At 44.8% G+C, this 72,089-nt stretch overlaps 1 protein-coding gene across 1 annotated transcript; it reads right to left on the bottom strand.

Annotated features, from left to right (window-relative positions):
* Positions 1 to 33,999: 33,999 nt before the first annotated feature.
* LOC123152585 (uncharacterized) lies at positions 34,000 to 34,909 on the bottom strand. Its single transcript, XM_044572094.1, has 2 exons — positions 34,563 to 34,909; positions 34,000 to 34,468 (listed from the first exon to the last, which is right to left on the bottom strand). Exons 1-2 carry the CDS (start codon positions 34,675 to 34,677, stop codon positions 34,227 to 34,229), a joined length of 357 nt encoding a protein of 118 aa, XP_044428029.1. The 5' UTR covers positions 34,678 to 34,909; the 3' UTR covers positions 34,000 to 34,226.
* Positions 34,910 to 72,089: the final 37,180 nt, after the last annotated feature.

The raw sequence follows: 72,089 nt of genomic DNA, 5'->3' as shown, positions 1-72,089 counted from the left end.
ATGTTGTCGTGCCTCGTGTCGAGCTGTCAACTCGGCCTCTTGACATGCGCGGCCATGATCCACAACATCTTGTGCATTGGCACCTCCCCCAGCCGGGTTGTTCTCTCGTGGCGAATTTCGGCGGCGTGCACTACTGGACACGGCCGGTTCGTCTTCCACGTGTCTGCTATAACTCCGGCTTGGGCGGGGAGTGGAGTGAATCCTCTCACAGCTGTGTGAATATGCTTGCTATTGATTTAGTGCTGTCTGAAGGAGATCCCTGGCCCGGCGTGCTTCCACTGCCACTGGTGACTCGCCGTCGGTTGGGAGGGCCACCCGGCGTGACGCAGCGGCCGCAATGTTGTCCAACGGGTTGGAATAATGCCCGGGCTGCGTTGATGGTACAATGTTGTTCTGGCGAGGAAGGTCCGTCGTGCGTGGCTGAACTGGCGCTCCTGCTCCCGGCGCCCCCGCCTGGTTACCAGCTCCTGCGCCTGGCGTGTTGAAAAGATTTTGCGGCTCATAAACGGACGGGAGACGTGATTGGTACCTTCTTCTCATGACTTCCTCTGAAGCATTCTGGTCCAGTCTAATCCGGTAAGCATGTGCTTCCAACTCGGCCCGCTCCATAGCCATCCTGGCATTCTCTACCGCCAGGTCCGCCTTGGCCTGGGCTATCTGAGCTTTCACCTTTGCAATCTCCGCATCGTGCTGATCTCTGGCTGCTGCGTCTACCTCCGCGGACATCAATGTTGCCAGAGCATCGAACAAATCAGATAAGACTTGGGCCAGAGGTGGCGCCGAGCTTCCTGCCCCTGCTGGTGTGGCCGTTGTTGAACCGGAGAGCATTGCTGCGGCGGTAGATGAATGAGGCACCGATTGTGTGCCGGCCATGAAGATGGCGGCCCGGTTTGGCAGACCGGGGGAATTCGGAATACTGTTGCCCTCGGATCCTTCCTCAATCCGGCCATCCTGCAACTGGTAAAGCGATTCAGTTTCTCCAGAAGACTCGACATCAGAGCAGACTACAGTTTCTCCTTCGGACACCGGTCCGTCCTCGTGCCCTGATCCATGGACGACACCTACGAAAACATGCCTTGCCTCGGGCTGAACCGGCGAAGGACTTGCACACCGAGCCGTTTCAATGATGTCGGTGCAGATGTCCGGCTTGGGGGCCGGTTCGCCGATCTTGCCGATGAAGACGTGAATCCCACCAAAGGGGACCCGAGACCCGTATTCGATTGAATTGGCATCGGGACCCCATCCTACGTTGTCGATGTAGAGCTTGCCGCGGCGACTCTTCGTCATCTGGCCCACAGCGTATCCCTTAAGTCCATCGAAGCTGCCCTTCAAGAACTCGAAACCATCGTGCGATAGCCCCACGGTGGGCGCCAACTGTCGTGGGTTTGTCACGGTAGATGTCCTCGTGAAAGGACTTAGTTGTGTAGCCATCACAACGTGTTAGCTTAAAGGGGTTAAACCGGACAAGGGGACACGGGAGTTTATACTAGTTCGGCCCCTTCGATGAAGGTAAAAGCCTACATCTAGTTGTGATTGGTATTGCTAGGGTTTCCAAGGCCAGGGAGCGAATCCGCTTTGTCTGGCTTTCGAGTTGTTGTTGTCTGTCTCTAAACCGCGGCCGGGTCGTCCCTTTATATACATAGGTTGACGCCCACCGGGCTACAGAGTCCCGAAGCCGGTTTATAAACGTATCCGGTTCGGCCTCTCTCTTTCTATCTTACTATAAAAGTTACATGACTGGGCCGGTTTACATTTACATACTGTAACTCGCCTTTGGGCCCTCCGTAAAGCGCCAGCATCTTTACATCTTCATGGGCTTCTAATCTCCAAAGAGTCAACCCGGCTACCCAAGGCCGGTTTACCTCCGGTAGTAATATCCCCAACACCTATGGTTGCACCAAGTTGAATGTTATGTACACCAACGATACAGACTCGGTGAAGTGCCTCGCCTCAGTCCTATGGCTGCACCAGGTTCTGGAGCATCCGCCCGTTTCATCGGCAGCGCCGACTGCACCTTCGCTACGGTGGAGAGAAGGAAGAACGCGACGATTCGGCCATCTGGTGCAACAATCTTGTCGACATCCAGAAGCAATACAAGATCATCAGCAATGGGCAGGAGAAGGACTCCATGGTTGACCTTGCTGAGACCATCTGTAAGTGCATCTAGTGCCACCCCTAGTTGGTTTTGGAGTATTGACGACGAACCTGGTTGAGGGACTAATGTGTTTGTGAGAATTGTAGGATAACATAGGTAGAAGTCCCTCATTGATTCGGTTTTTCTACCAGAGATGACCCCTAAAAATGTATGAAGACATTGAACTCAAAGGTGGTATGTGAAGACATTCACATTGAAGACTATGACAAGAGAAGACATCGCATGAAGACTATGGAGCGCGAAGACTTGGTTGTTTCGTCGTTCTTTTTCTTCTTTATTGAGTCATAGGAACCACCATACTGTTAAGTGGGGTCCAAGAGAACAAGTCAGAATGACTGAAGTGATGCTTAACCAAAATCCTATGTCTTCAGTGAAGACTATGAGAGCAAATCTTGTCCAGAGTTGGATAAGTCAGCTTTGCTTGTAGCCCAAGTAAAATTGCCGTGTGTGTTTGAAATCTGACCGTTGGAACACGTGTCAGTTCCTTAGTGACCGAGGGTCATTTCGGACAAATCAGGTTGGTTGCCTAGTGCCTATAAATAGCCCACCCCCTACAACCATAAACGGTTGGCTGCTCAGAGTTAGTGCATGACTTTTGTCGTTTGAGAGCAACCCACCTTGAAGCCTTTAAGAGAGAATTCCTTGCGATGATAAAGCCCTAACCACCCAGAGCCAAAGAGAGTTAGGCATCACTGAAGTCTTCTTGTCTGTGTGATCTGAAGACTTATTACACTTGAGGACTATGAATCCTCCAGCCGGTTAGGCATGGCGTTTTAAGCATCCAAGAGTCACTGTGGATCGCCGGTGAACGAAGTCTGTGAAGGTTTGGAAGTCTACCTTGAAGACTTACCAGAGTGATTGGGCAAGGACTGGGTGTCCTTAGCTCAAGGGGAATAAGGTGAAGATGCAGTCTTCTGAGTTGAATCTCAGCCTCCCTAACCAGACGTACAATTGTCACATCAACTGGAACTGGTCCAATAAATCATTGTCTTCAACGAGTCACTGGTTTCATCCTTCCCACTCCTTTACTTACTGTTGGCCCTGGTGAAGTCATTGCCTGATTGCATTATCTTTTGTCTTCATTGAGTGACTGCTTGTTCTGATTGTCTTCACAATATCTTCCTACCTAATCTTTACTGCCTAGCTGCTATTAGTCATTGTGCTTTCACTTCATTGAATACTTTACTATGGTTTGCCTAGTGTAGTCTACCTTCCGCTGCATGGTAATAGGTTTATTTCTATCGTTTGTCTTCGAAACTTCCATGTTTTGAATACTTTCATAAAAATCGTCTATTCACCCCCCCTCTAGTTGATCACTAGCACTTTCAATTGGTATCAGAGCAAGGTACTCCCTTGTTCTGTGTGATTCGGTTTAACCACCTGGAGTTTTAGCTATGTTGACTGCAGGGATAATCAAAGTCTCCGCTGCGTGCCCAGTCTTTGATGGAACTGAATATCCCTACTGGAAGAATAAGATGCGCATGCATCTTGAAGCCATTGATGTCGACCTATGGTATGTCGTCAAGAATGGTGTTCCCAAGGCTGGTGAAGGTGTCACCGCTGCTGATGTCAAGAAGTTCATTCAACTGGACTCCACTGCCAAGAACATCATCTGTGGTCATCTGACCAAAGGACAGTATGGCCGTGTGAGTGCTTTGGAAACATCTAAGCTAGTCTGGGACTGGCTCTCCAAGGTCAACGAAGGCGTCTCAACCCAGAGAGATCAGAGAATCAATGTCCTTCACAACCTCTTCAACCGCTTCAAGAGAAATGACAATGAGAATGTTCAGCTCACGTTTGATCGACTCACTGACATCTCAAATGAGCTTCAAGCCCTCGGCGCCACTAAGATCACCAAGCATGAAGTCGTCAAGACACTCCTGAGATCACTTGACAGCTCGTTTGACACCCTAGCTCTGATGATTCAAGAACGTCCTGACTTCAAAACACTCGATCCGTCTGACATACTTGAGAGGCTCATCACACACGAGTTTCAGCTTTCTGAGAAAAGAGACATCTACGGTCCCAACTATGAGCGAACTCGTGCCTTGAAGGCAAAAGCTGTCTCCTCATCTGAACAAGAGTCTGACATCAGTTCTGATGATCCTGAAGACATTGGAAAGGAGCTTGCTATGCTTGTGAAGAAGTTCCAAAAATTCACCAAGAAGAAAGGCTTCAGAAAGTCCTCACGATCAAACTCAAGGAATGATGAAGCTTCTGCTCATGACTACAAGAAGAGAACATGCCACAAGCGCAAGAAACCTGGCCACTACATCTCTGAGTGTCCGCAGTGGGACAATGAGAAGAAGAAGAAAAAGAAGAGCAAGGAGTATGATTGTGATGACAAGAAGAAGAAGAAATACTCAAAGTCTTCTTCCAAGTCCTCCTCAAAGTCTTCATCACACAAGAAGAGCTCATCTGGCAAGGCACATGCATTTGTTGGAAAGGAAATGGATTCAGAGGAGGAGTCCGCTTCTGAGGAGGCGGAGGTGGAGTCTGAGGAGGAGTCTGATTCTGGCGTTGCGAGTCTGGCTACAACATACGTTGCCAAGTCCATCTTCAACACTGAAGACAATGACTCCGTCACCGACACCGATGCAAATGACAAGGACTACTCCGCTCCTACCTACTGCTTCATGGCACGCGGTGCCAAGGGTACGACACCAGCTGCTTCAGAATGGATTATTGATAGTGGGTGTACTAATCACATGACTGGCAAGCGAAGCCTTCTTATGGACTCAACCTTACGTCCATCTGACAAAAGTCACATCACATTTGCTGACACTGGTAAAAGTAAGGTATTGGGTCTAGGTAGAGTTACAATCTCAAAGGATCAACACATGGATAAAGTCATGCTTGTTGAATCTCTTGGTTTCAACTTAATATCTGTCTCAATGCTTTGCGATTTAAACATGACTGTGATGTTTGGAAAATATCGTTGCCTTGTTCTAATGGAATCTGACAAATCTCTAGTGTTTGAAGGGTGTTGGAAAAATGATTTGTACGTGGTAGATTTCTCAGCAGGACCACAACTTGTCATATGTCTTCTAGCAAAAGCTTCAGAATGTTGGCTCTGGCATCGGAGGCTAGGGCATGCTGGCATGAGGAACTTGCACACTCTTGCAAGAAAGAAGCATGTCATAGGCATCGAGGGCGTCAAGTTCAAGAAGGATCACTTATGTGGTGCCTGTGAAGCAGGAAAGATGACGAGGGCCAAGCATCCCTCGAAGACAATCATGACAACGACTCAACCCTTCGAGCTGCTCCACATGGACCTTTTCGGTCCCACTCATTACTCAACTCTTACTACTACTGCTTGTCTCTATGGCTTTGTCATTGTTGATGATTATTCAAGATATACTTGGGTGCATATAATCCTCTACTGAAGTGCAGGATGTCTTCAGACGCTTCGCCAATCGAGCCATGAACAACTATGGCGTCAAGATAAAGCACATCAGAAGTGACAATGGCACTGAATTCAAGAACACTGGGCTAGATACATATCTTGATACTTTGGGCATCACACATGAATTCTCAGCTCCGTACACGCCACAGCAGAATGGCGTCGTCGAACGCAAGAACAAAACACTTATTGAGATGGCTCGGACGATGCTTGATGAGTACAAGACTCCAAGAAATTCTGGCTTGAAGCCATTGATACTGCATGCCATATCATCAACCGCGTTTATCTTCACAAGCTTCTGAACAAGACATCCTATGAGCTCCTTACTGGCAAGAAGCCAAATGTCAGTTACTTCAGAGTATTTGGTGCCAAGTGCTGGATCAAGGATCCACATCACACTTCAAAATTTGCGCCAAAAGTACATGAAGGTTTTATGCTTGGATATGGAAAGGATTCGCACTCCTATAGAGTCTTCAACCCCTTTCACTATAAAGTGGTTGAAACTATGGATGTGAGGTTCGATGAGACTAACGGCTCACAAAGAGAGCACCTGCCAAATGTGATAGATGAAGTTCCATCCAGTGAATCAATCAAACCTATGGGAACTGGAGAAATCATACCATCTGAAGCTCAGCCTGAAGAGGAACTTATCATCTCCGCACCTGATCAACCTGAAGACAATGCTCAGCCTGAAGACAATCCTCCTAACGATGACAATGATCAGCAAGAGCAAAATCTTCCTGCTGTACATCCTCGTGTTGCAAATGAAATACAGATTGAGAGAATAATTGATAGCATCAATGCACCAGGTCCACTCACTCGTTCAAGGGCAACACAGCTAGCTAATTTCTGTGGGCACTTCGCATTCGTATCAATATCTGAACCCATGAAAGTTGATGAAGCTTTCATGGAACCTGAATGGATTCAACCTATGCAAGAAGAGCTTCAGCAATTTGAGCTGAATAATGTATGGGAACTGGTTAAGTGTCCTGATCCTCGCAAGCACAATATAATAGGAACCAAATGGATATATCGCAACAAGCAAGATGAGCATGGTCAAGTTGTCAGAAACAAAGCTTGTCTTGTTGCTCAAGGATACACTCAAGTTGAAGGGATTGACTTCGATGAAACATTTGCTCCTGTGGCTAGACTTGAAGCCATATGCATACTGCTGGCGTATGCAAATCATCATAACATTCTTCTGTATCAAATGGATGTGAAGAGCACTTTTCTCAATGGCAAGATTGACGAAGAAGTGTATGTTGCACAACCGCCTGGCTTTGAAGATCCAAAACATCTTGATATGGTGTACAAGCTCAACAAGGCACTGTATGGCCTCAAACAAGCCCCTAGGGATTGGTATGACACACTCAAAGACTTCCTGAAGAGCAAAGGCTTCAAACCTGGTTCCCTCGACCCCACTCTCTTCACGAAGACATATGATGGTGAACTGTTTGTGTGGAAAATATATGTGGATGACATTATCTTCGGCTGCATCAATCAGAAATACACTGATGAGTTTGGATATATGATGCAAGAACAATATCAGATGTCCATGATGGGAGAGATGAAGTTCTTCCTTGGTCTTCAAATACCTCAGCAACGCAATGGCATCTTTATATCTCAAGAGAAATACCTCAAAGATTGCCTGAAGAAATTTGGAATGCAAGATTGCAAAGGCTACACGACGCCAATGCCAGCCAAACATCATCTGGGTCCCGACGACAATGGTAAAGAGTTCGATCAAAAGGTATATCGCTCCATGATTGGTTCCTTGCTTTATTTATGTGCATCTAGGCCAGATCATGCTTAGTGTTTGCATGTGTGCCCGGTTCCAAGCGGCACCAAAGGAAACGCATCACTTAGCTGTGAAGAGAATTCTCAGATATTTGGCTCACACCCCAACACTAGGATTATGGTATCCAAAGGGCTCAGAGTTTGATCTAGTTGGATTCTCGGATGCTGATTATGCTGGTGACAAGGTAGATCGCAAGTCTACATCAGGCACATGTCATTTTCTGGGACGATCACTTGTATGTTGATCTTCAAAGAAGCAGAAATGTGTATCTCTCTCCATTGCTGAATCTGAATACATTGCTACTGGATCTTGCTGCGCTCAGCTTCTATGGATGAAGCAAACACTCAAAGATTATGGCATTCACCTGAAGCAACTGCCACTCTACTGCGACAATGAAAGCGCCATCAAGATTGCCAACAACTCAATTCAGCACTCGAAGACAAAACACATTGAAATTCGTCATCACTTTCTCAGAGATCATGTTGTGAAGGAAGATATTGATATCATACACGTCAACACTGAAGAGCAATTGGCAGATATCTTCACCAAGCCCTTGGATGAGAAGAGGTTTTGCAAGTTACAGTGTGAGCTAAATATCTTGGAATCCTCAAATGTCATGTGATCAGACACACATCCTAACACTTATGCATGTTGATGACTTAGATGTTCAACACACGAAGTAAAGTATATCTTCAATAAATGAAGACTTACATTCTGAGTGTGAATACATTAACGTGGAATTTGACTTCGGAGCGCCATGATAATTGTGCGTCGTGTCTGGGTCTAATACTTCCTATACGGTGGGTAACACCACCACCAAATTCTTCTGTTGAAGTGTTTTACCCATGGCGTTACATTTGCTATGTCTTCACATTTGGTTTGTCTTCATTTTCAACTTGTCCTAATGATTATCTTCACTATGTTGATATGATTGTCTTCTGGTATATACTGATTTGGTTTGGTTTCTATCCTCTACAGCATTCACTTATAGCTATGGCTTCTTGATGAATCTTTTGAACTAAGTGAATGTGATCGGACCATAACCCCTCTATGCATCTTTCCTAAGTCTATCTATCCAAATCATATGCATTCTAGTGACACTGTCAAATATCTTCTCTGCATCCATGACAGCAGAAGACACAGAGACAAACATTAATCCGTTTTCAATGCTAAATCCTTTCACCTAAAACCCAGAGAAGTGGGAACGACCACCCGACAATCCAGGCGTGCGTGGATCGTGGAACAACCTCCGATGGGTTGCATGATAGCCACGTGTCCTTCAGATGTGAATTGCTAGGGGCACTTGTGTAATAACTTTGTGCCGTCCCTATCCCTATAAATACACGCCTCACCATAGTCATTATCCCTTCTTCCACTCTCGCAAAACCCTAGCGCCACCGCTAGCCCTCGACGACGCCGGCGACAAAGTGCTTAGCTGCCGCGACCTCACCGACGCCGTCTTCACACCGGCCGCGGACATCGTCTTCTCCGCCGTCGCTGTAGGTGTCCTCCGTCGCCAAGTTAGGGCACGGACGATCGAACTACTCGGCCTCCTCTCCCACTCCGTCTAGCAGTTCTTCGTGTGGTAAATAAAACTTCCTTTTTACGACCCCCTTTGATGTTGGGGAACGTAGTAATTTCAAAAAAAATTCCTACGCACACGCAAGATCATGTGATGCATAGCAACGAGAGGGGGAGTATGATCTACATACCTAGTAGATCGACAACGTAAGCGTTTGGTTGATGTAGTCGTACGTCTTCACGATCCGAACGATCAAGCACCGAAACTACGGCACCTCCGAGTTCTAGCACACGTTCAGCTCGATGACGATCCCTAGACTCCGATCCAGCAAAGTGTTGGGGAAGAGTTCCGTCAGCACGATGGCGTGGTGACGATCTTGACGTACTACTGCTGCAGGGCTTCGCCTAAGCACCGCTACAATATTATCGAGGACTATGGTGGCTGGGGCGCCGCACACGGCTAAGGAAGAGATCACGTGGATCAACTTGTGTGTTCTAGGGTGCCTCTGCCTCAGTATATAAAGGACCAAAGGGGGGAGGCTGGCCGGCCACATAGGGCGCGCCAGGAGAGTCCTACTCCCTCTGGGAGTAGGATTCCCCCCCCCCCCCCAATCCTAGTTGGAATAGGACTTGTGGAGGGGGGAAAAGAGAGAGAGGGGCCGGCCCCCTCTCCTTGTCCAATTCGGACCAAGGGAGGGGAGGGGCGCGCGGCCCATGTAGGGCTGCCTCTTCTCTTTTCCACTAAGGCCCATCATGGCCCATTTAGCTCCCGGGGGGTTCCGGTAACCTCCCGGTACTCCGGTAAAATCCCGATTTCACCCGGAACACTTCCGATATCCAAACATAGGCTTCCAATATATCAATCTTTATGTCTCGACCATTTCGAGACTCCTCGTCATGTGCGTGATCACATCCGGGACTCCGAACAACCTTCGGTACATCAAAATGCATAAACTCATAATATAACTATCATCATAACCTTAAGCGTGCGGACCCTACGGGTTCGAGAACAATGTAGACATGACCGAGACATGTCTCCAGTCAATAACCAATAGCGGGACCTGGATGCCCATATTGGCTCCTACATATTCTACGAAGATCTTTATCGGTCAGACCGCATAACAACATACGTCGTTCCCTTTGTCATCGTTATGTTACTTGCCCGAGATTCGATCGTCGGTATTCCAATACCTAGTTCAATCTCGTTGCCGGCAAGTCTCTTTACTCGTTCTGTAATACATCATCCCGCAACTAACTCATTTAGTTGCAATGCTTGCAAGGCTTAAGTGATGTGTATTACCGAGAGGGCCCAGAGATACCTCTCCGACAATCGGAGTGACAAAACCTAATCTCGAAATACGCCAACCCAACATGTTCCTTTGGAGACACCTGTAGTACTCCTTTATAATCACCCAGTTACGTTGTGACGTTTGGTAGTATCCAAAGTGTTCCTCTGGTAAACAGGAGTTGCATAATCTCATAGTTATAGGAACATGTATAAGTCATGAAGAAAGCAATAGCAACATACTAAACGATCGGGTGCTAAGCTAATGGAATGGGTCATGTCAATCAGATCATTCTCTCAATGATGTGATCCCGTTAATCAAATAACAACTCATTGTTCATGGTTAGGAAACATAACCATCTTTGATTAACGAGCTAGTCAAGTAGAGGCATACTAGTGACACTTTGTTTGTCTATGTATTCACACATGTATTATGTTTCCGGTTAATACAATTCTAGCATGAATAATAAACATTTATCATGATTATAAGGAAATAAATAATAACTTTATTATTGCCTCTAGGGCATATTTCCTTCAGTCTCCCACTTGCACTAGAGTCAATAATCTAGATTACACAGTAATGATTCTAACACCCATGGAGCCTTGGTGCTGATCATGTTTTGCTCGTGGAAGAGGCTTAGTCAATGGGTCTGCAACATTCAGATCCGTATGTATCTTGCAAATCTCTATGTCTCCCACCTGGACTAGATCCCGGATGGAATTGAAGCGTCTCTTGATGTGCTTGGTTCTCTTGTGAAATCTGGATTCCTTTGCCAAGGCAATTGCACCAGTATTGTCACAAAAGATTTTCATTGGACCCGATGCACTAGGTATGACACCTAGATCGGATATGAACTCCTTCATCCAGACTCCTTCATTTGCTGCTTCCGAAGCAGCTATGTACTCCGCTTCACATGTAGATCCCGCTACAACGCTTTGTTTAGAACTGCACCAACTGACAGCTCCACCGTTTAATGTAAACACGTATCCGGTTTGCGATTTAGAATCGTCCGGATCAGTGTCAAAGCTTGCATCAACGTAACCTTTTACGATGAGCTCTTTGTCACCTCCATATATGAGAAACATATCCTTAGTCCTTTTCAGGTATTTCAGGATGTTCTTGACCGCTGTCCAGTGATCCACTCCTGGATTACTTTGGTACCTCCCTGCTAGACTTATAGCAAGGCACACATCAGGTCTGGTACACAGCATTGCATACATGATAGATCCTATGGCTGATGCATAGGGAACATCTTTCATATTCTCTCTATCTTCTGCAGTGGTCGGGCATTGAGTCTTACTCAACTTCACACCTTGTAACACAGGCAAGAACCCTTTCTTTGCTTGATCCATTTTGAACTTCTTCAAAACTTTGTCAAGGTATGTGGTTTGTGAAAGTCCAATTAAGCGTCTTGATCTATCTCTATAGATCTTAATGCCTAATATGTAAGCAGCTTCACCGAGGTCTTTCATAGAAAAACTTTTATTCAAGTATCCCTTTATGCTATCCAGAAATTCTATATCATTTCCAATTAGTAATATGTCATCCACATATAATATCAGAAATGCTACAGAGCTCCCACTCACTTTCTTGTAAATACAGGCTTCTCCAAAAGTCTGTATAAAACCAAATGCTTTGATCACACTATCAAAACGTTTATTCCAACTCCGAGAGGCTTGCACCAGTCCATAAATGGATCGCTGGAGCTTGCACACTTTGTTAGCTCCCTTTGGATCGAAAAAACCTTCTGGTTGCATCATATACAACTCTTCTTCCAGAAATTCATTCAGGAATGCAGTTTTGACATCCATCTGCCAAATTTCATAATCATAAAATGCGGCAATTGCTAACATGATTCGGACAGACTTAAGCATCGCTACGGGTGAGAAGGTCTCATCGCAGTCAATCCCTTGAACTTGCCGAAAACCTTTTGCGACAAGTCGAGCTTTGTAGACAGTAATGTTACCGTCAGCGTCAGTCTTCTTCTTGAAGATCCATTTATTCTCAACTGCTTGCCGATCATCGGGCAAGTCAACCAAAGTCCATACTTTGTTCTCATACATGGATCCCATCTCAGATTTCATGGCTTCAAGCCACTTTGTGGAATCTGGGCTCACCATTGCTTCTTCATAGTTCGTAGGTTCATCATGATCTAGTAGCATGACTTCCAGAACGGGATTACCGTACCACTCTGGTGCGGATCTTACTCTGTTTGATCTATGAGGTTCAGTAGTATCTTGTTCTGAAGTTTCATGATCATCATCATTAGCTTCCTCACTAACTGATGTAGGTGTCATAGAAACAGTTTTCTGTGATGTACTACTTTCTAATAAAGGAGCAGGTACAGTTACCTCATCAAGTTCTACTTTCCTCCCACTAACTTCTTTCGAGAGAAACTCCTTCTCCAGAAAGTTTCCGAATTTAGCAACAAAAGTCTTGCCTTCGGATCTGTGATAGAAGGTGTATCCAATAGTTTCCTTTGGATATCCTATGAAGACACATTTCTCCGATTTGGGTTCGAGCTTATCAGGTTGAAGCTTTTTCACATAAGCATCGCAGCCCCAAACTTTCAGAAACGACAACTTTGGTTTCTTGCCAAACCACAGTTCATAAGGCGTCGTCTCAACGGATTTTGATGGTGCCCTATTTAACGTGAATGCGGCCGTCTCTAGAGCGTATCCCCAAAACGATAGCGGTAAATCAGTAAGAGACATCATAGATCGCACCATATCCAGTAAAGTACGATTACGACGTTCGGACACACCATTACGCTGAGGTGTTCCGGGTGGCGTGAGTTGCGAAACTATTCCACAATTTTTCAAATGTACACCAAACTCGTAACTCAAATATTCTCCTCCACGATCAGATCGAAGAAACTTTATTTTCTTGTTACGATGATTTTCAACTTCACTCTGAAATTCCTTGAACTTTTCAAATGTTTCAGACTTATGTCTCATTAAGTAGATATACCCATATCTGCTTAAATCATCTGTGAAGGTGAGAAAATAACGATATCCGCCACGAGCCTCAATATTCATCGGACCACATACATCTGTATGTATGATTTCCAACAAATCTGTTGCTCTCTCCATAGTACCGGAGAACGGCGTTTTAGTCATCTTGCCCATGAGGCACGGTTCGCAAGTACCAAGTGATTCATAATCAAGTGATTCCAAAAGTCCATCAGTATGGAGTTTCTTCATGTGCTTTACACCGATATGACCTAAACAGCAGTGCCACAAATAAGTTGCACTCTCATTATCAACTCTGCATCTTTTGTCTTCAACATTATGAATATGTGTGTTACTACTATCGAGATTCAACAAGAATAGACCACTCTTCAAAGGTGCATGACCATAAAAGATATTACTCATATAAATAGAACAACCATTATTCTCTGATTTAAATGAATAACCGTCTCGCATCAAACAAGATCCAGATATAATGTTCATGCTTAACGCTGGCACCAAATAACAATTATTTAGGTCTAATACTAATCCCGAAGGTAGATGTAGAGGTAGCATGCCGACTGCGATCACATCGACTTTGGAACCGTTTCCCACGCGCATCGTCACCTCCTCCTTAACCAATCTTCGCTTGATCCGTAGTCCCTGTTTCGAGTTGCAAATATAAGCAACAGAACCAGTATCAAATACCCAGGTGCTACTGCGAGCATTAGTAAGGTACACATCAATAACATGTATATCACATATACCTTTGTTCACCTTGCCATCCTTCTTATCCGCCAAATACTTAGGGCAGTTCCACTTCCAGTGACCAGTCTGCTTGCAATTGAAGCATTCAGTTTCAGGCTTGGGTCCAGGTTTGGGTTTCTTCTCTTGAGTAGCAACTTGCTTGCCGTTCTTTTTGAAGTTCCCCTTCTTCTTCCCTTTGCCCTTTTTCTTGAAACTAGTGGTCTTGTTGACCATCAACACTTGATGCTCCTTCTTGATTTCTACCTCCACAGCTTTCAGCATCGCGAAGAGCTCGGGAATAGTCTTATTCATCCCTTGCATATTATAGTTCATCACGAAGCTCTTGTAGCTTGGTGGCAGTGATTGGAAAATTCTGTCAATGACGCAATCATCTGGAAGATAAACTCCCAATTGAATCAAGTGATTATTATACCCAGACATTTTGAGTATATGCTCACTGACAGAACTGTTCTCCTCCATCTTGCAGCTATAGAACTTATTGGAGACTTCATATCTCTCAATCTGGGCATTTGCTTGAAATATTAACTTCAACTCCTGGAACATCTCATATGCTCCATGACGTTCAAAACGTCGTTGAAGTCCCGATTCTAAGCCGTAAAGCATGGCACACTGAACTATCGAGTAGTCATCAGCTTTGCTCTGCCAGACGTTCATAACATCCGGCGTTGCTCCTGCAGCAGGCCTGGCACCCAGCGGTGCTTCCAGGACGTAATTCTTCTGTGCAGCAATGAGGATAATCCTCAAGTTACGGACCCAGTCCGTGTAATTTCTACCATCATCTTTCAACTTTGCTTTCTCAAGGAACACATTAAAATTCAACGGAACAACAACACGAGCCATCTATCTACAATCAAACATAAATAAGCAAGATACTAATCAGGTACTAAGTTTCATGATAAATTTAAGTTCAGTTAATTTACTTAAAGAACTCCCACTTAGATAGACATCCCTCTAATCCTCTAAGTGATTACGTGATCCAAATCAACTAAACCATGTCCGATCATCACGTGAGATGGAGTAGTTTCATTGGTGAACATCATTATGTTGATCATATCTACTATATGATTCACGCTCGACCTTTCGGTCTCCGTGTTCCGAGGCCATATCTGTATATGCTTGGCTCGTCAAGTATAACCTGAGTATTCCGCGTGTGCAACTGTTTTGCACCCGTTGTATTTGAACATAGAACCTATCACACCCGATCATCACGTGGTGTCTCAGCACAAAGAACTTTCGCAACGGTGCATACTCAGGGAGAACACTTCTTGATAATTTAGTGAGAGATCATCTTATAATGCTACCGTCAATCAAAGCAAGATAAGATGCATAAAAGATAAACATCACATGCAATCAATATAAGTGATATGATATGGCCATCATCATCTCGTCCTTGTGATCTCCATCTCCGAAGCACCGTCGTGATCACCATCGTCACCGGCATGACACCTTGATCTCCATCGTAGCATCGTTGTCGTCTCTCCAAGCTTGTGCTTCTACGACTATCGCTACCGTTTAGTGATAAAGTAAAGCATTACATTGCGATTGCATTGCATACAATAAAGCGACAACCATATGGCTCCTGCCGGTTGCCGATAACTCGGTTACAAAACATGATCATCTCATACAATAAAATTCAGCATCATGTCTTGACCATATCACATCACAACATGCCCTGCAAAAACAAGTTAGACGTCCTCTACTTTGTTGTTGCAAGTTTTACGTGGCTGCTACGGGCTTAAGTAAGAAACAATCTCACCTATGCATCAAAACCACAACGATAGTTTGTCAATTTGACTCCGTTTTAACCTTCGCAAGGACCGGGCGTAGCCACACTTGGTTCAACTAAAGTTGGAGAAACTGTCACCCACAAGCCACCTCTGTGCAAAGCACGTCGGGAGAACCGGTCTCGCGTAAGCGTACGCGTAATGTCGGTCTGGGCCGCTTCATCCAACAATACCGCCGAACCAAAGTATGACATGCTGGTAGGCAGTATGACTTATATCGCCCACAACTCACTTGTGTTCTACTCGTGCATATAACATCAACATATAAAACCTAGGCTCGGATGCCACTGTTGGGGAACGTAGTAATTTCAAAAAAAATTCCTACGCACACGCAAGATCATGTGATGCATAGCAACGAGAGGGGGAGTATGATCTACATACCTAGTAGATCGACAACGGAAGCGTTTGGTTGATGTAGTCGTACGTCTTCACGATCCAATCGATCAAGCACCGAAACCACGACACCTCCGAGTTCTAGCACACGTTCAGCTCGATGACGATCCCCGGACTCTGATCCAGCAAAGTGTCGGGGAAGAGTTCCGTCAGCACGACGGTATGGTGACGATCTTGACATACTACTGCTGCAGGGCTTCGCCTAAGCACCGCTACAATATTATCGAGGACTATGGTGGCTGGGGGCGCCGCACACGGCTAAGGAATAGATCATGTGGATCAACTTGTGTGTTCTAGGGTGCCTCTGCCTCAGTATATAAAGGACCAAAGGGGGGAGGCTGGCCGGCCACATAGGGCGCGCCAGGAGAGTCCTACTCCCTCTGGGAGTAGGATTCCCCCCCCCCCCAATCCTAGTTGGAATAGGACTTGTGGAGGGGGGAAAAGAGAGAGAGGGGCCGGCCCCCTCTCCTTGTCCAATTCGGACCAAGGGAGGGGAGGGGCGCGTGGCCCATGTAGGGCTGCCTCTTCTCTTTTCCACTAAGGCCCATCATGGCCCATTTAGCTCCCGGGGGGTTCCAGTAACCTCCCGGTACTCCGGTAAAATCCCGATTTCACCCGGAACACTTCCGATATCCAAACATAGGCTTCCAATATATCAATCTTTATGTCTCGACCATTTCGAGACTCCTCGTCATGTCCGTGATCACATCCGGGACTCCGAACAACCTTCGGTACATCAAAATGCATAAACTCATAATATAACTATCATCGTAACCTTAAGCGTGCGGACCCTACGGGTTCGAGAACAATGTAGACATGACCGAGACATGTCTCCAGTCAATAACCAATAGAGGGACCTGGATGCCCATATTGGCTCCTACATATTCTATGAAGATCTTTATCGGTCAGACCACATAACAACATACGTCGTTCCCTTTGTCATCGGTATGTTACTTGCCCGAGATTCGATCGTCGGTATTCCAATACCTAGTTAAATCTCGTTGCCGGCAAGTCTCTTTACTCGTTCTGTAATACATCATCCCGCAACTAACTCATTTAGTTGCAATGCTTGCAAGGCTTAAGTGATGTGTATTACCGAGAGGGCCCAGAGATACCTCTCCGACAATCGGAGTGACAAAACCTAATCTCGAAATACGCTAACCCAACATGTACCTTTGGAGACACATGTAGTACTCCTTTATAATCACCCAGTTACGTTGTGACGTTTGGTAGTACCCAAAGTGTTCCTCCGGTAAACGGGAGTTGCATAATCTCATAGTTATAGGAACATGTATAAGTCATGAAGAAAGCAATAGCAACATACTAAACGATTGGGTGCTAAGCTAATGGAATGGGTCATGTCAATCAGATCATTCTCTCAATGATGTGATCCCGTTAATCAAATAACAACTCATTGTTCATGGTTAGGACACATAACCATATTTGATTAACGAGCTAGTAAAGTAGAGGCATACTAGTGACGCTTTGATTGTCTATGTATCCACACATGTATTATGTTTCCGGTTAATACAATTCTAGCATGAATAATAAACATTTATCATGATTATAAGGAAATAAATAATAACTTTATTATTGCCTCTAGGACATATTTCCTTCATTTGATCCTATAGATTCATCACTTTCTACCACAAGAAGTTTCTATTCACACAAGTTGGATCTATTTCATACTGCATCTCATAATATGCCTAGTATGTTCACTTATGCTTCACAAAGAAGTTAGATTCCTCGCTTGTACTTATTCGTGGATTCGTACAAATCTGGAACCAACTCTCTATCTATGAGTGAACGTCTTCGCACTATGAGGTCAATGTCTTCTAAACTGATTTATCTTCAAAATCTTCTGAGAATGCATATGACCTCTTCCCCTTCCCTCGCACCTTAATGTTGTCACAGGTACATGTCTGTGGGAGAATCCCTTGGTTCTCATAGTCTGCATTCGTTTGCAGAATTCTTACAGCATCACATTAACTCCCCGAAGCCAGTTCCTGTTTGACCAAAAAGCGGAAGCCTTTGAAGCCTTTAAACATGTTGAAGCCCTTCAGTTTAAGCTTCATGGCACCAGAGAAACCTACAAGAAAGGGCGGCAGACAGCGCCGTGGGGGTACATCAACGGACCTGCCCGAAGATCTTTATGAACTATACAAAACTGACCCCGAAGAAAGCTATGGTCAGCGCAAGACATGAATCCAATGGATTCGAAGATACTGGGCAGAGCAATGGTTCAAGTACAGGTTTGTGACCCAGGAATATGCTGAGAAGAACGCCATCAAGCGACCGTGAGGAGACATCCTATACAAAAATCTTCAACCCAAGTCCAGAGCTGAAGCCATTGAACAAGGCTTCTATCCTTGCATGGTCCGTGGACCGCAGCCTGCGGATGCAGACCCATCTTCATTACTATGGTGTCGCGATGATAATCTGTTCAAGCGCAACCTTCAGTTTGCCAGGAACTCGGGCAAAGAGAACAAGAAGTCACGAGGCTTAGACTTCAATCCGGGCCCCTCTGCTCCTCGTGCTGATGGCACACGCGAAGATGAACCCAATGTTGTTGGGCCCTTCTACAACCTGGAAGGTCTCATCACTCATATCATGGTTCAAGGGACAGCCGTGGATGAGCTTGCAGACAATGCTGAATCTGATGAAGCGCCTGCACCGCCGAAGCCAAAGAAACTGAAGAAGCCTAAAGCTTCAAAGCCTACTCCTGCACCAAAGGTCTTATAGGCGAAGCCTTTGGCCACTGCACCTCCTGAACATAGTGTGTAGTGTGAAGATTTGTCACGCATCTCCAAGCCCTCGAGAGTGAAGATGCCCTTGCAACCCACCAGCCAAGAACCGACTGCTGGTGCTATTCTACGCAATGACGCCATTGATCTGTCAAGCGATGGAGATCTTGCAGATGACGCTCTTGAGCAACTGATTAAGAGCAAAGAAGAAGCAGAAATCTTCAACGATTTGCCTCTCTTTGACGTGGCAATCCTCCACAACTTCATTGATGAGTGGTTTGAAACCTCCAATCTCAGCTTTGATGATCTGCAACTTCCAATTAGCCTCAGCGTCGCTTTCACTGGCGCCATTGCTTCTGAGCTAGCTCTAGCTCAGCGCATCGTTGAACTGAAGCAAAAGATCGACTATGAGAAAGCTCAGTTAAACAAGCACATGGCAAAGCTTAGCGTGCAAGATGTGAAAAACTTCAAGATTATGCTGCACGAGCTCAAGGAAGCCTTTCTCAAGAAACGTGAAGAAGCTAAAGGGTCTCGTGAGCGCATGAAGAGTCTGGCTGACAAGTGCGTGCAAGCCTATAATGAAGCTGAGAAGCGCGAGGCTCTTGGGCGTCCTGGCATCGACCCCAGAATGGCAGCCAAGCCAAAGAAGAAGAAGCCAGCTGTGGCCGAACCCGAAGGAACAAGGCAAGAAGTACATCCCATTGTCTTCCCTGCCAGTATGACAGGCTTGAAGCCTAAGGTCCCCACAATGGCTTCAGAACTAAAGAAGACAAGGGCTGCCGAGGCTGAAGCCAGAAAGAGAAAAAATCCTGAAGCTTCTGATGCCGCTCCCTCCAAAAAGAAGCGCAAAACCAAGAAAGATCGGGCTGCTCCCACAGAGCCCCTTGTTGTCGAGCCCATCTTGGTTGCTCGTCCTGCCTCTTCGCATCAAGAACGACGGATGATAGTTCATGAGCCTGCTTTCACAGAGGCTCCTGAAGCTGGAGACATTCCAGCAGTTGACCCCGCCGCTGCTGAAGACATTGGTCACCATGACAATGTTGAAGGTGATGAAGTCCTTCCTCAGATCGAGCACCAATTAGTATCATCGCCTGTGCTCACGCACAGCGAACTCATCAGCATTGGTTGTCCTCTGACACCAACTGCTCAGGATGCATCGTGGGCTGATCACCCACAGAGACAAGACACTCCAAGCTCTCCCCAACCGCAAGCTACCCCACCAGTGCAAGATGATGATGACTTTGAGGCCCCACACGCTCCATCTCCACAAGCGTCGCCCATATTATGCAGGCTTTGCAAAGGACCCAGGCCCCAAGTCACTCCCACAATGCACGTGTCTGAATCCGAAGCCAAAATGGCTGAAGATGTTCCGGCTGCATCAGCTGATGAAGAAGAAGATGAAGAAGAAGCCCCAAGAGTTACTAGAGTTGCTACACCCCCGTCTCACCAAGATGTTGTTCTCGAGGAGAACGTGACCGACCCTCCAGCTTCTGAAGTGGAGGTTCACAACCCTGAGGCGGCCACCAATATCATTGCTGACGCCAATGACATTGGCATGGTTGAAGCCAATACGGCGCCAGAAGCCAATGAAACACCTGAAGTCAATGCTGCAACACCTGAAGTCAATGCTGCAGCACCTGAGGTCCAAGCACCTGAAGCACATGTGGCCCCTGAAGCCCATGAAGACAATGCCAATGCCCCTGTTCCCCCTCCAAGACCTCACACAATGGAGCTGGCATTTGATCATGGTCAGCCGGTTATGGTTCGATGGCCCATTCTGACTCCTCCACCTGCTGCTGGTCCACAATTTGAGTACCACGTCGAGCATAGGCCTCAAGTTCAAAAGCCCAAGCCAAGACTTCTAGGATTCCCAGGCACTGCCACTTCACCTGGGGTCTTCAATGCAAATGGCTTCGTGGCACATAATACCTTCTTCAACAGCTCCAAGAACCCCTATACAAGACCACGCATTTCCTTAGATCGGTTCTGGAGCTATCAGCAGCGCAGCTACTATTCTTGTGTCCTAGACAATCAAGGGCGCATATTTCCACATATGCGCCTCGACTCTGAAGCTATAGCTGGTCTGCCCTGCCTCGAAGAAGCATTGGACTGTTTCAGAGACGCTGGTCTGTTGCAGTTCGTCACTGACAAGGAGCACTGGAACGAAGAATTGCTGCTTCAATTCTATGCCACTCTTCATATTCGAGGCTACAACAGGGATCTGAAGACTTGGGTCCTTGAGTGGATGACAGGCAATGTCCATCATGAAGCTAAAGCTCTTGATATCATTGAGCTCACAGGCCTGCCCACTCCTGGTGAATACTATGAACCAGGTTGACAACAACATCAAAACGCCTTGGAAAGCATCTTTCAGAAGCCAGGACCCAACATGAGTCAAATGCTAAGCATGATGAAGCCTCTGCCTCATGACGCTGAATACCCATCTGAGTTCTTTGTTGAAGACCTAGAGTACCTGCCTCGCACCATTTACCACATCATCAGGAAGACTCTATGGCCTGTCAAAGGACACTCATCTGCAGCGAAGCTTGAAGGAGCAATGAAGACTTTGGTTTTCTATATCTTCAATGGCATCAGCTTCAATGCTCAAGACTTCTTCATCAGGCAGTTGGCTGCGTCTGGCTCTGACATCTTTGGGTTGAAATTCTATGCTCCATGGGTCATGCGTCTGATAAAGCGTCACTTAGTTTTCAACTATCAGCCGTCTGCGCACAATCATCTTATATTCTTGCTCGAGGTTGATCTGTCAGTTGAAGCCATTTACCCAGAGCCTACTAAGGATCCCATTTATCTTCACAATGCTGATCACCAAAGCTTCACCCATCCCATTGAAGGGATTCCAGCAGTTTCTCGTGTTTATCCCCTTGCTGGAAACACACGTGTCCCTCATGCTCAAACTGACGTCACTGGTAGCACCATTGCGCAAAGGCCTCAAAGACGATCTCGTGTCCTCAATGACCGAGAGCTTCTCGTTGCGCTGCATCAGAAACAGGACAAACATCACGACTGACTTAAGCGTCAGATGCAAAGCCTCTTGGTGGATGTCAACCGCATTCGCAATCTTGCCACCAAGAATGCCTTTGTCACTCATGAAACCTGTCGGAGGTCGTGGAAGAGTTTGACCCTACTTAGTGTTGAAGCTGATCTGCATGACGATGGCTTCACCGAACGCTTCAAGTTTGACTCAACTCCTCCCAGAAATGCTCACTTGCATCGGACTCCCTCACTTGAAGACTCTGAATACTCGTCCTCAGCTGCGACCGTAAATGCCAGAGTCATCGATGACCAAGATGATGCAACTTCACCTCCTCCAACTTCAGCGTGTGTCGACACTGCACCAAGTTCCTCTGCACCACCAGATCTCAACGACGACCCTGTTGCCTCGCTCGCACCTCATGAGAATGAGTAGGCGCTCTATGTCTTCAAACCTTTTTGGTCCTCACTGACAAAAGGGGGAGAAGCATATGAGTTGATAGTCTTTAAGCGGGTCTATATAGGTGGTTGATTTACTTTTTGCTACTTTTGCCAAGTGCTTACAACTCTCGTTTTCGATACATTTGGTTCTTTGAGTTGTAACACTTAAACTCGATGGTCGTCTGCTACTTATTTGCTATTCTGTGATGCGATGATAAATTCCGCATGTGCGATGATAAATTCCGCACTTAGATCATTTTGCAGACGTCCATTTTTCATTATGCATGTCATTATCTTCGTTACATCATATCTTGCATAATGACTTGTCATTATAGGTTGAAGAGGATCTCCACAAGTACAACCTGCCATGTGCATTTGCATTCCAAAAGCAAACTACTTATATGCACATCTTCAGGGGGAGCCCTTGCAATTTATGAAGACAATACCCTATTCTTTACAAATTCACATATTTTATTCCCCGTTGAAAACTTCAACCAGTTTGTCATCAATCACCAAAAAGGGGGAGATTGTAAGTGCATCTAGTGCCACCCCTAGTTGGTTTTGGAGTATTGACGACAAACCTGGTTGAGGGACTAATGTGTTTGTGAGAATTGCAGGATAACACAGGTAGAAGTCCCTCATTGATTCGGTTTTTCTACTAGAGATGACCCCTAAAAATGTATGAAGACATTGAAGTCAAAGGTGGTATGTGAAGACATTCACATTGAAGACTATGACAAGAGAAGACATCGCATGAAGACTATGGAGCGCGAAGACTTAGTTGTTCCGTCGTTCTTTTTCTTCTTTGTTGAGTCATAGGAACCACCATACTGTTAAGTGGGGTCCAAGAGAACCAGTCAGAATGACTGAAGTGATGCTTAACCAAAATCATATGTCTTCGAGTGAAGACTATGAGAGCAAATCTTGTCCAGAGTTGGATAAGTCAGCTTTGCTTGTAGCCCAAGTAAAGTTGCCGTGTGTGTTTGAAATCTGACCGTTGGAACACGTGTCAGTTCCTTAGTGACCGAGGTTCATTTCGTACAAATCACGTCGGGTTGCCTAGTGGCTATAAATAGCCCACCCCTACAACCATAAACGGTTGGCTGCTCAGAGTTAGTGCACGGCTTTTTTCATTTGAGAGCAACCCACCTCGAAGCCTTTAAGAGAGAATTCCTTGCGAGGATAAAGCCCTAACCACCCAGAGCCAAAGTGAGTTAGGCATCACTGAAGTCTTCCTGTCTGTGTGATCTGAAAACTTATTACACTTGAGGACTGTGAATCCTCCAGCCGGTTAGGCGTCGCGTTCTATCGCCGGTGAACAAAGTCTGTGAAGGTTTGGAAGTCTACCTTGAAGACTTACTAGAGTGATTGGGCAAGGACTGGTGTCCTTAGCTCAAGGGGAATAAGGTGAAGACGCGGTCTTTTGAGTTGAATATCAGCCTCCCTAACCAGATGTACAGTTGTCATAGCAACTGGAACTGGTCCAACAAATCATTGTCTTCAACGAGTCACTGGTTTCATCCTTCCCACTCCTTTACTTACTGTTGGCCCTGGTGAAGTCATTGCCTGATTGCATTATCTTTTGTCTTCATTGAGTGACTGCTTGTTCTGATTGGCTTCACAATATCTTCCTACCTGATCTTTACCGCCTAGCTGCTATTAGTCGTTGTGCTTTCACTTCATTGAATACTTGACTATGGTTTGCCTAGTGTAGTCTACCTTCCGCTGCATGGTAATAGGTTTATTTCTATCGTTTGTCTTCGAAACTTCCATGTTTTGAAGACTTTCATAAAAATCGCCTATTCACCCCCCCCCCCCTCTAGTCGATCACTAGCACTTTCACCATCATCGACCCCTGATACGCCAACATGAAAGAAGACGACCTGAACATGTGGGAGGTACCTCTGAATCTAGCCTACATAACCTATGCGGCCAAGGATGCATACGCATGCTACGACATGTACAGGCAGATCTTGGACATGAGGGCGTGTCTGCTTCCCGTAACCGATGAGTACACGGACAGCCGCAGCGTCATGATCAAGCGTGGCAGAAAGGTCTAGATGTTGTACTTTATCTATTTATAAGCACCTTTATCATCTGAGTGTTTCATGCACTAGCCTATGTGTCGTAATTATCTGTTTTGTCCGAAATATTTCTTTTAAGAACCCATTAACCTGATTGCTTTTTTTAGTGGCTATTTGCTTATACATGTAAACTAGTTCACTTGTCCGTAAAAAAAACTAGTTAACTCGGCTGCCGTGCTTTGAATCTTCTTCCTCCCAACATATTCCCCTCCTCAGGTGGACCCAGTAGGTCTCTGAATTTTCTCCCACTTTCTCTTTCGATGTAAACTGAGTTTTCTCCCAGTACTTTCCCCTAGAACAAACTCAACTGTCTCACGTCTAGCCTAAAAAATAATAATACCTCACGTACTATTAACTCATCAAATTAAAATGGTATTTTATTTCGTAAGTTGGAAGTTCTTACAAAATAATAATAATAATAATTGTTTATATATAACTTGGCAAGTTAACTCCTAGTGATTGTGTACATAAGCTTGCAAAGATTTTACTGACGTGCAATCATGTGTTTATGTTTTTATAACATTTCTTCGTCTAGCCCATCATGTTATTTTCACCCAGCCCAGCAAGTTTGCGGATTTCGAGAAAAATGAAAATGGGATTTAAACGGGCTGCATACATGCTACATCATTGTTTCACCCAGCCCACCAAATGGACCAAAAAACAAATGGACTGACAGCTGGGTCCATGGCCACAACCCAGTTTTTTTGTAATTTGCCAAATAAGTCGCTTTGTCAGGCTTGTTGGGCTGCAAATCTTTAAAGACGAGGAGAGCTTAATTCGGTTGGCCGAGAAAATGGCCTATCAGTAATGAGAAATGAGTTGTACATTTTTAAAACACATCAAACCGGCAATTAGTTTCAAATATCTTTTTTTTTCATTTCAAGATTTTAAATTACATTAATTTTTATGCGTAGAGAATTTGTTGGATTTTATATTGATATACATTTATTTTTAGAATCAGTTTGAATGTGAGTCGAAATTTTGGGATTAAAAATAGTTTGGACCGCACCGAAATATGCAAAATTTCGTATAAATTTTTAACCGTCGCCACAATATGGGCTGTAATGCTAACAAAAAGAATATGGGTTTCAAAAAACCTTAAGAATTAGCAAATGGGCTATAAATTATTAGAAATAATGGCAGACGGGTTGTATGATGTTTTCCACAGATTTAAGGCTTTCCTAAAAAAAGTTGACGCACAAGCAGTGACTGTTGGATGTCCATCGAACGACCGCCGTGCTACTTCAATCTCTTCTCTTCCTGCTCCAGCCGCTCAAACAAGCGCCGGCGGGATTGCCTGCTCCCTCCTCCCCGCGGCCGGTTGTGCTGCCGCGCAGGCCTCATCACCCACCGTACTCCCATCGCTGGCCTAGCCATCTTTCTACTCACCCCCACACATGTTGTTATTCTCCGGCGACGGCAGACGAACCAGTAAAACCTCGTATAGTCGTACTCCCCTCCGCGTGGGAAACAACTACCGAGTCTTCCCTGCCTCCGTGTCGTTCCCTTCCTAGGCCTCGCCGTCGTCCACCGCCCTGGTGCTCTCGGCGTGGCCTGGTCAACGTGGTCAACGACCGACATGCATCTGAAGTGGACTGTACGTGAAGAGGCCGGCAGCTGGGTCCACGGCCGCACGCAAGGAAATGCCTCCTTATTATGCGCAAAATAATGATTCCTCCACCTGACATCAGGGACCCACCGAAAGGGCTTCTGTATTTCGCGAAAAAAACATTACCGTCACTGACAGCTCGGACCCACGAGTTATATCTTCGCATGCAAGGAAGTGCCTCCTTATTACGCACAAAAAAATGAATACTCCCCCTGTTAGCTGGGACCCAGTATAGTGGCAGGCTGACTTGTGGGCCTACTAAGTTGACGGGGACGGAGGGCTTTGTCAACTTAGTCAATATGCATGATTCTAGCTCCAGTGACCGTACGATGTCCATCCAACGGCCGTAGTGCTTCTTCAACCTCTGGTCTTCTTCCTCCAGCCGCCCAAACCAGCGCCGGTCGTGCCTCGTGCTCCTGCCTCCCGTGGCCGGCTGCGATGCGGCGGAGGCCTCACCGCCCCCTACTACTCCCACCGCTGGCCATGCCATCCCTCTACTCACCCACACCCCCTGTTATTCTGTGGCGACGGCAGCCTCACACCGCAGCGAACCAGTGAACCCTCGTACTCCTCTACGCGTCGGCATCCACTGTCGTGTCTTCCCCGGCTCCGCGTCGTTCCCTTCCTAGGCCTCGCCGTCGTCCACCGCCCTGGTGCTCTCAGCGCGGCGTGGTTAACATGGTCAAGGAACGGCTTCCATTGGACGTGGACTGTACATGGAGAGGCTGACAGCTGGGTCCACGGCCGCAGCAAGGAAGTGCCTCCTTATTACGTGCAAAATAATTATTCCTCCACCTGACAGCGGGGACCCACCGGATGGGCCACCATATTTCGCAAAAAAAATGTTTGCCCCTGACTGCTGGGACCCACCAGCTACATCTTCGCACGCAAGGAATTGCGTCCGGGCAAAAACAAACGATTCGCCCCTCTAACTGCTAGGACCCACCAGTTACATCTTCGCAGGCAAGGAAGTGCCTGACAGTCGGGACCCACCTGGTCGAAGCGTACGTAGCATTGTCATTCTAGTCGCGAACGTGTACGTACATATATACTGGTGGATGTAGAGGCGCGCACGTGTCGTAGTAGAGACGCGTATGTGTCGTAGTAGAGACGCGTATGTGTCGTAGTAGAGGCGCGCACGTAGCATGTACACGTACGTACAACGGCCAGGGTGAAAGAAAGAAAATATGGCCACGTATGTGTACATACGGGCGGGGTCTCGAACGCCTACTCGCGCATACGTACGGCCATGGCTCGTGTACATGGCTGGGTCGGAACAGAGAAACAGCATCGTCGTCGTGTTCATGGGAAGGCAACGGAATGAGTCGTGTTCATAGGGAGGCAACAGAATGTGTCGTGTTCATCGGGAGGCAACGGAACGCGTGGGAGCCAACCGACTGGGTCGGAACGGAATGCGTGGTCGTGTTCATCGGGAGGGCTTGGACGGAACAGGCGATGGAAATGAGGCCTGGCGTACCGCACAATGGAGGAAACGGACCTCCTACGTTCGGAACGGGGTCCTGTTGATCGGGAGGGCTCCGACGTACCACAAAACGGAGGAAACAGACCTCCTACGGTCGAAATGGGGGTCCTGTTGATCGGGAGGGGTGTGGCGAACCGCAAAACGAATGAAACGGACCTCCTACGGTCGAAACGGGGGTCCTGTTGATCGGGAGGGGTGTGGCGTACCACAAAACGGACGAAACGGACCTCCTACGGTCGAAACGGGGGTCCTGTTCATCGGGAGTGGTGTGGCGTACCACAAAATGGGACTCCATGGGATACTGTTCATCTCCACCGTCGACCTCCTCCAGCCTCCACGGGCTGCCGTCGACCTCCTCCAGCCTCCACGGGCTCCTGTTCATCCAGCCTCCACCGCGCGCTACTCCACCGGCTACTGTACAACCACCCCTCCACGGGCACCCCTCCACCGTCTACTGTTCATCCAGCCCTCCACACCACGGGTTGCTGTTCAACCGCTCCTCCACAGGCACCCCTCCACCGTCTAATGTTCATGTAGCCCTCCACCACACCACGGGGTCTTGTTCATCCAGAGGCAACGCCACCGCTCACTGTTCATCCAACCCCCCCCCCCTGCAACACTCACTATTCATCCCAGAGGCAGCATCGATCGTCTTCAGTTAGCAGTAGTAGCGAAGGAATCGCTCGATCAGGTTCAGTTAACAGCCATCGATCGATCGCTCGGGTTCAGTAACGCGTAGCCTACAGTGCAATCGCTCGGGTTCAGTTAGAGCCCAACGCCTCGCTCGGATTCAGTTAGAGCCAACGCCTCGCACACACGCGCGTACGTGTACGAGAGAAACGCGCATCGCTCGGCCCCCGACCTCCCACCGTAACTGGGAACTCCCCGAAATTTCCTCCCCCTCGCTTCTACCACGGTCTTTTTCGTCATGGACGGCCCAAAGGATGTCATGCAGCTGCGTCTCCGGCCCGCCCAGGACGAAAAGCCATTTTTTGTCATGATTTTTTGTCATAGAAGTAGGAGCCCACCACATCTATGATGATACCGGGTTTTGTCACAATTATCGTCATAGAAGTGTCATATGTATGACAGAAAAAAATCGTTCGGCCCAAAATGTCACAGATGTGTCTTTTTTTGTAGTGCTTCCTAGTTGGAGTAGGAGAAGAAGGAAGAGGGAGAGAGAGAGAAGGAAAGGGGGGCGGCCCCCACCCCAATTCGGATTGGGCTTGGGGGGCGCCCTCCACCTGGACGCCTCCTCCTCTCTTCCACTAAGGCCCAATAGGGCCCATTGACTCCTCGGGGGTTCCGGTAACCTCCGGGTACTCCGAAAAATGTCCGAACTCATCCGGAACCATTCTGGTGTCCAAACATATCCTTCCAATATATCGATCTTTAGTCTCGGCAATCTCGAGACTCCTCGTCATGTCTGTGATCACATCCGGGACTCTGAACTGCCTTCGGTACATCAAAACACATAAAATCATAATACCGATCGTCATCGAACGTTAAGCGTGCGGACCCTACGGGTTCGAGAACTATGTAGACATGACCGAGACTCATCTCCGGTCAATAACCAATAGAGGAACCTGGATGCTCATATTGATTCCTACATATTCTACGAAGATCTTTATCGGTCAAACCGCATAACAACATACGTTGTTCCCTTTGTCATCGGTATGTTACTTGCCCGAGATTCGATCGTCGGTATCATCATACCTAGTTCAATCTCGTTACCGGCAAGTCTCTTTACTCGTTCCATAATGCATCATCTCGTAACTAACTCATTAGTCACATTGCTTGCAAGGCTTATAGTGATGTGCATTACCGAGAGGGCCCAGAGATACCTCTCCGACAATCGGAGTGACAAATCCTAATCTTGATCTATGCCAACTCAACAAACACCATCGGAAACACCTGTAGAGTATCTTTATAATCACCTAGTTACGTTGTGGCATTTGATAGCACACTAAGTGTTCCTCTGGTATTCGGGAGTTGCATAATCTCATAGTCATGGGAACATATATAAGTTATGGAGGAAGCAATAGCAGTAAACTAAATGATCATCGTGCTAAGCTAACGAATGGGTCAAGTCAATCACATCATTCTCTAATGATGTGATCCCGTTCATCAAATGATAACTCTTTGTCCATGGCTAGGAAACTTAACCACTTTTTATCAACGAGCTAGTCAAGTAGAGGCATATTACTGACACTCTGTTTTTCTATGTATTCACACATGTACTAAGTTTTCGGTTAATACAATTCTAGCATGAATAATAAACATTTACCATGATATAAGGAAATATAAATAACAACTTTATTATTGCCTTTAGGGCATATTTCCTTCAATCACATGTTTGAACGCTTCCTTTGAATTTTTTCCGCATATGTTTTCGTTTTTTTTTTACTTTTCAGTTTTCAATCGGTCTTTCTTAGCTTTTGGTCAAATAAAAAATTGAAAAAAAAACTTGCATGAAAAAACATGTCTTTTTCTTCCGCGAAAGGCATGGGTTTGCTTTCGCAAGAGTCTTGGCCGTGCCTCTCGAAAACCGAAAAAGGACGGGTTTTTTTCTTCTGCGAGAGGCACGAGTTTGCTTCCGCGTGAGCCATGGTCGTGCCTCTCGAAAACGAAAGAATGTGTTTTTTCCTTCCACAGAGGCACGGGTTTGCTTTCGCGAGAGGCACGACCGTGTCTTTCGAAAACGAAGAAAACACATTTTCTCCTTTTTTTCCTTTCACGAGAGGCACATGTTTGCTTCGGAAACGAAGAAAAGTGTGCTCCTGGCTCAGATTTTTGTCCTTTTTACGAAAAAAATCGCCAAAACCTATCAACATGGGATCTAGTTTTAAAAATCTCGATGCAAGAAATCCAAGGGTAAAAACAGTTCGAGATTTGAACGTACGGCTTAAGAGATGAAACATTTTGAATAAACAAATCAACAAAAAAAGGCAAACTCACAGTGCATCATTTGTCACAACCTGAAATGATAGAAGTGACCTTTGCAAAATTGCTTCTTAATTAGTGATTTCATCAACCCTGACTCACGCTTGTGATAATGTTGGGGCGTTGGGCCATGCTTTATGAAGAACGACAACGTTGCCATGTTTCAGGCCCACGATGATACTCTCTCACATACACACGTGTGTATTGGTTAAAGACACACTAAGATTTCTTTAATTATTTTATAAGAAAATTTTCAATCTATTCATCAACTATCAAGATAGTGCAAAGAACATCAAAAATAAAAATTACGTCCAAATCCGTAAACCATCTAATGACAACTAGAAACATTGGATCAACACTCAAATTTATTAACAAAACCAGCAGCACAAACAACTTTTTTTTTGCTTAAGTGTTTTTGTAGCCGACCATCTTCTTCCTCCGGAATGGACCGATAATGTGCAGCCGCGTGACTCTTTGTCAGCAAAGCCAACTTATCATTGTTGATCATGAACAAGAAATCATCGAGGAAGTGGTCCTGTCGGGCCAGCACCTTGAACAAGCCATCACAACGGAAGAGCTGTAGATCCCAGAGCCAGATCTACATTATTTCTCACATGTCTCACGCCAACGCCGCATGACCAACTGATGTGATGATGTTTGACAATGAATACTTCGTAGGTCCTACATGACCTCATATTTCAGCAGCACAAAATGCATATGCTAGTCACAATTGTATTGCAATTTGGGCCGAATGTAGGTCATCATGTGGACCAAGGAGCAGGACAAACCCCTCAAAGCGGCCCACAAGGGGTGGGGGAGACACTGCAAACATTCGAAATCACTATCCAACTCTCCTGGTTGCGACAAGTGGCGCACATGCAGCACGCCACTTGTCGCAACTAGGGAGTTTTTTCGTAGATTAGTTTATTCAAAATGTTTTATCTCTCAAATCGTGCGTCCAAATCACAAACCGCTTTCATTGTTGGATTCCTCGCGTTGAGATTTTCAAAACTAAATCTCATGTTGATAGTTTTGACGAATTTTTTTTCATGAAAAAAACTAGACGAAAAAACTGAACCGGGAGCACAGTTTTTTCCCTTTCCGAAAGAGGCACGCCCATGCCTCTCACGGAAGCAAAACCGTGACTCTCGCGGAAGAAAAAAAAGAGAAAACACGTTTTTTTTCATTTCCGAGGAGGCACGGCCGTGACCCTCGCGAAAGCACAACCATGCCTCTCGCGGAAGCAAAACCGTGACTCTCGCGAAATTAAAAAAAAATAGAAAACACATTTTTATTCATTTCTGAGAGGCGCGGCTGTGACTCTCACAAAAGCACAACCGTGCCTCTCGCGGAAGCAAAACCGTGATTCTCGCAAAAGAAAAAAAAACAAAAAACGCGTTTTTTTTCTTCGTTTCTGAAAGGCACGGCCGTGACTCTCGCTAAAGCACAACCGTTAGGGCCAGTTCTTTTGGGCAATTCTATCAGAATCGCCCCCCTCCCCAGCTTCTCCTAGAATCATCACTCCATATGTTTTTTACAATCCTAGCTAATTAGACCTTAACTAGATAGGATTGTAAAAAAATATGGAGTGGCGATTCTAGGAGAAGCTGCAGAGGGGGGCAATTCTGGGAGAATCGCCGAAAAGAACTGGCCCTTACTCTCGCAGAAGGAAAACCGTGACTCTCGCGAAAAGAAAAAAAATAGAAAACACGTTTTTTCCGTTTCCGAGAGGCATGGCCGCGACTCTCGTGAAAGCACACCCGTACCTCTCGCGGAAGCAAAACCGTGACTCTCGCGAAAGAAAAATAACAGAAAACACGTTTTTTTCCTTTTCGAGAGGCACGACCGTGACTCTCGCGAAAGAAAAACCGTGCCTCTCGCGGAAGTAAAACCGTGACTCTCGCGCAAGGGAAAAAAAGAAAACACGTTTTTTTTGCATTTTTTTAATCGAAAAGCTATGGTGGAAAACCAAAACGTCGAAAAAAAACCGTTTAAAAAGCCGAAAACGCATGCGAAAAAATAAAATAAAAAACAAAATCCGGAGGGAGTCCCCAGGGCGCGACATGTGGCGAATGGCTGAGAGCGAGCCAAGTGGCGCTGATCGTTGCCAGGCTCCCGAAGGAGCGCTCGTTAACTAGTTGCTCTCGCAAACATTACGGGACGCTTCTTGTGAAACCACATATTGACCACACGTGCGTGTCATTGGGCCGACCCGGGCGGCACTCATTTTTCATACTTTTTTTGGTGGGTTTTCATTTTCTCCAATTCTATTTTCTGTTTATCCTTTCCCTTTTTATCTTTTTATTATTCTTTCTTTGTTTTTTCCTACTTCTATATTCCCTTTTTTCTTTTCTTTTTAGTATTTACTTCCTAATAATATGTACAAAATTTATTTTGCAAAATACACGATAACATTTAAAAACTACATGAAATTTATTCAAAATCAAATAATACTATTTTTGAATATTTTATTTCAAAATACATGGACATTGTATTTTAAATACGTGAATAATTTGTTAGTTGTATGATTTTTTTAAATGCGTGAAGACTTTTTAAAATACATGATTTAAAAAACCACGAACTATGATTTTTTTAAATAGGTTCGATTTTTTAAGTATTTTCATAATTTTTATTCGAATTATTTTTTTAAATAAAAGTGATAATATTTTTATTACTTGATTTCTTTTTGAAGTGTGTGGTCAAATTTTAAAATCAGACAAATAGTTATAAAAAATACACAGAGACTTTTTTTAATATGTGCATATATTCTTGTAACACATAAATATTTTATTTTTTTTACTATTAAATTAATTATATAAAAATGACCAATAAAATTGACCTTTTCTTTCTAGAAATGGCTTTTTAATGGGCGATGGAATTGTTTATCTGCATTGCTAACTAGATTTATTACGATTAAAGCCCGCAAAAAAAATGACAAACCTTATGTGTTGCTAGCTAGTTTTTGCATTTGAAAATTCTGCAAATATTACATTCAACAGAGTCTGAACCGCTGTAGAGTCGTATGGATTTCATTTGGGTATCTTTGTCGTGTCAAACTAACAATGAACACAATTTGTCTGAGATACCCACTTCCCTTGTATCACACAACAATTTCAGTTCCAATATCAATCCAAGAAGATGTTTTTTCTAATGACCTGACATGCTATTTGGTGTGTTTAAAGGCATGTAAATTCATCGTTAGCAAACTAATCATGTGGAGTGTGTTAGAATTTTTTGGCCTCTCCGATTTGCCCATTAGCATGTCTGTAGCCACCGAGCATATTCTAAGTTAGCTAACAAATATGTGATCTAAATATGTACCTATATGATATCTCTATCCGGTTTCATCTGCAAATTGACCTAGAAAATCTGATATGAGTTGGTAATACTGCTTACATCCAGATTTCATAACTCGCAGGCTTGATATTATTGACAAGGTAGCGTTCAGTTTTGCTTCCATATGGCATCTCTATCTCTTTAACTCAAAATATTTTTGTCCTCTGCGTGCAGATGTCAAATACGTGCATACTGTAGTACCTTATTTAAATCAGAATCACTCAACATATGAAATGCATGGATACCAGGATATGTCATTTCAGTATATGCAATGTCTGAATTCCAATTGATCAGTACAATACTGACGATTCCTTGGTGTACATACTTATATTGACTGTTATAGGACGATAATCCGGTACAATCTGACTAAACATAGCTTGGTAATTCAAGAACTTACTAAGCACACAGAAAGGATAAATACTAGCCAGTAAACAACATATCAGCACGATATCGACAAACATTATAGGCAAACAATTTCTGAAACTGCAGCACTACACAGATACTAGCACTACCACCCGCAACAAGATCAGTACTGTACTTTAGAAGCTGAGCGCCGAGAGAAGAATGACAGTGGTGAAAACCAGTGCCAGAGCGGAGGTCACCAGAGCCGGCAGCGCCACAGCGCCGCCGTTCTTGGTGTTGTGCGGCCTCGTGTTCACCGCGCCGCCACCGGTACCGGTGTGCCTCCCGGCACCGCTCGCTCCACCACCGGAGCCGCGGCCTCCCGTGTGCCCAAGCTTCCTGGCTCTCGACATCTCCAGGAGCCTCTGGCCTTGGATTTCTGGAAAAGTAAGCGGCAGTTCCAGGAATAACTTTGTAAGAGATATGAAGAAAGTAGGGAGAAAAGAGGAGATTGATGCACACAAACTACTAACCATGGGGCTGGAGAGCTGCACCAGCCATGGCCCTTCTCGGAGCTGCCTCACACCATGTGCCATGGGAAGCGACGGCGAGGAGGAGGAGGAAGAGAGCGAGGGCACCTTTCTTCATCTTGAGATGGACTCGGTGCCCAACAGAGCAACTCCGATGTGGAGTGTGTGCGGAGGCTCGTCTAGTCTTTTAACTCCTGGATGCTGGAGAGCAGCTAGCTAAGATAAGACCAATCCACAAGCTATTGTGCATGGTGGCAACAGTTGAGCTTGGTTCTTTCTGTGGCAGACACTGTGCCTTGAGCCGGAGAGGCGCCTTGCACCGTGCCTTTCTCACCCTCTCGTTAGCTCACAAAATCAGGGTTAGTACTCTCCCGTAATCTTGCTGATTAGCACCACCCCCAAAACGAGCAACAGTTTGAGGAACTTTTGTTTCGGTGCTCTATGGCATCACTGGTGTTTCCGCTGGGGGCAAGAGGGGGCAAAGCGAACTGCAAAAGCTACCCAAAGAGCATATTTTGTTGCTTTTTTTATCTGTGTGCATGTCGTTGGCGCTGAGATTCCACGATGCTCCACCACATGTGCTCTTTGCCAGCTCCGAGAGCTACAGGATTTTGAGACCACAGGCAGCCTGTAATGTAGAAATCCTGAGATTGGTTTTCTCATCTCCTCCATCCGATCAGCAGGGGATACGGTGTGATCTTTGCCTTTCTGAGATGTCGTTTTGGGCGGCCTGTGAATGGTCCTTTCAGCCCAAGTTTCAGACGTGGCATTTTCTGCAGAGTAACAGTTACATCAGTACAAAGTAGCAAGGACAACTGCTGCATCAGTAAAAACAATTCTTACGCATTCTGAAAGAAAATAGTACATTGTCGGGTCATGAGAAGTTTGTGCAGATCATGAAACCGGATTTATGAAATCATAGAGGGTGTTTTTTCCTCTTCAGAAAATAAAAGTAGATACATCACTTGTCACCCTGAAAAGAATGATGTTACCACTGAGTGGGAAGGTAGTGCGCCCTCTTTTCAGAGCAGGCTTCAGACAAAACGCACTCATAGATGAGAGTGGACGTTATTTCTGTGCTGGAGAAGATTTACAAGAAGGAAAGGCACGCCTAGCTGCGCCACTGAGTATTGGCGTTGTCAATTTGTTAGTTTTTGTTAGTCTGGTGTCATGTTTTCCTTTTCTAGTGTTATATCCAAACAAATATCAAAAGTGTCAAAAGGCATATTATGTAGTATCTGTGGTCGGTCATAACGATAGACATTTTCAATATGTGATTCTCAAAATATGGGTATCAAAATGAAACCCTTATTTTTTTTGCTCGTGTGAGCTAGACTTGAAAGTGGTCCACCCTTGAATTTCCACTTCACTTCGAAAGCGAAAGGGTACATGTACTTAATGGTATTTTATGCATGTACTTAATTAGTGTTGCATATTAGTATAATTCACCACGGAATTGTAAAAGATTGCCTGCTCGGAGCTACGGCAGGGCCAAACCAGGCCATGGCCCGCCCAGCCGAATAAGATTTCAATGTAGAGTGGTGCTAATTTTGGGCCCTAGATGCAAATTTTCAGGCGTATATCTTAATCTAGCCCTTTTGGGCCCGCCCAGTGATGTGTGTGTAGCTCTGCCACTGCCTGCTCATCTAGTGTTCTTACTTCTTCTGATTTCATGCATGGACATTAATAAATACTCCATCTCTAAAGTGTAGAAGTGCATGATACAGCCAATGCAACAAAAAAATCGATCTGAGAGACTAGACAATGCATTTATACGTCAGCACACACCCTCGGTACTCAAGACCTCTTGACTCTGTTACCATGTAGAGGTGCATGCTCTACCAATGCGACAAAAAATCGATCTGATGAAAAAGACTATTCAATTCATTTATACGTCAACATAAAGAAATATAAGACCATTTAGATCACCAAAGTAGTGATCTAAATGGTCTTATATTTATTTACAGAGGGAGTACTAATTAGCACCAAGGATTTTAAAAGGGACACAATCAAAACTGTGAAGTGCCATTTGTCTTTCAGATAACATTGTTATCTCAAAGGAACACCAACCCAACAGAATACCCTAGCAGATTCTTTCACACACTGGGTACCACTCCTTTTTTCGTTGGATCCACCATTTCATTTTATCTCACCTCATCTCTCTGACTTAAGCTCACTTTTGGCTTAGGCCGGACCTGTGGGCGTGGATGATGTTGCATGTTAAACTATGCTTGTCCTTTGGCTTTAATTTTCTGTAGTGGATGTTATAGGCTTTGAACCAGATGCTTTCTTTTAATAGAAATCGAAGGAGGCCTTCTTTCAGTAAAAAAAAACTCTCTAACTTAAATTTCATACCTTGAGGTTGCAGAGGCAAGAGAAATCTGGCAGTCCCTGGGAGTAAACCACCACATCTCAGATACTCTTCTTGACCAATGTCAACCAAGAAGCCACCCGGTGCAAAGGATGCAGGTCAGGTCACACTCGTTTCTTTTCCACTCACCGTTTTCCAAATCAACATGTGCTCACTTGGACACCCAGCTGGTACCCTCATGTTTGTACATATCTGAAGAAGAACGACCATTTTATTTCAGTTTGTACAGAGAAAGCTTGAGCATAAATATTGCAGCGTTTAGTTCTCTAGACAACAGGTTCCTGTCAAACGTCCAGGTTGACTTGAGCAAGTGACTGTGAAAGTCACGATGCATAAACAGAAACGAGACATGCATAGAATGGCACACAGTACATTAAGAGAAAACAGAGGCACATATGAAGGGTACAGGAGACTGCAAAGTGTACATTTTTCACACGGACTCGGGGAGTAGTATAAGGCCCAAGGATAAAGCCCAACCCCAGAAATCTGGTGACCAGCATTACTCCGGGAGCGCGCGATCCTCAAAAAAAAATAACCTCTGGGAGCGCGCGGGGATCACGAACTTCAGCATGGGACTGGATTGATCTCTCCTACTGTCAGACATGATCTCCAGCGGGCACTGAAGTGCAGGACCGCCCAACTCCCTCCATACACGCGCAGCCCTGACATCACGGCCGGCGGCGAGGTATGGCGGTGGATCCGGAGCTTGGCGCCCTCGCTGGCAATGAAGAAGGAACACGGAGCCGCGAAGGGGAAGGGCGGGTCACGCCATCGGCTTCGACGGAACACGTACAGCGCAGGATTGGAACGGCGAAGGGCGGCGGGGCGTAATGGGAGGTGGGAAGTGGGGCGGAAGGAAGAAGGTAAGAATACGTGGAGAAGAAACTGAACTTGGGCTGTCCATGCGCCAGATCGGAATGCGACGGGCGTGCGCGCATTTTGGTGTTTTTCATATTTTTTTGACAAAGGTGTTTTTCATTTTTGGTTTCGTAAATTAGGTGGCCTTGCCACCCATGGAGTCTCTCAGCAAGTCAGCATGCAATTGTTCTATCGCTCTGACCTCTGCACAGGGCCGTACCCGAGAATTCAGGACCCGGTGCAAAATAGCACGAAATGAGGCTCTTTAGATAGAAAATTACGTCTAATAATATAAGACGTTTTTGTAAACTAACATAGCTTACTAAAATATCTTATATTTTAGAACAAATGGGTGATTTATTATTTATTTAGCATACTATTCCCTCTGGTCCTAAATACTTGTCTTTCTAGGCATTTTAACAAGTGACTACATACGGAGCAAAATGAGTGAATCTACACTCTAAAATATGTCTACATACATCCGTATGTAGTAGTCATTTGAAATGTTTAGAAAGATAAATATTTAGGAACGGAGGAAGTATAAACATAATCTTCCCAATAATGATCCACTTTAGTGGTGATTTATAGCTTACAAAAATATCTTATATTGTGGGACGGAGTAGTTATTTAAGTCGATAGAGAGGTCAAGAGAAAGATGTGCACTTATGTTTCTATAGTGGCTTGCCTTGGAATTTGGAACTGGCTAGTGTTGGTACTTGAAATATTTTACAGGGAGCGTTGTTATACACACGACATGTCTTGGACGATTTGTGAACGATAGTATTGATCCAACCGTACCAACGTTGAACAAAGTGCAGGCCCACCGCTAGATCAAGGATCGTGCAGTGTTCGGCTGGCATGCATCGGCTGCGCAGTAGTTTCGTTTTACAGGAGATGAAGCGTACTGCTGGACGGACGACACTAGCTGGCCGAACCCCACACGATGCAGGAATGGACGGTGTTGTCTGCTTTTGCTCTAACTCATCAACGGCTTGATGTGTAGTGTCGTCCGCTGATCGTCCAAATCTGTCGTCTGTGTAGCAGCGCTCTGCTTGAATATTCCCTTTATTAATACTATTAGTTGACATTTAAGATATGTTCTGAGGCCCCAAAATTTTAGGGGCCCTGTGCCATCGCACAGGCTGTACCTGCCTGCCATACGGGCCTGCCTCTGCATCCATGGATCGATCACTGTAAACCAAACAAAACAAACGAAATTGAAAAGGGAACATGGCATGTATACAAAGGATCCAGATTTATTATAAAAAGGTTCGTCGGGAGTACAAAGCATCTCAGAACATTATATATATTATCGAGGCCCTTGGACCATCGAACAACCATTGTCGTTGTCGGAACAAGTCGTCAACATGATATTGTCGACGCTATTATACTGAAGGCGCCCTGACCTTATTGATGACAACCAAAATGTCTTCGTGCATGTGCCTCTAAGGACCATTGTCTCGAAGCCGCAGTCGTTGCCGTTCAATCCTTGAATCAATCTGAAAAACCTGACACAATATCTCGCTGTTGTATACACACGACGAGAAACCCTAGCCTCGCCACTCCGAGGAGCTGGCAGGAATCTACGTCGAAGCCTCGTTAAATCTGTCACTGCGAACAAACTCAAGGAGGATCGGGGTCCGAAAGACCGACACGAAGATGAGGCGCCGCCTCCACTAGGACTAAAACTTCAACCTATCTACTAACCGGAACGAGGCACCATGATTCCCCTCACCGCTACCTGCCATCAAAACGACATGCAAGAGGAAGACGAATTCACGGGTTCACCGGCGAAGGCGGAGGAGAGGAAAGCTATAAGCGGCTTTATTTTTCTTTTATTGAAACGAAATACTACGTACTACTAGTAGCAAAGTGCCAAAGTGTCCACGGGCGAGCTAACACCGGTCGGCACTCAGGTCAAGCCCCGGCAGGCCTGCGCCCTTCAGCGGCAGCACCGGTCGGACTATTCGTCTTGCACGACGACCCTGGCCCTCCCGACGCCGCCAGACGCCGCAGAAACAAATGCCGGAGAAGGCCAACGGCAGGCTTGCCGGAGACAGCGTCGCCACTCAGCACCTGTGTCGAGCTTCCTCCGGTGAGGAGCAACGTCATGATCAGCGCCGTCAAGACCGTCATCGCGGCAACAAACTTTGATCGAATCATCGATGCAATGTGCATGCAAACTAAAGAAAGAGTGGTGTTTGAGGAGAGCGATCGATGGTTGATGGGGTCGGAGCGCGCCGTGTACCGTATAAAAGGGAGGAGACCGGCGGCGGCGTTTTTGTTTGAATGCTGGCCGCAGGCCGCAGCGCGCTCTAGCTTGCACGAATACGTATTCTGCGTGTTACGTGTTTGCGCGGCTGGGAACTGCGCGTGCAGCCTCCACCGTACGCCGCATATCTAACGGCCCTCGGTGTCTACGAGCATCTCCAACAGCGGTGGCAAATATCGTGCGCGTGGGAAAAGCTAGTTTTAGCGCGCGCGGAGCGGATCCGTGCGAGCGGGCGCGGGAAATTCCGGCGAGCGGGAAAAAGCTGCCCTTCGTGCGCTAGATTTGGCGCGTGGCGTCCGGCGCACTGTGCAAAACACGCACGTCCGATGCAGCCAGCCGCACACTCGACCGCTCCCATCGGCCCTTTCTTCCTTTCGCCGCCCCTCTCTTATTTGCATCTGGCGCCCCGCCGCCGCCGCCGCGCCCTTCCCTCGTCGTGTCGCGCTTCCCCCGCTGTCGACATGCCGCCGCGTCGCCGAAGCAGCTCAGGCTACCGCGGCACACTACTAGGAAAAGGCCTACTAGTGGTGCACCTGTTTTGCCTACTAATGGCGCACTACAGGTGCGCCACTAGTATCACGTCATTAGTATTTTTTACTACAGGTGTGCTAATGGCGCACCATGCAGTGCACCATTAGTATAGCCCACGGTGCGCCATTAGTATGCCTCCCAGGGGGGCATATTTACCCATGTGCTTTGGCATACTAATGGCGCACTAGTGGATGATGCCCCATTAAAGTCCTTTTTGTAGTGCGCCATTAGTGTGCTGAGTGGTGCGCCACTAGTATGAATATTACGGATTATTATTTTTCTGATATTTGCACATGTTACAAAACATGTTACTGCACATAATATAGAGAGCACAACATATAAACAGCAGATTCATCGAATACAATAAAATATTAGTTTCCGAATACAATTCATCATATTAGTCTCCGAATTCAGAAGACCGAACAAAGATAGAACATTACAAGTCTCGAAACCGCGAGTAGCGAGTTTGTCGGAAGTAATACTAATCCTAACAAGTCCTACTAATTATCATCATACAACTTCTACTCGTTATTAATAACAAGTCATACGATCATCATCTTGATAGTCATCGAACCAACCCTACTTAATTGTTCTTAGCACATAATTATCAGTATTAGGCAGGACCTAAATATCCTATTTAGGGTAAAATAACATAATACAATATAGACCCTGACTCTCCATTATGGAGAATGGAGATCATCCTATCTCCAATTCTTGCGCTTCGCTTCCTTTTGCTTCCAAGAACCTCCTTACGACTGTCCATATTTTTTTTTCATCCTTTGGTTTGCATGTCTCCACTTCTTTTAAAAATCTGGTATGGGCAGTTGAGATTCATAGGATGACCTGGTTATATGTTCAAAATATTAAGACTACATTTCTGATACATCAAATGAGGCACACAATTCTCTGGGATTATCTGTTGAAAAACATAGTAATAACTTTATAGTTAGCAATGATGTATTAATTTTAGAAGTATGCAAAAGATGCACGGATGTCGTAATAGTAAAAAATCTTACCAGAGTACCACCATGGTAGTTACCGTAGTTGAACACATGCACTAGTGGCACGTATTGATCATAATGCTGAGGAGTTTGATTGTAGATATTGTAATTCTCAATGTCAGTACAAAATCCGACCAGATGATTTTTCTCCTTGTAAGTTGTTAATTCGGAGCCATCGGTGTAATGGATTTTGTCTATCATCTCCCGCGCATTCTTTGAACAATGAAAATAAGCTGTCAATGGAAATAAGTTGTCAACTATTTTGAAATAAACAATATAAATTAGCTAATAACTATATTTGAGAAACTCATATAGTGGTAGAATTGGAGGCGTATCAACAAGGACCCAAATGTCCATATTGTCTTGCTCGATTTTAGGATCACCAAGATCCATGGTGACAAGCATACCCTCATCAAAACCATACATCTTGCAAAATGCTTCTAAATTTTTGCAACCAAATTGGGTTACGCTCCCAGAATTATACAGATTTATTTCAAAATCCACATCGTGATGAGTCCTTAGGTGATTTTTCTTTGTTTCAGAAATTTCATGGTCTTCAAAATCCATCCTCTCCAAGATATAACGTCTTGCATGGCATGGGATAAGCTATACTCGAATTGTAAAAGATGAAAATTACACGTTGAAATAGTTGAAGTCATGCTTAATTATGAAAATAACACTTGTCGTCGTTGTGTACCGTGTCAACTTCGAAGGTCTCCTCGAGCTTAATGCTGAAGCGCCGATCATCGTCCAGGTGAGGCATGTCGCACAGACCTCGATCGTCGTGGCACCAGCCGCACTCCACCGGGAGACTTTCATCGTCCGATGACGACATATCCTACGTTCATAATTCAAAACTACATTATCTCTTGCATTGGGTCCAATAAGATAATCCACAGTGTGGTAAAAACACGCCCTTCGAACTGGTTTGAGCTATTGGTGAATGAAGATGGTCTAAGATTTTCAGTAGTAAGAAGTGAAGTGGTAATTTTGAGAGCAAATGGTTAGGATGACTGGTTCCTCTTTCCTGTTTAGCTTTACAATAGAATATTATTAGTCATGCACACTTGTGCATTTTCAGCCAGACCCAGTGGAGTTGGCCTAAAAACATTTCTTTCTTTAAGCCTGCTACATTCATCTCAAGTATTTATGGTCAAGGGTTAGTAGGGCCATCCAAATAGAATATGTGGTATGGGCTTTTTTAGTAGGTCATCCTACCAGATTAGGGTTTATCGATGACGAGCAACTGACATTAGTAATAACTATGAGTTGATATCACACTTCTATATGTATAACACAAGAGGCAGTTGATCCTACTTAATTAATTACTAAGATACCCCGGCCCATGCATTAGTCGCAAGTACCCCATATGTCCTATTTTTAGCAAAGTCATGCTAAAATTCACGGAAATTTTAGCATGACCTTTGCTGAAAATAGGACACATGGAGTACCCGAATTTGCCGGAACGGAAGTTAATCGACATTCCAGCAAACTCAAGGGTCTCTCGGGGTACCTGCAAAATCATTATCCCCGCGTAATGAAGTCGCCAATGGGTCATTTCAAAAGATCACAAGTAGCATCATCACAAGTACAACATCATCACAAATACAGCAGCAGCAGTGAATACAGGCATAACAACGGCAGCAGCAGCAGCAGGTTTTTTCTTCTTCATAAACATTAATTGGTGTGGGTGACTCTATCTGTCCTGTAATGACTCACTCAACTTAACAGGACAACCCACAAGCATTGTTTTGATTCCAACAGCTACAGTAAAATACATCCAGCAAAGGTGCTCTAAAATCAGAAATACTACCCCCCAAATCTTTAGCTCAATTCTGAAAATACAGGCTGGTTCTACCCGAAGATCCGCTCCAGCAACGTGCGTCTCAGTCTCGGGACGTTCAAGACCGCGCACGAGGCTGCCCGCGCCTACGACGCTGCGGCGTGGCGCCTCAGCAGGCCACGCTCGCAGATGAACTTCCACGATGCACAGATGTGCCAGCAGGCGCAGGACCTCGCGTCGCCGCCCCGTCTTGTAATAGATGAGGACTGTAAGGAACACCGCAGACGCCAGCGCCGCCTACTCATCATCGAGGCGGACGAGCTAGCCTTGATGAGGACGATTCAAGGTAGGTTCTAATTGCACCGTAGGTTTTATCTATTTTGTCGTATTGGACTAGTTTTTTTATCTATATATGCTATGATGAACTATGTACGTTATGTGAACTATCTATGTATCGTCTTTTTTATCTATTTTAATCTATGACTGTGTTATTTTATATTTGTTTGAAGTGTATATGTTGTTTGTGCGAGAGCGTGCGTTGTCCAGGTTTGCAGCGCCTGCTGGAGCGGCTCGTGCACTCTAAATTTTTGAGCAGCTGTTGGAGTAAGCGCTCTTCGCCATGCAAAAACAGACTATCTCCGCGTTGCAAAAAGTTTTTTAACGCGCCGCACATAGCATGGTTGTTGAAGATGCTCTAAGGGCATATACAATGATGTTATCTTAGGAGTGTCACGTAGGATCAATGATGAGGTGGAGGAGAGAGAATTCATTAGAAATAAGAGAAGACAAAAGATGATCTCTTAACATAATATGCCTCACCATGTTTTTAGAAATTGCTAGTTATTAAAGATAAGGCTAAGAAATGATCCATTGTAGACTTTTTTTTGTTATCTCTAAATTACATGTAAAACTTAAAATAAAACTATCCTATCAAGTATCAACCATTATATATGCGGATCCTCGCTCATATCAGCCTCGCGCGAAGTGGACGCGCTGCGCACTCGGAGAGTGTCTGTGCAGCGCAGGTGGACGGACACGTGCGCATGCGGGGATCACCAGTGCACCACGTAGGGCGTAGCTGGTGCACGTACGCATGTTATATATTTTTTTTCCTTTTTCTTTGACTCCAAATTCCACAGCACGTTTATTGGGCTTGTACTAGTGTACCCTTTTGTAGTTGGGCGCCATTTTCTACTTCCTGTAAGCCAGTTTTATTTTTTTGAGATGCTTTTATTCATTAAGAATATTTAACAAATACCACTCACTCACAAAAAAAATGTACCACTTTACAAGTTCGTGTCTCATATAACAGAAAGTCAATTTGGCTCTTGGGCCCAAAAAAATTTTGAATTAAGACCAAAATTTTATATGTGCTTAGTCACAACCAAATGCTACCTTCAAATTTTGACGCAAAAAGCCTTGTGTAAAAAAAACAAATTGAACACCAAAAGTGACCCCAAAATGTCACCCCAAATTTGTTTTTTTACTGACAAACATCGCCGCTCCGTTTCGTATGAAAATTGTCATGCATACTTGCAACACTAACACAAACATCTATTAAAAAATCCAAAAAATTTTAACATTTAATTTTTTTTTTGGTGTTACTGTTTACACAGGAGCATGTGTTCCCGGGAGCCAAAACGCCAGTCCCCAACTACTACTTTTTTTACCACGGTCAAGGTCGAGCTCTAGCCAGCCTAGACGATGGCAAGCCGACGACAGAAGATACGCCCAGAGGGCATCGGAATCCAGGGAGGAGCCGCTCGGATCTGGTAAAGGGCGATGGTGGGGAGAGTAGCCGGCTCGCCGGCCGTTCACCGCAGCAAAGCACTGTGCGCCGATGTTTGGTAACAGTGAGGAGCACGGGTCGGCTAGGCAGCTCTGGCTAGTAACATTGAAGTCCATATGTTCTTTCATTTGAAAGAAACAAAAAAGAAAAATCTTCTTGTTGAAAGTTAGTTGAAGAGTAAGGATCTCAAAGCAATGTTGAAGGGCTCAAGATAAAAGGTTCCATGTAGCTCAACCTACAGAGAAACTTTACTCTCTGATGGGTCACGGCCGCGCGGCGGTAGAGCTTGTGGGCTCGCACCACCTCATCCCGTGTGGGCTGCTCCGTCTGCATGTCCCGCGATGCCCCCAAGTCCGGCTACCGCTGGTCGCGAGAGGAGGCGTGGTCGATGATGGGAGCACAGAGCCAACACCCACTACATCATCGTAGCACGGGTATGAGGCCGAAAACCTCACCATCATTGTTACATGTGGGAAGACACACAAACGGCGGTGGATACGGCAACGACGAGATACAAGGAGGTCGTGGTGCTCCGCCTTGGCTGCTAGGGTACGAGGACGAGCCATCCCGCCATGTTGCTCGTCATCTCATCCTCACCATGCGCAGAGTCGCTGCAAGCGTGCCTCACCTCTGTCCTCGAGGTGGCGTGGCCGACCGACCGAGAGTTTTTTTTTGTGGCGGAAAGCATTTCATTACTTAATTGATAATGTTTTTACAATCATTCACAATGATAATGCTAAATATTTGCTAACCAACATGTCGTTCGTTCTTGTGCTCGTCCAATGGATGCCATAGCATGCGCAACCTTGTTCTGCGTCCGACTAATCTTCTTGATCTGAGCTCGCCTCTCCTTCAGTAGGTCTGGGATTTCAGCCACTTCGTACATGTTTTTGATTGATCGGATGACCGACCGACAGTTACCCTGACGTCTACACTTTGTCCACATTTACCATTGTTGCCGTGGTGGAGGTTGACAAGCAACGCGGGGGGGGGGGGGGGGGGGGGGGGGAGGGGGGTTTGAAAGAATCAGAACGTCTCTGACTGTCCAATACTACTAAAAAAAAGCATAGCAAAAAAAAAACATGAACGAATGATGATATAAAGCTGCATTTTATTACTGCTGTACATAGCACAAAAAATCAGGGATACTCAGGCTGTCAAGAGTTGACACAATACATGGCTGACACAGATATTAAACTTCAAAAATTACGTGGCAATCAAAAGTATTGTGCAAGACTATGAAGAACATCATTGAATCTTCCAGCAATCTTGCTCCTTCGGCACATCAGCAGAAGTTCACCGATCAGTTCGTCGGCCGTTGGGCTCGGATGCATCTTGGCTGAGCCAAATGCTTAGTACTCCCTAGTGATCTGAACGCTACGGGGGCCAAATAATTTTCAACACAATAATAATACATGATAAACATAAAATGGTCTCTACGGGTTGCAGAGACCAACTGCAGCCCGTAAATTAAGTTAAATATTTGAAATATAAATTGAAAGTTAAGTTTTTTAGGGATAATTGAAAGTTAAGTGAAGTATTTGAAGAGGCCAAGTGCAGCTCCGCCTGAAGACCAGCCAACCAAAAACTTAGATGAATTATTTGAAGGATGTTTCTCATGAATACTCTGAAAATTGTTTTTTTCGCATTGTGTTTGTATTTGCCCTGTATATTCATTAACGAGACCCAATGATGATTATTGCTCATGCCCTTCTCTAGTTGGCCAGTTCATCCCAACAGCCGGGTCAATAAAAAGGTCAACCGCACCCTCCATCGTACATGATCTTTGTCGGTTCTGTACTTGGCCACTTTGGGCAGCCCATGGACATATACATGGCGATTCCGCAAGGCTTGACGTACAAGACAAGAAAACGGAGTCGTGGAGTGTTCTACCTCTTTAAACATGGTCGATCTAGTTGTGCAAACCATAGGAAACCCGGTGTGCTATATAAACTGAGGGTCGAGCTCATCGTAGAACAAGATCATTCATATTAGAATCTCTTGGTACTTTGTATTTTTTATACACTCCAACGCAATAAAGCAAAGAGCGGGACGTAAGGTATTATCTCCATCATGAGAGCCCGAATCTATGTAAAAAAAAACCTTGCCCTTGTTACCACCTCGCCGAGTAAGCCTAGCTAGGATATCCTACTAAGGGATCTGTCGGATTTAGCTCCGATAGCTGCAAATATGTATAGGAGATGTGAAAGGGGCTACATTGGAGCATGATAAAAAGAATCAACCTCTCTTCAAGAAGGGGGCGAATAGATTAGCACAGCTTCAGGTCTTCTTTTTCCTCGGCTCACTCCTCCCCCTTATATCCAGACGAGTGTCTCTCTCCCCTAATTCTCTCTTGCTCCTATCCCCGATTCCTTGCTATTCCCAGTCTACGCTCCATCTATTCCCCAATTATGAGTGATCAATACCTACTTGTGCTGATCAACAATAAGAGAGCTAGGTTCGTGACATACACGTAACCTGGAGGTCGAGAGGCAATGAAGGAGGCCAGGCTCAGCAGAAATATCCTCACGCTCAGGGTCATCGCCCCCAATATCACCAAAGGTGATGATGCATATGTTTGATGCTCCCTCCCTCCCAACAACGATCAGTGGCACTAATCACACAAACAAAACCAGGCTAGAATTTGTATTTGTTTTGTGGAGACCTTTCTTTTGAAGGAAATATGCCCTAGAGGCAATAATAAAGTTGTTATTTATATTTCCTTATATCATGATAAATGTTTATTATTCATGCTAGAATGTATTAACCGGAAACTTAGTGCATGTGTGAATACATAGACAAAACATAGTGTCCCTAGTATGCCTCTACTTGACTAGCTCGTTAAACGAAGATGGTTAAGTTTCCTAACCATAGACATGTGTTGTCATTTGATGAACGGGGTCACATCATTAGAGAATGATGTGATGGACAAGACCCATCTGTTAGCTTAGCATAATGATCATTTAGTTTTACTGCTATTGCTTTCATCATGACTTATACATGTTCCTCTAACTATGAGATTATGCAACTCCCGGATACCGGAGGAACACCTTGTGTGCTATCAAATGTCACAACGTAACTGGGTGGTTATAAAGATGCTCTACAGGTGTCTACGATGGTGTTTGTTGAGTTGCCATAGATCGAGATTAGGATTTGTCACTCCGTGTATCGGAGAGGTATCTCTGGGCCCTCTCGCTAATGCACATCACTATGAGCCTTGCAAGCAATGTGACTAATGAGTTAGTTACGGGATGATGCATTACAGAACAAGTAAAGAGACTTGCCGGTGACGAGATTGAACTAGGTATGATGATATCGATGATCGAATCTCGGGAAAGTAAGATACCGATGACAAAGGGAACAACGTATGTTGTTATGCGGTTTGACCGATAAAGATCTTCGTAGAATATGTAGGAGCCAATATGAGCATCTAGGTTCTGCTATTGGTTATTGACCAGAGATGTGTCTCGGTCATGTCTACATAGTTCTCGAACCCGTAGGGTCCGTGCGCTTAACGTTTGATGACTATTTGTGTTATGAGTTATGTGATTTGATGAACCGAAGTTTGTTCGGAGTCCCGGATGAGATCACAGACATGACGAGGAGCCTCGAAATGGTCAAGAAGTAAAGATTGATATATTGGAAGGTTATATTTAAACACCGGAATGGTTTCGAAAAGGTTTAGACATTTTCCAGAGTACCGGGGGGTTATCGGAACCCCCCGGGGGTTAATGGGCCTTCATGGGCCCTAGTGGAAGAGAGGAGGCGGCCAGGTGGAGGCGCACGCCCCCAAGCCCAAACCGAATTGGAATAGGGTTGGGGGGCCGGCCCCCCTTTCCTCCTTCTCCTCCACCTCTTTCCCCTTCCTCCCTTCTTCGAAAAGGAAAGGGGGGTCCTACTTGGACCGGGAGTCCAAGTAGGACTCCCCCCTTGGCGCGCCCCCTTGGGCCGACCTCCTCTCCTCCCCCCTTTATATACGTGGGAGGGGGGTGTTGGAAATATGCCCTAGAGGCAATAATAAAAGCATTATTATTATATTTCTTTGTTCATGATAATTGTCTTTATTCATGCTATAATTGTGTTATCCGGAAATCGTAATACATGTGTGAATAACAGACACCAACATGTCCCTAGTAAGCCTCTAGTTGACTAGCTCGTTGATCAATAGATAGTCATGGTTTCCTGGCTATGGACATTGGATGTCATTGATAACGGGATCACATCATTAGGATAATGATGTGATGGACAAGACCCAATCCTAAACATAGCACAAGATCGTATAGTTCGTTTGCTAGAGTTTTTGCAATGTCAAAGTATCTCTTCCTTCGACCATGAGATCGTATAACTCCTGGATACCGTAGGAGTGCTTTGGGTGTATCAAACGTCACAACGTAACTGGGTGACTATAAAGGTGCACTACAGGTATCTCCGAAAGTATCTATTGTTTTATATGGATCGAGACTGGGATTTGTCACTCCGTATGACGGAGAGATATCACTGGGCCCACTCAGTAATGCATCATCATAATGAGCTCAAAGTGACCAAGTGTTTGGTCACGGGATCATGCATTACGGTACGAGTAAAGTGACTTGCCGGTAACAAGATTGAACGAGGTATTGGGATACCGACGATCGAATCTCGGGCAAGTAACATATCGATTGACAAAGGGAATTGCATACGGGGTTGATTAAATCCTCGACATCGTGGTTCATCCGATGAGATCATCGTGGAGCATGTGGGAGCCAACATGGGTATCCAGATCCCGCTGTTGGTTATTGACCGGAGAGCGATCTCGGTCATGTCTACATGTCTCCCGAACCCGTAGGGTCTACACACTTAAGGTTCAGTTACGCTAGGGTTGTAGGGATATGTATATGCAGTAACCCGAATGTTGTTCGGAGTCCCGGATGAGATCCCGGACGTCACGAGGAGTTCCGGAATGGTCCGGAGGTAAAGATTTATATATGGGAAGTCCTGTTTCGGGCATCGGGACAAGTTTCGGGGTTATCGGTATTGTACCGGGACCACCGGAGGGGTCCCGGGGGCCCACCGGGTGGGGCCACCCATCCCCGGGGGCCACATGGGCTGTAGGGGGTGCGCCTTGGCCTGCTTGGGCCAAGGGCACCAGCCCCACATAGGCCCATGCGCCTAGGGTTTAAGGGGGAAAGAGTCCTAGGAGGGTAAGGCACCTCCTAGGTGCCTTGGGGGGGAGGGAAACCCCCCTTGGCCGCCGCACCCCCTAGGAGATTGGATCTCCTAGGGCCGGCCACCCCCCCTTGGCACCCCTATATATAGTGGGGGAGAGGAGGGACTTCATACCTTGAGTCCTTGGCCTTTGGTTGCCTCCTTCTCCCTCCCCAACACCTCCTCCACCTCCTTATTGCTTAGCGAAGCTCTGCCGGAGTACTGCAGCTCCATCAACACCACGCCGTCGTGCTGCTGCTGGTGCCATCTCCCTCAACCTCTCCTCCCTCCCTTGCTGGATCAAGAAGGAGGAGACGTGGCTGTTCCGTACGTGTGTTGAACGCGGAGGTGCCGTCCGTTCGGTGCTAGGATCTCCGGTGATTCGAATCACGTCGTGTTCGACTACATCATCCCCGTTCTTTGAACGCTTCCGCTCGCGATCTACAAGGTATGTAGATGCATCTATTCACTCGTTGCTAGATGAACTCCTAGATGATCTTGGTGAAACGAGTAGGAAATTTTTTATTTTCTGCAACGTTACCCAACAGTGGCATCATGAGCTAGGTCTATGCGTAGTTCTTCTTGCACGAGTAGAACACAATTGGTTGTGGGCGTAGATTTGTCAACTTTCTTGCCGCTACTAGTCTTATCTTGCTTCAGCGGTATTGTGGGATGAAGCGGCCCGGACCAACCTTACACGTACGCTTACGTGAGACCGGTTCCACCGACTAACATGCACAAGTTGCATAAGGTGGCTGGCGGGTGTCTGTCTCTCCTACTTTAGTTGAAGCGGATTCGATGAAAAGGGTCCTTATGAAGGGTAAATAGAAGTTGACAAATCACGTTGTGGTTTCACGTAGGTAAGAAAACGTTCTTGCTAGAACCCTACTTCAGCCACGTAAAACTTGCAAACAACAATTAGAGGACGTCTAACTTGTTTTTGCAGCAAGTGCTTTGTGATATGATATGGCCAAAGTTGTGATGAATGATGAATGATCTATATGTCATGTATGAGATGTTCATGCTATTGTAATAGGAATCACGACTTGCATGTCGATGAGTATGACAACCGGCAGGAGCCATAGGAGTTGTCTTTATTTTTTGTATGACCTGCGTGTCATTAAAGAACGCCATGTAAACTACTTTACTTTATTACTAAACGCGTTAGTCATAGAAGTAGAAGTAGTCGTTGGCGTGACAACTTCATGAAGACACGATGATGGAGATCATGATGATGGAGATCATGGTGTCATGCCGGTGACAAGATGATCATGGAGCCCCGAAGATGAAGATCAAAGGAGCTATATGATATTGGCCATATCATGTCACTACTTATATAATTGCATGTGATGTTTATTATGTTTTATGCATCTTGTTTACTTAGAACGACGGTAGTAAATAAGATGATCCCTTACAAAATTTCAAGAAGTGTTCTCCCCTAACTGTGCACCGTTGCTACAGTTCGTCGTTTCGAAGCACCACGTGATGATCGGGTGTGATAGATTCTTACGTTCACATACAACGGGTGTAAGACAGTTTTACACAGCGAAAACACTTAGGGTTAACTTGACGAGCCTAGCATGTACAGACATGGCCTCGGAACACGGAGACCGAAAGGTCGAACACGAGTCGTATGGAAGATACGATCTACATGAGAATGTTCACCGACGATGACTAGTCCGTCTCACGTGATGATCGGACACGGCCTAGTCGACTCGGATCGTGTAACACTTAGATGACCAAAGGGATGTCAAATCTGAGTGGGAGTTCATTATAATTTGATTAGATGAACTTAATTATCATGAACTTAGTCTAAAATTTTACAATATGTCTTGTAGATCAAATGGCCAACGTAGTCCTCAACTTCAACGCGTTCCTAGAGAAAACCAAGCTGAAAGACGATGGCAGCAACTATACGGACTGGGTCCGGAACCTGAGGATCATCCTCATAGCTGCCAAGAAAGATTATGTCCTACAAGCACCGCTAGGTGATGCACCTGTTCTCCCTGCAGAACAAGACGTTATGAACGCTTGGCAGGCACGTTCTGATGACTACTCCCTCGTTCAGTGCGGCATGCTTTACAGCTTAGAGCCGGGGCTCCAAAAGCGTTTTGAGAGACATGGAGCATATGAGATGTTCGAAGAGCTGAAAATGGTTTTCCAAGCTCATGCCCGGGTCGAGAGATATGAAGTCTCTGACAAATTCTTCAGCTGTAAGATGGAGGAAAATAGTTCTGTCAGTGAGCACATACTCACTATGTCTGGGTTACATAACCGCTTGACTCAGCTGGGAGTTAATCTCCCGGATGATGCGGTCATTGACAGAATCCTCCAGTCGCTTCCACCGAGCTACAAGAGCTTTGTGATGAACTTCAATATGCAGGGGATGGAAAAGACCATTCCTGAAGTATTTGCTATGCTGAAATCAGCAGAGGTAGAAGTCAGAAAGGAACATCAAGTGTTGATGGTCAATAAAACCACTAAGTTCAAGAAGGGCAAGGGTAAAAAGAACTTCAAGAAGGACGGCAAGGTAGTTGCCGCGCCCAGCAAGCAAGCTGCCGGGAAGAAGCCAAAGAATGGACCCAAGCCCGAGACTGAGTGTTTTTATTGCAAGGAAAGTGGTCACTGGAAGCGGAACTGCCCCAAATACTTAGCGGACAAGAAGGCCGGCAAAACCAAAGGTATATTTGATATACATGTAATTGATGTGTACCTTACCAGTAATCGTAGTAACTCCTGGGTATTTGATACCGGTGCCGTTGCTCATATTTGTAACACACAACAGGAGCTGCGGAATAAACGGAGACTGGCGAAGGACGAGGTGACGATGCGCGTCGGGAATGGTTCCAAGGTCGATGTGATCGCCGTCGGCACGCTACCTCTACATTTACCTACGGGATTAGTTTTGAACCTCAATAATTGTTATTTTGTGCCAAGTTTGAGCATGAACATTGTATCAGGATCTCGTTTAATTCGAGATGGCTACTCATTTAAATCCGAGAATAATGGTTGTTCTATTTATATGAGAGATATGTTTTATGGTCATGCTCCGATGGTGAATGGTTTATTCTTTATGAATCTCGAGCGTAATGCTACACATATTCATAGTGTAAGTACCAAAAGATGTAAGATTGATAGTGATAGTCCCACATACTTGTGGCACTGCCGCCTCGGTCACATAGGTGTCAAACGCATGAAGAAGCTCCATGCTGATGGACTTTTAGAGTCTCTTGATTACGAATCATTTGACACGTGCGAACCATGCCTCATGGGTAAAATGACCAAGACTCCATTCTCAGGAACAATGGAGAGAGCAACCAACTTATTGGAAATCATACATACTGATGTGTGCGGTCCAATGAGTGTTGAGGCTCGCGGTGGCTATCGTTATGTTCTCACCCTCACTGATGACTTGAGTAGATATGGGTATGTCTACTTAATGAAACACAAGTCTGAGACCTTTGAAAAGTTCAAGGAATTTCAGAGTGAAGTTGAGAATCAACGTGACAGGAAAATCAAGTTTCTACGATCAGATCGTGGAGGAGAATACTTGAGTCACGAGTTTGGTACACACTTAAGAAAATGTGGAATAGTTTCACAACTCACGCCGCCTGGAACACCTCAGCGTAATGGTGTGTCCGAACGTCGTAATCGCACTCTATTAGATATGGTGCGATCTATGATGTCTCTTGCCGATTTACCACTATCTTTTTGGGGCTATGCTTTAGAGACTGCCGCATTCACTTTAAATAGGGCCCCGTCGAAATCCGTTGAGACGACACCGTATGAATTATGGTTTGGGAAGAAACCTAAGCTGTCATTTCTAAAAGTTTGGGGATGCGATGCTTATGTCAGGAAACTTCAACCTGAAAAGCTCGAACCCAAATCGGAAAAATGCGTCTTCATAGGATACCCTAAAGAAACTGTTGGGTATATCTTCTACCTCAGATCCGAAGGCAAGATCTTTGTTGCCAAGAATGGGTCCTTTCTGGAGAAAGAGTTTCTCTCGAAAGAAGTAAGTGGGAGGAAAGTAGAGCTTGATGAAGTATTACCTCTTGAACCGGAAAATGGCGCAACTCAAGAAAATGTTCCTGAGGTGCCTGCACCGACTAGAGAGGAAGTTAATGATAATGATCAAGATACTTCTGATCAAGCTCCTACTGAAATTCGAAGGTCCACGAGGACACGTTCCGCACCAGAGTGGTACGGCAACCCTGTCTTGGAAATCATGTTGTTAGACAACGGTGAACCTTCGAACTATGAAGAAGCGATGGCGGGTCCGGATTCCGACAAATGGCTAGAAGCCATGAAATCCGAGATAGGATCCATGTATGAAAACGAAGTATGGACTTTGACTGACTTGCCCGTAGAACGGCGAGCCATAGAAAATAAATGGATCTTTAAGAAGAAGACAGACGCGGATGGTAATGTGACCATCTATAAAGCTCGGCTTGTCGCTAAGGGTTATCGACAAGTTCAAGGGGTTGACTACGATGAGACTTTCTCACCGGTAGCGAAGCTGAAGTCCGTCCGAATCATGTTAGCAATTGCCGCATTTTATGATTATGAAATTTGGCAAATGGACGTCAAAACGGCATTCCTTAATGGTTTCCTTAAGGAAGAATTGTATATGATGCAGCCGGAAGGTTTTGTCGATCCTAAAAATGCTGACAAGGTGTGCAAGCTCCAACGCTCGATTTATGGGCTGGTGCAAGCATCTCGGAGTTGGAACATTCGTTTTGATGAGATGATCAAAGCGTTTGGGTTTACACAGACTTATGGAGAAGCCTGTGTTTACAAGAAAGTGAGTGGGAGCTCTATAGCATTTCTCATACTATATGTAGATGACATACTTTTGATGGGAAATGATATAGAACTTTTGGACAGCATTAAGGCCTACTTGAATAAGAGTTTTTCAATGAAGGACCTTGGAGAAGCTGCTTATATATTAGGCATCAAGATCTATAGGGATAGATCAAGACGCCTCATAGGTCTTTCACAAAGCACATATCTTGATAAGATTTTGAAGAAGTTCAAAATGGATCAGTCCAAGAAAGGGTTCTTGCCTGTTTTGCAAGGTGTGAAATTGAGCTCAGCTCAATGTCCGACCACGGCAGCAGAGATAGAAGAGATGAGTGTCATCCCCTATGCCTCAGCCATAGGTTCTATTATGTATGCCATGCTGTGTACCAGACCTGATGTAAACCTTGCCGTAAGTTTGGTAGGAAGGTACCAAAGTAATCCCGGCAAGGAACACTGGACAGCGGTCAAGAATATCCTGAAGTACCTGAAAAGGACTAAGGAAATGTTTCTCGTTTATGGAGGTGACGAAGAGCTCGTCGTAAAAGGTTACGTCGACGCTAGCTTCGACACAGATCTGGATGACTCTAAGTCACAAACCGGATACGTGTATATTTTGAATGGTGGGGCAGTAAGCTGGTGCAGTTGCAAGCAGAGCGTCGTGGCGGGATCTACATGTGAAGCGGAGTACATGGCAGCCTCGGAGGCAGCACATGAAGCAATATGGGTGAAGGAGTTCATCACCGACCTAGGAGTCATACCCAATGCGTCGGGGCCGATCAAGCTCTTCTGTGACAACACTGGAGCTATTGCACTTGCCAAGGAGCCCAGGTTTCACAAGAAGACAAGGCACATCAAGCGTCGCTTCAACTCCATCCGTGAAAATGTTCAAGATGGAGACATAGAGATTTGTAAAGTACATACGGACCTGAATGTAGCAGATCCGTTGACTAAACCTCTCCCAAGAGCAAAACATGATCAACACCAGAATTCCATGGGTGTTCGATTCATCACAATGTAACTAGATTATTGACTCTAGTGCAAGTGGGAGACTGTTGGAAATATGCCCTAGAGGCAATAATAAAAGCATTATTATTATATTTCTTTGTTCATGATAATTGTCTTTATTCATGCTATAATTGTGTTATCCGGAAATCGTAATACATGTGTGAATAACAGACACCAACATGTCCCTAGTAAGCCTCTAGTTGACTAGCTCGTTGATCAATAGATAGTCATGGTTTCCTGGCTATGGACATTGGATGTCATTGATAACGGGATCACATCATTAGGATAATGATGTGATGGACAAGACCCAATCCTAAACATAGCACAAGATCGTATAGTTCGTTTGCTAGAGTTTTTGCAATGTCAAAGTATCTCTTCCTTCGACCATGAGATCGTATAACTCCTGGATACCGTAGGAGTGCTTTGGGTGTATCAAACGTCACAACGTAACTGGGTGACTATAAAGGTGCACTACAGGTATCTCCGAAAGTATCTATTGTTTTATATGGATCGAGACTGGGATTTGTCACTCCGTATGACGGAGAGATATCACTGGGCCCACTCAGTAATGCATCATCATAATGAGCTCAAAGTGACCAAGTGTTTGGTCACGGGATCATGCATTACGGTACGAGTAAAGTGACTTGCCGGTAACAAGATTGAACGAGGTATTGGGATACCGACGATCGAATCTCGGGCAAGTAACATATCGATTGACAAAGGGAATTGCATACGGGGTTGATTAAATCCTCGACATCGTGGTTCATCCGATGAGATCATCGTGGAGCATGTGGGAGCCAACATGGGTATCCAGATCCCGCTGTTGGTTATTGACCGGAGAGCGATCTCGGTCATGTCTACATGTCTCCCGAACCCGTAGGGTCTACACACTTAAGGTTCAGTTACGCTAGGGTTGTAGGGATATGTATATGCAGTAACCCGAATGTTGTTCGGAGTCCCGGATGAGATCCCGGACGTCACGAGGAGTTCCGGAATGGTCCGGAGGTAAAGATTTATATATGGGAAGTCCTGTTTCGGGCATCGGGACAAGTTTCGGGGTTATCGGTATTGTACCGGGACCACCGGAGGGGTCCCGGGGGCCCACCGGGTGGGGCCACCCATCCCCGGGGGCCACATGGGCTGTAGGGGGTGCGCCTTGGCCTGCTTGGGCCAAGGGCACCAGCCCCACATAGGCCCATGCGCCTAGGGTTTAAGGGGGAAAGAGTCCTAGGAGGGTAAGGCACCTCCTAGGTGCCTTGGGGGGGAGGGAAACCCCCCTTGGCCGCCGCACCCCCTAGGAGATTGGATCTCCTAGGGCCGGCCACCCCCCCTTGGCACCCCTATATATAGTGGGGGAGAGGAGGGACTTCATACCTTGAGTCCTTGGCCTTTGGTTGCCTCCTTCTCCCTCCCCAACACCTCCTCCACCTCCTTATTGCTTAGCGAAGCTCTGCCGGAGTACTGCAGCTCCATCAACACCACGCCGTCGTGCTGCTGCTGGTGCCATCTCCCTCAAACTCTCCTCCCTCCCTTGCTGGATCAAGAAGGAGGAGACGTGGCTGTTTCGTACGTGTGTTGAACGCGGAGGTGCCGTCCGTTCGGTGCTAGGATCTCCGGTGATTCGAATCACGTCGTGTTCGACTACATCATCCCCGTTCTTTGAACGCTTCCGCTCGCGATCTACAAGGTATGTAGATGCATCTATTCACTCGTTGCTAGATGAACTCCTAGATGATCTTGGTGAAACGAGTAGGAAAATTTTTATTTTCTGCAACGTTACCCAACAGGGGGCACCCCAAAGACACACCAAGTCTTCTCTTAGCCGTGTGCGGTGCCCCCCTCCACGGTTACACACCTCAGTCATATCGTTGTAGTGCTTAGGCGAAGCCCTGCGCCGGTAACTTCATCATCACCATCAACACACCGTCATGCTGACGAAACTCTCCCTCATCCTCAACTGGATCAAGAGCTCGAGGGACGTCATCAATCTGAACGTGTGCAGAACACGGAAGTGATGTACGTTCGGTGCTTTGATCGGTTGAATCGCGAAGACGTTCGACTACATCAACCGCGTTACTAAACGCTTCCGCTTTCGGTCTACGAGGGTACGTGGACACACTCTCCCCTCTCGTTGCTATGCATCTCCTAGATAGATCTTGCGTGATCGTAGGTAAATTTTTTGAAATATTGCGTTCCCCAACATCTTTATCATCATATTGTTGACGCCTTGCATACAGATAACATCTAGGGGATTTAACATGCATAGATGATAGATGGATTGGTGGCAGGTGGCTACGGCAGCCTCATACCCGACAAGCGTCCTGGTTGAGGAGTGCGCCGGACTGGTGGGTGCCCCATACCCGACAGGCGTCCTGATTGGGACCTCATGTCTTAGATGTTAGGTTTGCCTGTGAGGTCTGTTTGGTATTAGGCCCAGACTATCAGCATCTCTACATCAACTGGATAAGAGTAGAGACATATGTTGCCTAGACGGTGGCTTTAGTCTTAGTGCTGTATGACTTTGTAAGGTCTTGTGTGAATAATTAATAAAGTGACTGCATGCATCGTCCAGATGCAGAGGCTGGGGATCCTCCTCCATTTTTTTAAAAAAGATGATAGATGGCATCTAACTGACATCCAGGTCAATTTTTTCTTAATAAGAGAAGCCACATCAATTGGTTTTTAACTTTAATGTGCTTCTTCTAGATTTTTAACAGTTTTTTTACATCAATACAAACACAAGTGCTCATATATACGTGCATACACTCACCCCCTATGAACGCGCACATACACATCCTACCCCTATGAACATCTCTGAGAGACTAAGCTGACATATCTTGAGATTTTACAAAGTCGCGCCTGCTATTGATGGAGTGCAGTTGCTGCACCACGTGGATCAAAGAGCCTGCTTTTGAGTAGTGTAAGTTGTTGAACCCCATTTGTTTTCTCTCCTTGTCTCAAAAAATTATCTCCTTTCCTTTTTTGTTAAGGGCGCTACTCTGTGTGGCCAAATTTGGTGTTTTGATCCTTTTGCGAAAGTTTAGCGAGATCTGACCCTTGTTTGAAAAAAATTCAAAATCTAACCCTTTTTCTACCGGTAAGGTCTATGACGGTGGCATATACCAGCCTACTGCCAAGGCCCCTGGCAGGAGGCAACTTATCCACGTCAGCGCACTACTGCCCTACAACCAAACAGGCTGACAGTAGCCTGTGTACCCCTACCGCCAAGGTGCCTGGTAGTAGGTGAGTACACACACTGTATTTGATACTTAGAAATTATTTGCGGGAGGGTGTGAAACCCTACCGCCATGGGCCCCGACGGTAGGTTGTTATACCCGTCTGCCATCCACCCTCGCGTTAGAAAAAGGGTCAGATCTCGCTAAACTTTCGCAAAAGGGTCAAAACACCAAAATTGACCACTCTGTGTCGGTCAACCGGCCTGTAAATAGATTGGCACCTCCCCTACCGCTCAATTACATGGACGTCAACCGTTGCATCTCGCCCTTTTAGTTGTCCTCATCGCCCCTGATACGCCCTGGCGCTTCTATGGAAAATATCCCCCGCCATGCTCCTCCATCTCGCCTTCGTAGGCCGTCAACCAATAGGGAGCTCAAGGGAAAACTGGCGCCTAGATCCTACTACCATGAGTCGACGCCGTCGAGGAAAATGCCCCGCAGGTCACAACAGCGCGGCCCCATCTCATCGTGTGTGTCGTCGCCACATCGTATTCGACAGTTTGTAGCTTCTATCACCGCCCTCTGTTAGCAACTTGCCTCCCTTGCACTGGTCACAGCTTTGGCTCCGGCCGTTGTAGCATCGCCGCCGAGCGGTTGGATATTTTGGTGTCATCGGTTCCAGCGTTCGGCGGAGACGGACATCGATATTGTAGTCGACGCTGAAGGCGGTCGTAGCTTGCACTATTTCCGGCCACGACAAAACTCGCTGCTAGTTCCAGCATCCCACACTACACGAAGTTTGTCATTCTGCCCTGTCGCCATTCGTAGCCGTCCCATTGCAACACTGGTGAGCGTTGGTTCCAGCATTGTCCAGGAGCCCGTTCCAGCACACCGAGCACAGGTTCCAGCATGTCTGATGCCCCTGTTCCAGCATTCGCTGGCGCCAGTTCCAGCATTCGCTGGCGCCGGTTCCAGCAAGTCGGACACGGGGGGTGCAACTTTCAGTGCAGGTGGTCGCAACATTTCGCACCATCGGTTCCAACACGTCTGACACCCTCGTTCTAGCATTTGTTGAGTCTAGCAAGTCGGGCACAAGGTTGCAGCTTCCCGAGTGGGCGACCATAGCACCACGCACAACCAGTTCCAGCAAACTTAGCACCGAGTTGCAGCTTATTTCGTCACTGGTCATAGCTCCCCGTGCGGGGCTGATACGTCTCTAACGTATCTATAATCTTTGATTGTTCCATGCTATATTATATTCTGTTTGGACATTATTGGGATTTATTATACACTTTTACATTATTTTTGGTACTAACCTATTAACCGAAGGCCCAGCCCAGAATTGCTATTTTTTTGCCTATTTTAGGGTTTCGCGGAAAAAGAATATCAAACGGAGTCCAAACGGAATGAAACCTTCGGGAACATGATTTTCGGAACGAACATGATCCAGAGGACTTGGACCCTACGTCAAGACATCAACTAGGAGGCCATGAGGTAGGGGCGCGCCTACCCCCTCGGTGCGCCCTCCACCCTCGTAGGCCCCCTGTTGCTCCACCGACGTACTCCTTCCTCCTATATATACCTACGTACCCCCAAACTACCAGATACGGAGCCAAAACCTTAATTCCACCGCCGTAACTTTCTGTATCCATGAGATCCCATCTTGGGGCCTTTTCCGGAGCTCCGCCGGAGGGGGCATCGATCACGGAGGGCTTCTACATCAACACCATAGCCTCTCCGATGAAGTGTGAGTAGTTTATCTCAGACCTACGGGTCCATAGTTATTAGCTAGATGGCTTCTTCTCTCTTTTTGAATCTCAATACAAAGTTCTCCCCCTCTCTTGTGGAGAACTATTCGATGTAATCTTCTTTTGCGATGTGTTTGTTGAGACCGATGAATTGTGGGTTTATGATCAAGTTTATCTATGAACAATATTTGAATCTTCTCTAAATTCTTTTATGTATGATTGGTTATCTTTGCAAGTCTCTTCGAATTATCAGTTTGATTTGGCCTACTAGATTGATCTTTCTTGCAATGGGAGAAGTGCTTAGCTTTGGGTTCAATCTTGCGGTGTCCTTTCCCAGTGACAGTAGGGGTAGTAAGGCACATATTGTATTGTTGCCATCGAGGATAACAAGATGGGGTTTATTTCATATTGCATGAGTTTATCCCTCTACATCATGTCATCTTGCTTAAAGCATTACTCTGTTCTTATGAACTTAATACTCTAGATGCATGCTGGATAGCAGTCGATGTGTGGAGTAATAGTAGTAGATGCAGGCAGGAGTCGGTCTACTTGTCTTGGACGTGATGCCTATATACATGATCATACCTAGATATTCTCATAACTATGCTCAATTCTGTCAATTGCTCAACAGTAATTTGTTTACCCATCGTGAATACTTATGCTCTTGAGAGAAGCCACTAGTGAAACCTATGGCCCCCGGGTCTATCTTCCATCATATTAATCTTCCAACACTTAGTTATTTTTATTGTCTTTTATTTTACTTTGCATCTTTATCATAAAAATACCAAAAATATTATCTTATCATATTTATCAGATCTCACTCCCGTAAGTGACCGTGTAGGGATTGACAATCCCTTATCGCGTTGGTTGCGAGGATTTATTTGTTTGTGTAGGTGCGAGGGACTCGTGCATGGCCTCCTACTGGATTGATACCTTGGTTCTCAAAAACTGAGGGAGATACTTACGCTACTTTGCTGCATCACCCTTTCCTCTTCAAGGGAAAACCAACGCAAGTGCTCAAGAGGTAGCAAGAAGGATTTCTGGCGTCGTTGCCGGGGAGTCTAAGCAAAAGTCAACACACCAAATACCCATCACAAACCCTTATTTCCCGCATTACATTATTTGCCATTTGCCTCTCGTTTTCCTCTCCCCCACTTCACCCTTGCCATTTCATTCACCCTCTCTCTCTCCGTCCTCCCTCTCTTTCTCTATTTGCCTCTTTTTGCCCGTCTCTCGTTTGCTTGTGTGTTGGATTGCTTGCTTGTCACGATGGCTCAAGATAACACTAAATTGTGTGACTTTACCAATACCAACAACAATGATTTCCTTAGCACTCCGATTGCTCCTCTTACCGATACTGAATCTTGTGAAATCAATACTGCTTTATTGAATCTTGTCATGAAAGATCAATTCGCTGGCCTTCCTAGTGAAGATGCCGCTACCCATCTAAATAGCTTCATTGATTTGTGTGATATGCAAAAGAAAAAAGATGTGGACAATGATATTGTTAAATTGAAGCTATTTCCTTTTTCGTTTAGAGATCGTGCTAAAGTTTGGTTTTTGTCTTTGCCTAAAAATAGTATTGATTCATGGAATAAGTGCAAAGATGCTTTTATCTCGAAGTATTTGCCTCCTGCTAAGATCATCTCTCTTAGAAACGATATTATGAATTTTAAGTAACTTGATCATGAACATGTTGCAAAAGCTTGGGAGAGGATAAAATTAATGATACGTAATTGCCCTACGCATGGTTTGAATTTGTGGATGATTATACAAAAAATTTATGCCGGATTGAATTTTGCTTCTAGAAATCTTTTAGATTCAGCCACGGGAGGCACTTTTATGGAAATCACTTTAGGAGAAGCTACTAAACTCCTAGATAATATTATGGTTAATTATTCTCAATGGCACACTGAAAGATCTACTAATAAGAAAGTGCATGCGATAGAAGAAATTAATGTTTTGAGTGGAAAGATGGATGAACTTATGAAATTATTTGCTAATAAAAGTGTTTCTTCTGATCCTAATGATATGCCTTTGTCTATTTTGATTGAGAATAATAACGAATCTATGGATGTGAATTTTGTTGGTAGGAATAATTTTGGTAACAACGCGTATAGAGGAAACTTTAATCCTAGGTCGTATCCTAGTAATTCCTCTAATAATTATGGTAATTTCTACAACAATTCTTATGGAAATTATAATAAGATTCCCTATGATTTTGAATCTAATATTAAATAATTTATTACTTTGCAAAAGAATTTCAATGCTTGGATTGAAGAAAAATTGCTTAAGATTGATGAGTTGGCTAGGAACGTTGATAGAATTTCTCTTGATGTTGATTCTTTGAAACTTAGATCTATTCCACCTAATCATGATATCAATGAGTCTCTCAAAGCCATGAGAATTTCCATTGATGAGTGCAAAGAAAGAACCGCTAGGATGCGTGCTAAGAAAGATTGCTTTATAAAAGCCTGTTCTTCTAGTTCCCATGATAATAAAGATGAAGATCTAAAAGTTATTGATGTGTCCCCTATTAAATCTTTGTTTTGCAATATGAATCTCGATAATGATGGGATTGAATATGATCCACCTTTACCTAGACGGCGTTCCAAGAATACGAAGTCTTTAGATCTTGATGTTAAAATTGTTAAAAGTAGGATTGAAGAAGTTAAAACTTTAAATATTAATGAACCCACTATTTTGTATTTCAAGGAATTTAATTATGATAATTGTTCTTTGATAGATTGCATTTCCTTGTTGCAATCCTTGCTAAATTCTCCTCATGCTTATAGTCAAAATAAAGCTTTTACTAAACATATCGTTGATGCTTTGATGCAATCTTATGAAGAAAAACTTGAGTTGGAAGTTTCTATCCCTAGAAAACTTTATGATGAGTGGGAACCTACTATTAAATTTAAAATTAAAGATCATGAATGCTATGCTTTGTGTGATTTGGGTGCTAGTGTTTCCACGATTCCAAAGACTTCGTGTGATTTGTTAGGTTTCCGTGATTTTGATGATTGCTCTTTAAACTTGCACCTTGCGGATTCCACCATTAAGAAACCTATGGGAAGAATTAATGATGTTCTTATTGTTTCAAATAGGAACTATGTGCCCATAGATTTTATTGTTCTTGATATCGATTGCAATCCTTCATGTCCTATTATTGTTGGTAGACCTTTCGTTAGAACGATCGGTGCAATTATTGATATGAAGGATTGAAATATTAGATTCCAATTTCTGTTAAGGAAAGTCATGGAACACTTTCCTAGAAATAAAATTAAATTACCTTATGAATCTATTATGAGAGCCACTTATGGACTGCCTACCAAAGATGGCAACACCTAGATCTATCCTTGCTTTTTATGCCTAGCTAGGGGCGTTAAACGATAGCGCTTGTTGGGGGGTAACTCAATTTTATTTTTATTCCTTGCTTTTTTTCTCTTGTTTAATAATAAATAATTTATCTAGCCTCTGTTTTGGTTGTGTTTTTTGTGTTTAATTAGTGTTTGTTCCAAGTAGAACCGTTGGGAAGACTTGGGGGAAGTCTTTTTAATCTTGCTGTAAAAAACAGAAACTTTAGCGCTCACGAGAACTGCTGCCATTTTTATTTGGAAAGTGATATTTAGTTAATTATTTCTGAAGATGATTAATAGATAAAGTCCTCACGTCCAGCAATTTATTTTAGAATTTTTGGGGTTCCAGATCTTGCGTTAGCTACAAATTCAAGACTGTTCTGTTTTTGACAGATCCTGTTTTTTGTGTGTTGTTTGCTTATTTTGATGAATCTATGGCTAGTAAAATAGTTTATAAACCATAGAGAAGTTGGAATACAGTAGGTTTAACACCAATATAAATAAAGAATGAGTTCATTACATTACCTTCAAGTGGTGTTTTGTTTTCTTTCGCTAACGGAGCTCACGAGATTTTCTACTTTAAGTTTTGTGTTGTGAAGTGTTCAAGTTTTGTGTGAAAGATTTGATGGATTATGGAACAAGGAGTGGCTAGAGCCTAAGCTTGGGGATTCCCATGGCACCCCAAGATAATCTAAGAACACCTAAAAGCCAAAGCTTGGGGATGCCCCGGAAGGCATCCCCTCTTTCGTCTACTTCCATCGGTAACTTTACTTGGAGCTATATTTTTATTTACCACATGATATGTGTTTTGCTTGGAGCGTCTTGTATTCTTTGAGTCTTTATTTGTTAGTTTTACACAATCATCCTTGCTGTACACACCTTTTGAGAGAGACACACATGAGTCGGAAATTGTTAGAATACTCTATGTGCTTCACTTATATCTTTTGAGTTATATAGTTTTTGCTCTAGTGCTTCACTTATATCTTTTAGAGCACGTCGGTGGATTTGTTTTATAGAAACTATTGGTCTCTCATGCCTCACTTAGATTATTTTGAGAGTCCTACAAAACAGCATGGTAATTTTCTTTAATTATATTAGGCATTCAAGATTAATAATAATAAAAATTCTTATGAGTGTGTTGAATGCTATGAGAAGTTTGATACTTGATAATTGTTTTGAGATATGGAGATGGTAATATTAGAGTCATGCTAGTTGAGTAGTTGTGAATTTGAGAAATACTTGTGTTAAAGTTTGTGATTCCCGTAGCATGCACGTATGGTGAACCGTTATGTGATGAAGTCGGAGCATGATTTATTTATTGATTGTCTTCCTTATGAGTGGCGGTCGGGGACGAGCGATGGTCTTTTCCTACCAATCTATCCCCCTAGGAGTATGCACGTAATACTTTGCTTTGATAACTTGTAGATTTTTGCAATAAGTATATGAGTTCTTTATGACTAAGGATGAGTCCATGGATTATACGCACTTTTCTTCCTTCCACCATTGCTAGCCTCTCTAATACCGCGCACCTTTCGCTGATATCATATACCCACCATATACCTTCATCAAAACAGCCAACATACCTACCTATCATGGCATTTCCATAGCAATTCCGAGACATATTGCCATGCAACTTTTCACTGTTCCGTTTATTATGACACGCTTCATCATTGTCATATTGCTTTGCATGATCATGTAGTTGACATTGTATTTGTGGCAAAGCCACCGTTCATAATTCTTTCATACATGTCACTCTTGATTCATTGCATATCCCGGTACACCGTCGGAGGCATTCACATAGAGTCATATTTTATTCTAAGTATCGAGTTGTAATTGTTGAGTTGTAAGTAAATAAAAGTGTGATGATCATCATTTTTAGAGCATTGTCCCAAGTGAGGAAAGGATGATGGAGACTATGATTCCCTCACAAGTCGGGATGAGACTTCGGATGAAAAATAAAAAAAGAGGACAAAGAAGCCAAAAAAAGAGGCCATAAAAAAGGCCCAAACAAAAAAATAAGAGAAAAAGAGAGAAGGGACAATGCTACTATCCTTTTACCACACTTGTGCTTCAAAGTAGCACCATGATCTTCAGAATAGAGAGTCTCCTATGTTATCACTTTCATATACTAGTGTGAATTTTTCATTATAGAACTTGGCTTGTATATTCCAATGATGGGCTTCCTCAAAATGCCCTAGGTCTTCGTGAGCAAGCGAGTTGGATGCACACCCACTTAGTTCCTTTTGTTGATCTTTCATATACTTATAGCTCTAGTGCATCCGTTGCATGGCAATCCCTACTCACTCACATTGATATCTATTGATGGGCATCTCCATAGCCCGTTGATACGCCTAGTTGATGTGAGACTATCTTCCCCCTTTTTTGTCTCCTCCACAACTACCATTCTATTCCACCTAAAAGTGCTATGTCCATGGCTCACGCTCATGTATTGCGTGAAGATTAAAAAGTTTGAGAACACCAAAAGTATGAAACAATTGCTTGGCTTGTCATCGGGGTTGTGCATGATTTAAATACTTTGTGTGGTGAAGATAGAACATAGCCAGACTATATGATTTTGTAGGGATAACTTTCTTTGGCCATGTTATTTTGAAGAGACATAATTGCTTAGTTAGTATGCTTGAAGTATTATTATTTCTATGTCAATATTGAACTTTTGTCTTGGATCTTTCGGATCTGAATATTCATACCACAATTAAGAAGAATTACATTGAAATTATGCCAAGTAGCATTCCACATCAAAAAATTTATTTTTATCATTTACCTACTCGAGGACGAGCAGGAATTAAGCTTGGGGATGCTTGATACGTCTCTAACGTATCTATAATTTTTGATTGTTCCATGCTATATTATATTCTATTTTGGACATTATTGGGTTTTATTATACACTTTTATATTATTTTTGGGACTAACCTATTAATCGGAGGCCCAGCCCAGAATTGTTGTTTTTTTGCCTATTTTAGGGTTTCACAGAAAAAGAATGTCAAACGGAGTCCAAACGGAATGAAACCTTCGGGAACGTGATTTTCGGAACGAACATGATCCAGAGGACTAGGACCCTACATCAAGACATCAACCAGGAGGCCACGAGGTAGGGGGCGCGCCTACCCCCTGGGCACGCCCTCCACCCTCATGGGCCCCCTGTTGCTCCACCGACATACTCCTTCCTCCTATATATACCTACGTACCATCAAACTACCAGATACAGAGCCAAAACCCTAATTCCACTGCCGTAACTTTCTGTATCCACGAGATCCCATCTTGGGGCCTTTTCCGGAGCTCCGCCGGAGGGGTCATCGATCACGGAGGGCTTCTACATCAACACCATAGCCTCTCCGATGAAGTGTGAGTAGTTTACCTCAGACCTACGGGTCCATAGTTATTAGCTAGATGGCTTCTTCTCTCTTTTTGGATCTCAATACAAATTTCTCCCCCTCTCTTGTGGATACCTATTCGATGTAATCTTCTTTTGCGGTGTGTTTGTTGAGACCGATGAATTGTGGGTTTATGATCAAGTTTATCTATGAACAATATTTGAATCTTCTCTGAATTCTTTTATGTATGATTGGTTATCTTTGCAAGTCTCTTCGAATTACCAGTTTGGTTAGGCCTACTAGATTGATCTTTCTTGCAATGGGAGAAGTGCTTATCTTTGGGTTCAATCTTGCAGTGTCCTTTCCCAGTGACAGTAGGGGCAGCAAGGCATGTATTGTATTGTTGCCATCGAGGATAACAAGATGGGGTTTATTTCCTATTGCATGAGTTTATCCCTCTACATCATGTCATCTTGCTTAAAGCATTACTCTGTTCTTACGAACTTAATACTCCAGATGCATGCTGGATAGCGGTCCATGTGTGGAGTAATAGTAGTAGATGCAGGCAGGAGTCGGTCTACTTGTCTCGGGCGTGATGCCTATATACATGATCATACCTAGATATTCTCATAACTATGCTCAATTCTGTCAATTGCTCAACAGTAATTTGTTTACCCATCGTGAATACTTATGCTCTTGAGAGAAGCCACTAGTGAAACCTATGGCCCCCGGGTCTATCTTCCATCATATTAATCTTCCAACACTTAGTTATTTTTATTGCCTTTTATTTTACTTTGCATCTTTATCATAAAAATATGAAAAATATTATCTTATCATATCTATCAGATCTCACTCTCGTAAGTGACCGCGTAGGGATTGACAACCCCTTATCGCGTTGGTTGCGAGGATTTATTTGTTTGTGTAGGTGCGAGGGACTCGTGCGTGGCCTCCTACTGGATTGATACCTTGGTTCTCAAAAACTGAGGGAAATACTTACGCTAGTTTGCTGCATCACCCTTTCCTCTTCAAGGGAAAACCAACGCAAGTGCTCAAGAGGTAGCAGGGGCTTGCAGCACCGCGCACCATTGGGTTGCGCTGTTGGCAGTTGCTGCTCATAGCACCACCAGTGTTGCAGATCAGGGCACCGCTACCCCGCCATGGCCGCCACAATTGTGAAGGGAAGAATTGTGATGAGTGTTTGACCTTGGCTTGTAGTAGCACTCCTAATCCCTTACAACGGAGATGAGCGCCCCTTGCTACAGGAGGCCGTGGGGGGGGGGGAAGTGACCTTGGGTTGCCGGCGGCCATCTCTTTTTTTCCACCGGCGGCCATCTCTGGCGAGATGCTGGGCATGGGTTGCAAGACGCGGGAGGAAGCGAGAGTTGTTTTTTTAGGGAAAGCCATCATGGCGCATTTTATTACTTCAAAAAATGTTTACATCATTCAACAAGAACAGCAGAATAAAGCTAGGGGCCTCATCATGCCAAATACAATCAACTTTCTGTGAGAAACAAAACCTAGCTAGTTCGTGCGCCACTACATTAGCTTCCCTATGACAATGCATAAAATTAACCAAACCAATATCTCGAGCATTTTCCGTGCACGATGCATAAATCGGAGCTGTTTGGTCATACCGCTGACTTGTTCCAGACAATGCATCTATAACACCCATGCAATCAGACTCTGCTTGAAGGCGATTACAGCCAACCTCATTTGCTAGCAGTAAACCATCTTGAAGGGCCATCGCCTCCATAGTTTGGGCAGAAGCAGCATAGGGAATGAACCGAGAACGTCCAGCCAGGAAGGTACCTGAGGAGTCTCGGAGAACAACACCTGTCGCCCCAGTTCCATCCTCGGCATGCTAAGACGCATCAACATTTAATTTCAAACATCCCCCAGTTGGTTTTACCCATTTCTCCTTTACAACACTGGTCACCTTCGTATACGTTTTAGAATAATTTGAAGTAATTGCTAGAATAGAGAGTGCACACTTGTTCATCGGAGGTACCACACCTTCATGTGTTACCTGACGACGCATCCATCATATATACCAACACGAAGTAAGCACAACATCGTGAATACATAAATCAGGGTAGCCCGACATTTGATTGAAGTTTGATCTTAAAATATGTTCAACTACAATTGACCCAGATCTGACAACCGTACTAGCATCAGCAATAAACTCACTCAGCCCCAACTTCAATCAGACCTCCCTTGCTTGAACACAACTGAATAAAAGATGAACAATGTCCTTGGGTCCTTTCTTACATAAAGAGCAAATCCCATTAGTCCCAATATGATGGTTGGTAAGAACAGCTCGGAGCGATGCATCGGTGTAGTGAAAAAACACGTGAAGGGATGCTACCTCTTGAGCACTGCGTTGGATTTCCCCGAACAGGAGAGGATGATGCAGCAAAGTAGCGTAAGTATTTCCCTCAGTTTTTGAGAACCAAGGTATCAATCCAGTAGGAGGCTACACACGAGTCCCTCATACCTACACAAAAACAATAGCTCAACACAACCAACGCGATTAGGGGTTTTCAATACCTTCACGGTCACTTACGAAAGTGAGATCTGATAGAGATGATAAATAATATTTTTGGTATTTTTGGTATTGAGATGCAAAGTGAAAAGTAAAAGGCAAAGTAAAAAAGCAAAGCAATAATAAAGTGATGGAGATTGATATGATGAGAAAGAGACCCCGGGGCCATAGGTTTCACTAGTGGCTTCTCTCAAGAGCATAAGTATTCTACGGTGGGTGAACAAATTACTGTTGAGCAATTGACAGAATTGAGCATAGTTATGAGAATATCTAGGTATGATCATGTATATAGGCATCACGTCCGAGTCAAGTAGACCGACTCCTGCCTGCATCTACTACTAATACTCCACTCATCGACCGCTATCCAGCATGCATCTAGAGTATTAAGTTAAAAACAGAGTAACGCCTTAAGCAAGATGACATGATATAGAGGGATAGTTTCATGCAATATGATAAAAAAAACCCATCTTGTTATCCTCGATGGCAACGATACAATACGTGCCTTGTTGCCCCTTCTGTCACTGGGAAAGGACACCGCAAGATCGAACCCAAAGCTAAGAACTTCTCCCATGGCAAGAAAAACCAATCTAGTAGGCCAAACCAAACTGATAATTCGAAGAGACTTGCAAAGATAACCAATCATACATAAAAGAATCCAGAGAAGATTCAAATATTATTCATAGATAGACGGGATCATAAACCCACAATTCATCAGCCTCAACAAACACACCGCAAAAAGAAGATTACATCGAATAGATCTCCACGAGAGAGGGGGAGAACATTGTATTGAGATCCAAAAAGAGAGAAGAAGCCATCTAGCTACTAACTATGGACCCGTAGGTCTGAAGTAAACTACTCACACTTCATCGGAAGGGCTTGGATGATGATGTAGAAGCCCTCCGTGATCGATGCCCCCTCCGGCGGAGCTCCGGAACAGGCCCCAAGATGGGATCTCGTGGATACAGAAAGTTGCGGTGGTGGAATTAGGTTTTTGGCTCCGTATCTGTTTGTTTGGGGGTACGTCGATATATATAGGAGGAAGAAGTATGTCGGTGGAGCAATAAGGGGCCCACGAGGGTGGAGGGTGCGCCTGGGGGGGCAGGCGCGCCCCCTACCTCGTGGCCTCCTGTTAATTGGCTTGACATAGGGTCCAAGTCTCCTGATTTGTATTCGGTGAGAAAATCACGTTACCAAAGGTTTCATTCCGTCTGGACTCCGTTTGATATTCCTTTTCTTCAAAACCCTAAAACAGGCAAAAACAGCAATTCTGGGCTGGGCCTCCGGTTAATAGGTTAGTCCCAAAAATAATATAAAAGTGGATAATAAAGCCCAATAATGTCCAAAACAGTAGATAATATAGCATGGAGCAATCAAAAATTATAGATACGTTGGAGACGTATCAAGCATCCCCAAGCTTAATTCCTGCTCGTCCTCGAGTAGGTAAATGGTAAAAAAAGAATTTTTGATGCGGAGTGCTACTTGGCCTAATTTCAAAGTAAATCTTCTTAATTGTGGTATGAATATTCAGATTCAAAAGATTCAAGACAAAAGTTCATGTTGACATAAAAATAATAATACTCCAAGCATACTAACAAAGCAATCTTTTTCGATCTTCCGTTTGACATTCTTTTTCTGCGAAACCCTAAAATAGGCAAAAAAAACAACAATTCTGGGCTGGGCCTCCGATTAATAGGTTAGTCCCAAAAATAATATAAAAGTGTATAATAAAACCCAATAATGTCCAAAACAGAATATAATATAGCATGGAACAATCAA

This window comes from Triticum aestivum, chromosome 7A (assembly GCF_018294505.1).
Source record: "Triticum aestivum cultivar Chinese Spring chromosome 7A, IWGSC CS RefSeq v2.1, whole genome shotgun sequence".
NCBI lineage: Eukaryota > Viridiplantae > Streptophyta > Magnoliopsida > Poales > Poaceae > Triticum > Triticum aestivum.
This window is presented reverse-complemented; position numbering and strand designations above follow the sequence as displayed.

Coding starts and splice junctions, on each gene's coding strand:
- LOC123152585 (XM_044572094.1), bottom strand. CDS start 34,677: ATGAAGAAAGGTGCCCTCGCTCTCTTCCTCCTCCTCCTCGCCGTCGCT. Junction 34,469..34,562: donor TGCAGCTCTCCAGCCCCATG/GTTAGTAGTTTG, acceptor TTACTTTTCCAG/AAATCCAAGGCCAGAGGCTC.